General features: G+C 65.7%; 8 protein-coding genes across 11 annotated transcripts; all 8 read left to right on the top strand.

Annotated features, from left to right (window-relative positions):
* The first annotated feature begins 1,942 nt into the window (after positions 1-1,942).
* On the top strand, positions 1,943-21,727 carry CADM3 (cell adhesion molecule 3). Of its 3 annotated transcripts, XM_066206461.1 has the most exons (11): positions 1,943-2,095; positions 13,023-13,163; positions 13,327-13,479; positions 13,626-13,763; positions 13,845-14,015; positions 14,747-14,837; positions 15,103-15,272; positions 16,600-16,722; positions 17,436-17,561; positions 17,957-18,019; positions 18,331-18,417. In XM_066206461.1, coding segments are annotated over exons 1-11 (1,254 nt in total). In that variant the 5' UTR covers positions 1,943-2,019; the 3' UTR covers positions 18,333-18,417. The 3 variants fall into 3 exon arrangements, with proteins under 3 accessions (XP_066062558.1, XP_066062557.1, XP_066062559.1); XM_066206460.1 differs by lacking the exon at positions 17,957-18,019 and having other exon boundaries at positions 18,331-21,727; XM_066206462.1 differs by lacking the exons at positions 16,600-16,722; positions 17,957-18,019 and having other exon boundaries at positions 18,331-21,727.
* Positions 21,728-22,801: 1,074 nt separating this feature from the next.
* On the top strand, positions 22,802-24,525 carry ACKR1 (atypical chemokine receptor 1 (Duffy blood group)). The gene is made up of 2 exons (XM_066206502.1): positions 22,802-22,847; positions 23,545-24,525. Exons 1-2 carry the CDS (start codon positions 22,827-22,829, stop codon positions 24,523-24,525), a joined length of 1,002 nt encoding a protein of 333 aa, XP_066062599.1. The 5' UTR covers positions 22,802-22,826.
* A 1,582-nt stretch (positions 24,526-26,107) lies between these two features.
* LOC136302870 (serum amyloid P-component-like) lies at positions 26,108-26,975 on the top strand. Its single transcript, XM_066206464.1, has 2 exons — positions 26,108-26,171; positions 26,356-26,975. Exons 1-2 carry the CDS (start codon positions 26,108-26,110, stop codon positions 26,973-26,975), a joined length of 684 nt encoding a protein of 227 aa, XP_066062561.1.
* A 344-nt stretch (positions 26,976-27,319) lies between these two features.
* On the top strand, positions 27,320-29,239 carry LOC136302869 (mucosal pentraxin-like). The gene is made up of 4 exons (XM_066206463.1): positions 27,320-27,560; positions 28,020-28,110; positions 28,211-28,380; positions 28,563-29,239. Exons 1-4 carry the CDS (start codon positions 27,497-27,499, stop codon positions 29,156-29,158), a joined length of 921 nt encoding a protein of 306 aa, XP_066062560.1. The 5' UTR covers positions 27,320-27,496; the 3' UTR covers positions 29,159-29,239.
* A 977-nt stretch (positions 29,240-30,216) lies between these two features.
* On the top strand, positions 30,217-33,122 carry DUSP23 (dual specificity phosphatase 23). 2 transcript variants are annotated; one of them, XM_066206644.1, is made up of 4 exons: positions 30,217-30,300; positions 31,557-31,829; positions 32,696-32,877; positions 32,989-33,122. In XM_066206644.1, exons 2-4 carry the CDS (start codon positions 31,560-31,562, stop codon positions 32,996-32,998), a joined length of 462 nt encoding a protein of 153 aa, XP_066062741.1. In that variant the 5' UTR covers positions 30,217-30,300; positions 31,557-31,559; the 3' UTR covers positions 32,999-33,122. The 2 variants fall into 2 exon arrangements, with proteins under 2 accessions (XP_066062741.1, XP_066062742.1); XM_066206645.1 differs by lacking the exon at positions 32,989-33,122 and having other exon boundaries at positions 32,696-32,881.
* A 2,820-nt stretch (positions 33,123-35,942) lies between these two features.
* Positions 35,943-47,017, top strand: IGSF9 (immunoglobulin superfamily member 9). Its single transcript, XM_066206703.1, has 20 exons — positions 35,943-36,245; positions 36,527-36,718; positions 40,110-40,262; positions 40,391-40,542; positions 40,716-40,833; positions 40,956-41,097; positions 41,258-41,403; positions 41,509-41,651; positions 41,726-41,866; positions 41,943-42,059; positions 42,426-42,576; positions 42,690-42,813; positions 42,885-43,060; positions 43,154-43,404; positions 43,488-43,572; positions 43,927-44,097; positions 44,233-44,278; positions 44,829-46,007; positions 46,505-46,650; positions 46,752-47,017. The coding sequence occupies exons 1-20, from the start codon at positions 36,194-36,196 to the stop codon at positions 46,943-46,945; spliced, it is 3,879 nt and encodes a 1,292-aa protein (XP_066062800.1). The 5' UTR covers positions 35,943-36,193; the 3' UTR covers positions 46,946-47,017.
* Positions 47,018-50,455: 3,438 nt separating this feature from the next.
* On the top strand, positions 50,456-53,568 carry TAGLN2 (transgelin 2). Its single transcript, XM_066206702.1, has 5 exons — positions 50,456-50,561; positions 52,463-52,671; positions 52,744-52,918; positions 52,989-53,091; positions 53,169-53,568. The coding sequence occupies exons 2-5, from the start codon at positions 52,480-52,482 to the stop codon at positions 53,308-53,310; spliced, it is 612 nt and encodes a 203-aa protein (XP_066062799.1). The 5' UTR covers positions 50,456-50,561; positions 52,463-52,479; the 3' UTR covers positions 53,311-53,568.
* A 643-nt stretch (positions 53,569-54,211) lies between these two features.
* Positions 54,212-59,668, top strand: LOC136303042 (cilia- and flagella-associated protein 45-like). The gene is given in 11 exon segments (XM_066206631.1): positions 54,212-54,445; positions 54,447-54,610; positions 54,916-55,057; positions 55,401-55,571; positions 55,720-55,898; positions 56,033-56,162; positions 56,403-56,549; positions 57,845-57,958; positions 58,170-58,363; positions 58,505-58,729; positions 58,900-59,668. Coding segments are annotated over 11 exon segments (1,779 nt in total). The 3' UTR covers positions 58,979-59,668.
* Positions 59,669-60,948: the final 1,280 nt, after the last annotated feature.

Raw genomic sequence — 60,948 nt, 5'->3', positions numbered from 1 at the left:
CCCTCCTGCCCTCAGATTTACCCCACAGCGCCGTGGCAGCGGCACTGTCACCTCCAGGGCCACGTCCAGACACACGGGATGGAGCTGGAGGCAGCGCGGGGATGGGCTGTGACCGGCACCAAGCTGTTCCTCCCACGGGCGCTTCCCACGGGGATTGTGACTAAGGGAGCCATCCCCGGCGCGCAGCTTTGGTGCAGGAGCCTCGGAGCAGCTCCTCAGAAACGCACGTGAGGGTTGCGCATGAACACTCCGGCAAAAAGGGGTTAATTCTCCTCTGGAAACGAGCTGGGAATGTTTCCCCAGAGCCCTGAAATCCTCCAGAGATGGAAAAGCTTGGGCTGACACGAGCCAGAGCTCAGGGGGATCATCTGATGGATGAGAGCATGGTTGGATGAGGGTGGATAAAGGAGTTGCCTGGGAGATGCCAGGGGAGAGCCAGGACTGGACAGTGACTTTTAGGGACTGGAACAGAACAGGCTCCACCCCAAATGTGGTCCAGCTGCAAGGACCAGTCATGGGACTGGGTGGTACAAGCTGCAGAGACAGGGGCGGGCTGGGCCACACCAGTTAGCACAGGTGACAGCACGGGTGACACCCGAGCACGGGTGACATCCGAGCACGGGGGACATTCAAGCACAGGTGACTTCCCACTCACAGTAACACCCCAGCACGGGTGGCACCCTAGCACAGGTGACATCCCAGCACAGGTGACATCCCAGCAAGGATGACACCCCAGCATGGATGACACCCCAGCACGGGTGACTTCCCACTCACAGTAACACCTCAGCACGGGTGGCACCCTAGCACAGGTGACATCCCAGCAAGGATGACACCCCAGCAGAGGTGACATCCGAGCACAGGTGACATTCCAGCACAGGTGACTTCCCACTGAGAGTAACACCCCAGCACAGGCGGCACCCCAGCACGGGTGACACCCCAGCACGGGTGACATCCCAGTAAGGATGACACCCCAGCAAGGATGACACGCCAGCACAGGTGACACCCCAGCACAGGTGACACCCCAGCACGGGTGACATCCCAGCACGGGAGAGTGACACCCCAGCAGAGGTGACACCCCAGCACGGGTGACAACCCAGCACGGGTGACACCCCAGCACGGGTGACACCTCAGCACGGGAGGGTGACATCCCAGCAGAGGTGACACCCCAGCACGGGTGGGTGACATCCCAGCAAGGATGACGGCCCAGCACAGGTGACACCCCAGCACGGGTGACACCCCAGCACGGGTGACACCCCAGCACAGGTGACACCTCAGCACGGGTGGGTGACATCCCAGCAAGGATGACGCCCCAGCACAGGTGACACCCCAGCACGGGTGACACCCCAGCATCTCTGCTCCGGCCCCTCTCACCCTGCCAAGAGGACCGCGCTCCATCCAACCAGCCGGGCGCTGCCTGGCAGTGACCCAGCCCATCCCGGGGACACGGCGAGCCGAGAGCGGACCCGACCTGGCGGCGTCCTGCGGGGCCGGCCGATCCTGGCAGTGGATCCGGTCCCGCTCCCGGCCCCGGACCGGCGAGACCCCCTTCCATGGCGGGACCGCCCAGCCAGGGATCCGGTCTGGGGACGACAGCCTGAGGCATCGCCGCTCCGCTCGGACCGGGCTGGCTCAGCGCGGGGGCGGGATGGGGACGGCGAGGACTGAGGGGACCGCGGGGACCGAGGGGACCGAGGGGACCCCGGGCCCGCCGCCGCCTCCCGCCGCCGCCGCCGCCCCGCGCGCACCTGCCTCCCGCGGGGAGCCGCGCATGCGGCGCGCACCACCGCGCCTCAGGGCGCGGGGGGGGCCGGCGGCCGGAGCGGGCGTGTTTACACGGGGGCCGAGGGGGGCGGCATCGGCGCGGCCCCCCCGCCCCCCCCGGCACGAATGGTCTCTTCCTCGCGCTCTATTTAATCCCCGCCGCTGCCGCACCGCCGGCTCCAGAGCGGAGGGAGCAGCGCCCGCCGCCCGCGCTGCGGCTCGGTCGCGCCGGCCCCGCGGGCTCCCGCCGCCGCCACCATGCAGCCCCCAGCCCTCGGCATCCTCCTGCTTATCGCCTGCTTTGGCAGCGCCCGGGGAAACCTCTCCCGCGACGGTGAGTGGCGGCACCGCGAGCGGGCGAACCTTCCTCCCCGTCGCCGCCGCCATGGCCGGGGATGCGGGGGACCGAGCGACAGGTGCGGCGGGCGGCGAAGCGAGCGGCGCCGTTATGTGGGTCAGGCAGGTGCCGCCCGCCCCGCCCCGCCCGGCCCTCGGGGCCCGCCCCGCCGCCGGCTGCGGGTGCGGCTCCCGCGGCCCCGGGCGGCCGGCGGGGCTCAAGGTCACGGCGGCGCCGGTGCTGCCCGTCGTGTCCCCCCATGGCCGCGGACCGCCCGGGGCGGGGCCGGGGCCGGGGCGGCGGAAGGTTCCAGACAGGCCCCGGCGGGCGGCGGCGGCGCTCGGCCCCTCCCGGCGCTGCCCGCGGAGAACGGGGGGGGGCGGATGGAGAGTCCCCGGTGCGGCGGAGCCGCCCCGCCGCGAGGGTGCCGGGGCTCGGCGGGGACACCCGGAGCGGGGACAGACCCCGCGGAGGGGCCGATGGAGCCCCCGGGGGAGCGGCGGTGACATCCCCGCCGTGGCTGGGGCGGGTCCCCGGTCCCTCCGGTGGGAGCCGCCTCCCCGTGACGGGCGGGGGGGCTCGGCAGCGGCGGCCGCTCCCCGTCCCGCCGGGATGCTGCCGGGATGTGCGGGGCGTCCAGCAGCCGCGGGGCGCGGCGGAGCCCCGGCTCGCCAGACAAAGGGGGGGTCACCGCCGGCGACAGGCGCGACAGGCGCGGAGCGGGTGTGATTTCTGTCGGGGCTCCCCGGTGGCAGCGCCGTGTCCCCTGTCGCTGTGGGGCTGCGGGTCCCTGCGGGGTGCCCGGCGGTGGCTCGGACTCGCCGTCCCTGCCTGGCTGCTGGCGGCTCCGTTTGCCGTGTCGGGAGTCGTCTGTCGTGACAGAATTGAGGCTGCTGCGCGTGTTTGGGTGGGGAGGTGCAGCAGCTGGCCAGGGGCTGGGCTGGACCCGCTGTGTTGTGGTCTGGAGGTGCTGGGGGAGGCTGACGGTGGGTCCGCTCTCCATCCACATCCCTGCGGCCCATCAGGAGCAGGGAGGGGATTCTGGAACAGGCTCGGGGGTCCCGAGGGCTGTGCGGGTGGGAGCGTGGCACGGTGGGGACAAGGGCTGAGCCCGCAGCCCCCACGGCTCCCCCGCACCCATCTCTGGTGCTGTCACAGGCTCTGGGGGCTGGTGGCTGTGTTCCCATTCACGAATCCCGGGATTTGTTCTGGTTTTGGCCACGGTCCTCCCACAGGCACCCGAAAGAGTCACTTGGGTGTGGGTGATGCTCACCCCACGGCGTGGGGACATCCTGGCATCCCCAGTGTGGGGATGCTCAGCCTGTGGGGCTGGCGGTGGCTGAGCATCCCGGGGAGTGCTCCTGGGAGGGGAGGTGGCCGTGACCCGGAGCTGTCCTGGGACAGGACACAGCCCGGATGATGACACTGCAAGATTTCCTCCTGGGCTGGCCTCTGCTGTGGCCCAGCCCTGGCCACCAGTGCCAGGGTCCAGCACAGCTGGACAAACAGACCTCCAAAAAACCTTTAGGAGCAGAGGAGATGGACGGCTGGGAGATGCTTGGGAAGAAGTTGTTGTTCTGGCTTCATGGCTGGTGCCTCATCCTGGAGCCCCTGAGCCATCCCAGCGTAGCTCAGGGGGTATCCCCTCCCTGGCACCTGTCCTGGGGTGGGATGGAGTCTCCTCCTTGGAGAACATTCCTCCAGCGCTGTGGATGGCTCCACTGCTACCGTGGTAGGGTCTGGAGGAACCCCTGGAAGCCACCCAGGCCCTGGGAGCACTGGTCCTGCACAAGAGGGCCCTGTCTGTGCTCTTGGCTGGCATTGTGCTGTTGTCGGCACATTCGGGTGTTTGGGCTGGTGCGTGGTTGTCCTTGTGTGAGGATCATTCTCTCTCTCTGCAGGGTTATTCCACTCAGGAGTTGTGTAACCCTTTTGTTTGGACAATGCCCTGGGAGGCCACCACGGGCCAAAACCAGATGACTTGGGGCTGTTTTTTCCCTGGGCTGCTGGAGGACATCGGGAGGCGTCCTCAGCCTGGTGAGATGAGGAGGGCTTTGCAGAGAGGCAGCTTCAGGGCACTGTCCCTGTCCTGCAGGGTGGCTTCATCTCTCTGGAGCTGCTGGAGGTGTCTGCTTGGCCAGGCCCCCCAGAGAAGCTCAGTCCAGCTTCCAGCTGCTGTCCTGGGAGCAGCCTCCCGCCCTGCCCTGCCCGTGTGGGGTCGGGTCTGGAGAGGCTGGGCTCCCACAGGGCTTTTGCCATCCCCAGCCTCCGAGCAGGTGACATCTGCTGTCCTGGAGGGAGATGCCAGCGCTGGAATGTGGGAGGCTGGAGCAGGGAGAGCCCAGGGGCACAGTGGGGTGGTGGGAGCCCGGCATTGTCTGGAGCAACAGCAGCCTTTGATTGCCGCTCTCCGCGGTGCTTTTCCCCAAGGAATGTGTGCGAGAGCCCCGTTCCCAGTGCCATTAGGGCTCGCCATATGCTCCCGGTGCCTGTGCCAGCACCAGCCCTTGGCTCCAGAGCCGAGGAAGCACTGACAACCCTGGTGAGGCATGAAAGGGAGGGAGGGCGACCTCTCTGCATCACTCACTACCTGCTTGGCCTGATTTTGGATGACTTGGATCAGCTGCCTGGGGGAAATGAGCTGTTCCAGGGCCAGGATCAGCACTCAGCCGGAGGAGAGGGGAGGGAGCAGAGCATCCCTGTGCAGGCAGCCGGCTGGAGAGCGCGGAATCCACCACTCAGCTGTCTGGCACAACGCGTTAGGCTCAACAGGCAAGGCTGGATTTTAGGACAAAGCCTGGGATCAGGCTCTGCGGAGGTGCCCGCTGCGTGCCCAGACGGTGAGGGATGTGCTGGCACCGCTGCCGGGGGACAAGAATTCTGCCGCTGTCCTGACAATGCCTTGGGATTTGGCTTGGCCTGTGCTGTTTGCTGGGAGTGTGACGGCCTGAGAAATCCCAATGGAACGGGGCGATGCTGCCGGAGCAGGAGCTGAGCATCCCGAGGTGTGGGTACCCATCCTCCTCAGGAGGGAGAAGCACCCTGTTTGCCCAAGACTCCCTGCCTGGGAGGTCTCCTGCTTGGAAGACTCTTCCTCTTCTCCCTCTGCCTGACGTTCTCGCCTCTCCAGGGGTGTTGGAACCGCCGGGGGAACCGCAGGCGGCTACATCTGGGGAGTCACCCTGGCGCTGGCACGGCGGCCGTGCAGCCAGATGGAGGGAGCTGCAGCAGAGCTGTTCCTGTTTGTTTTCCCTGCGTTGGTTCCTAACCTCGTTTTACACCAATCCAGGGTGTCTCGTGCCCATCCAGGTCCCTGCAGGAAAGGAGCAGTGGGAGGGAGGGAGTGGGGCAGGATGTGGACACGTGTCCGAGGTGGTTCTGGTGGCAGTGCCAGCTGGGAGCTCGGTGAGCTCTGCTTGTGGCGCTGGGCTTGTTCTCCTGGGCACAGCTGTGGCAGTGTCTGGCCTGGCACCCCCTGCCCAGCCTGGTCTCCACCTGAGCTGCTCTCCAGGCTGCTTTTCCAGCCCCGGTGATGCCTTGGCTGTGCAGGTCCTGCACAGACTGAGTGGCGTCCTTGTTGCTTTGGCTCTTCAGTGGCTCTGCGGGCCCTGGAAGGTGCTGCCAGCGCTGTAACACCCCCACAGTCAGACGGATCTGCTCCTCCTCCTCCTCCCAGTTACTGGGTCAGCTCAGCTTGAACCATCTGGTCCAGTTCAGGCCCCTCTGCTCTTGGCTGGGCACCGACAGCAGAGAGCAGCAGAGCCTTCATGGGGTGATGATGTGGGAGTGACCTCTCTGGTGCCCCAGCTCCTCCACCCACCTGTGAGGAGCTGAGATTCTCCATCCCTCTCCCAGAGAGCTCCTCTTCCACCCGGGGCTGTCCTGGGGGGGAGCATGAGGAGCCAGGGATGCTCCGTGCTGTGCTCGGGCAGCCGCAGCCCAGCCAAGCCAAAGGCAGCCGGTGACAGCGGAGGGAGGCGGGGAAGCCGAGGCTGGGAGGAGAGCTGGGCAGGAACGTGTTTAACCATTCCAGTCACCTGCCCAGCGTCACGCTCCGCCTGCGCCGGGATGCGGCCGAGGGCGCGGGGACCGCGGGCAGGTGTTGGCTGCTGCGGCTCCCGCGGAGGCTCCGCGGCGTCTGGACGTGCTGGAGGGTGGCAGGGCTGGTGCAGGCCTGGCAGCAGCAGCGTTTCCCAGGAGTTTGGCTGGGGAGCAGCAGAACCGAGAGCTCCCCGAGTCCCTGCAGCATCCCAGGAGCTGCCCCGTCCTCGGGTGACGCTCCAGGCAGTGCTTCAGCTGCAGATGCTTTTTCTCCCCTACAACACCTCAAACGGTGTTTGCTGGCAAGCTCAGCTTTTCCAGACTGCTGCTTTTGCTGTGATTTCCAGGGAAATGAGTCCTGACACTGCTGCTCTGAGCGGCCACTGGCAGGGAGAGCGGCAGGGCCCTGGGCCAGGTGCTCCTCAGGAGACTTGCTTGGAGCCCACACGCCCTGGGGAGCTGTTTCCAGAGCTGGGATGTGTTTTGAGGGTGTCTCTGCTGGTGTCCAGGGCTGCAGCTCCTCGCTCTCCCTTTTTGCTGCCATCAGGATCCTGCTCTGCTGCTCCTGGTCTGAAGCCGTGGGGAGATGGATCCAGGAGTGTTCCCGAGGTGCTCCAGCCTTGGCTGTGGCTGCCCTGAGCTGCTCTGAACATCTGCACCTGCACACTCCCGGAGGCTCCATTTTGCCTCTCCAAGTCTCACCAACTTTGGGTTCTGGCTTTTGTTTTGTTTTTTTTTTGTCTCCCTGTGATTCTGGGGACTCCAGAAGGGACAGAACGCTCTGCAGCAGCAGCAGGGGTGACCTGCTGGGCCACAGCTGATGCAGAGCACATTCCTGGGCATCCACTGGAATGTGGGAAGTCTGCACCAGGAGCTGATGGAATGGCTGGAGCTGTGTCAGGGAGGGTTTAGGTTGGATATCAGGAAAAGCTGCTTCCCCCAGAGGGCTCCTCAGGGAATTATCACATTCCCAAGGCTGCCAGAACTCCAGGAGCCTTTGGACAATCCCAGTCCCAGGCTGGGATTGTTGGGCTGACCTGTGCCGGGCCAGGAGTCGGGACTCCGGGATCCTTGTGGGTTCCTTGCCGCTCCAGCTATTCCATGATTCTATTTCTGGGAGGTCAGGAGGAGGCGTTGGAGGTTGTGCTGTCCCCCAGGAGAGGAGCAGAGCTGCCAGGGCTTCCCCATCCCTCGGTTCTGTTATAAATATCCTCTTACACAACCCGGTGTGTTTAATCCTCGGGCAGCGGGGAGTGACAGTTCCTCACTCCCGCCGGTGTCGGGGTGGCTGCAGAGCCACCAAAACCCCCGTGCCAGGGCATCCAGCTGGGCTGAGACACCTCGCTGGGCAGGGAGATCCTTAAAACAGAACTGTCAAAGCACCGAGCTCGTTCCCTTGGCAACAGTCATGTTGGAGATTGGCCTTAGGGTAGGAGCTAAAAAACCCACTCATAAAAAGGAGTTCTCAGCTGTTGGCTGTCACACTGGGGGAGGGTGCTGGCACAGGGGTCACCCTGCCCTGTGCCCTGGGGGTCTTGGGGAGTTCTCACTTTTTGGGGGGTCCCCAGGGAGCTGTGACACGGGGAAGGGCTGTCGGGGTGCTTGGGGGATTTGTGGTGGCCCAGAACTGGGGGTTTTCCCTCTGCTCTGCCCCCTCCCAGCACTCGGGGTGTGACCAGCTGGGTCTTGGCTCTTGTGCTGCAGCTCTGAGCCTTGGTGGGGTGGCAGGAGAGCCTCTGAGCCGTGGGATGGCCTTGGAAGGCGGTGATCCTGATGTCCTGGCATTTCCTTTTCCTGAGCGAAGACTGCACCAGCCTGGTGTGAATGTGGAAATGGGGCCAAGTGGGTCCATCCAGGGCGTTCCCCAGCTCCCTGATCCCATCCCAGCTCTCCTCTGGCCCTGGGAGAGCAGGGGCTGCGTGGGGTCTCAGGCTGTGGGGTTTCGGGAGGAGGAAGAGGAGAGGAGAAGCTGCTTCCCAGCCCTGCAGAGCGAGGATGGAGCCAGAGTCACTCTGGGAATGTTGGTTCTGAGAGCACCCGGCCAGGGCTGGAGGAGGAGGAGCATCCCGTGGTCCCAGAGCACTTGGAATCAGCCTCTCTGCAGCTCCTGATTGATGCTAATTGCTGCCTGTGTCTCAGCTGCTGAACCCCGGTCAGGTGTCACCAGCAGCTCTTGGCTGTCCCCTGGGCAGGTCTGGCAGGAGGTGACAGTGTCCCTCAGGTCACAGAGGTGCCCGGGGTCATGTCGGTGCCCCTCGGACCAGGACCCTGCACCTGCGGGCTGCTGGGGACCAGCCCCAGGCTTCAGGGCAGGAGGTGGATGAGAAGCTGCATCCTCTTGCTGTGCCCCTTCCCAGGAATGCTTGTTTACAGAGAAATCCTCTGGAATTCCGTGTTTGGGCTTTCACGTGGGAATGTGTGAAGTCCCTGGAGTCAGCACTTCTCTCACAAAGAGACCCCATCCTGCCGGGAGCCTCGGGATCCCCTGTTACCCTCTGGATCTCGCATGCACAGGGAGCCCTGGAGCAGTGGCAGCTCCCAGCATCCCTGTCCGTGAGCTGGGAGCACGCTCGGGGCTGTGTTTCCCACCTTAGGGAACATTTGCGTTCCTGTGACAGTCCCTGTCACCCTGGGATCAAACCCTTCACCCTGTGGGAAGGACAGCTCGGAGGGAGTGGCTGTGGGGGCTGGAGGTGTCAAGGTGGGAGCTGCCTGAGGGAACTTCGGGCACCGATGGAGTTGCTGGATGGATTTTTTTTTTTATCCCTGTGAGGAAAACGGGGATTCTGCAGCTCCCACAGCCTGGCTGTACCCAGAGCACAGCCAGGTGACGCCACGCAGGGATGTCCCCACGTGGAGCCCCGTCCTGGATCAGCCTGCATCCCTCCCACCTCCACCTTTCGCTCAGAGCCTGCTCCAGCCTGGCCTCCACCTGCTCCCTGCTCGGACCTGCCTCCTGGGGACACTCTGGATGGACCCTGCGACCACAAGGGACATCTGGATGCCACTGGACTGGGGAAGGAGCCGGCCCTAGAGTTGCAGGAGGCAGCTCGCTGAGGGATGGGACGTGTCCTGTCGCTGTCACAGCGCCGGTGACGCCGCATCCGAGGTGGAACGGAGCAGATGCACCCAAACAGGAGCAGGTTTCCCTCTCCTGGGAAATCTGGAGCGACTCAGCTGCCTGGAATTGGAGCTCTGGGTATTCCAGATTGTGGATTCACACCCTGCTAAAAATCAGCCTGCAAGGGATGGTGCACAGCAGATGTCTGAGCCTTCCTGATCCACGAGTTCAAAATTCCCGCCCTGCCAGGGCTGCTTCCCGCGTGGATCCCCCGCAGGAAAGGTGCCCGGGGCCGGGGATGGAGCTGTGGAGGGAATTGCTGGGACACAAAGTCCTCGGGGAGGAGAATGAGGCGCCTTGGAAAACATCTGTGCCCACGAGGATGAATTGGATCTTTGTGATGCTGAACCCAGAGGAAAGAAAGAGGGAGACGAGAAGGGGTTTTTTAGGAAAGGAGGAGGGAAATGAGAAGGGGTTTTTTGGGAAAGCAGGGGGGAAATGAGAAGGGGTTTTTTGGGAAGGAAGGAGAGAAACGAGAAGGGTTTTTTGGGAAAGAAGGAGGGAAATGAGAAACAGGGTTTTTTTTGAGAAAGAAGGAGGGAAATGAGAAATGTTTTTAGGACGTGACTGTAAACCAGAGGCGTTGGAGAGCTTGGAGCAGTGGGTGGTTTTCCCTGGGGTTATTTCTGCCACAGAGATGCTTTCACAGCCTGGAAAAAAGCTGGGATGGGGTGGACATTCCTCAGGGAGGATCCTGCAGCTCCAGTCTCGCCCGCCACAGCTGCTGGGCTCTTCCCAGGCCTCTCTCCCTGTTTCGCCGAGGTTGCTCTAGGTGAAGCTGCTCCAGGCAGGCAGCACCGTGGCTGTGTTGCAGAATTCCTGGCGTACACAGGATCAATTTTTCCTCGTGGGAGCATCCTGAGGCTGGAGGCCCAGAGCTGCAGAGCTTTGGGGACAGTTGTCACTGGATGGGGGACACTCATACTGGGCTCCAGGAGCAGCAGAGATGTCGACATCATTTTTCTACATCATTTTTCCACATTGTTCCCCTCCCCCCCCCCTCTAAATATGAATGCAGCCCCTCTGCAAGAGTGCACGGCTCTAATTAATGAAATATTGATTTTTCTGGAGCGCGGCGCTTCCCCGGCTCCGCCAACGGGGAGCACAAACCAACCCAGGCAGCAGCTCTGGGCCCCACACAGGGCTCTTGGCAGAGCTTTTCTGGGCTGGTTTGGGGGAGCTAAGGACGCTCTGCTTGTCCCTGGATCCAGGGCTGGATCTGAGCCCTCCTGTGCCAGGTCTGATCCCTCCAGATGGTTCCAGGGAGGGTTGGCCGAGTCCCCAGGAGCCCTCAGCTGAAAATCACTTGTCCCCCTGTTGTGGGGTGATAGCAGGGGCTCGAGGGGGCCCTGAGGGGTCCCTGCAGCCCCCAGGCCGTGCTTTGGCGGTGGCAGTGTCACAGAGGGAGGCCAGGGGACAGTGCCAGCCCTGTCAGGTGGCAGCAGCCCTGTGCTGGCAGCGCTCGCTGGCACGGGCAGGGCGGATGCTCCCGGAGCGTCCAGCACCTGTCCCGGCTCCTTGTGCCAGGACAGCCCAGGAGCTTGGCTGCAGAGGGGTGGCACCCAGGGGACAGTCCCTGCTCCGAGACCTCTGGGTCTTTCCAGGACACCCCCGGGAGATGCGCTGGGCTGGATTGAGTTGGGATATTGGGAAGGGATTCCTCCCTGTGCCGGTGGGGAGGCCCTGGCACAGGATGCTCAGAGCAGCTGTGGCTGCTCCATCCCTGGAAATGTCCAGGGCCAGGCTGGACGGGGCTTGGAGCAGCAGGAAGGTGTCCCTGCCTGCGGAAGGGGGGTTGGAACTGATGTCCTTTTCCAGCCCAAACCATTCTGGAATTCTGTGGTTCCGTGATGCCTTTGTGAGCCTCCATCCAAACCTTGGCACGGCAGCTTGTGCCCAGAGAGACGCCGTGGTGGGAGGGGAAGACCCCCGGGGTGGGTCCTGCTGCTCCGGGGGTCTGTGCCCCCTCCTCCCCCGGCTCTGCCCCTATTCTGTCACTTCCAGCAGGTTCCAGCTGCGGGGGTTTGGTTAAATCCTGGCCGTTCCCATCTGTTCCAGCGGGCGTGGAGCCCCCGGGGGATCTGGGTCGTGCCCCCCACCCAGCAGAGCCTGGGATCAGAGACGGGGGGGGTTGGAGTCCTCGCGTGGGGTCCCGGGGGAGAGAGGAGGGGAATGTCCCCTCCAGGGTGTCCCCGTGGTGTCCCCCAGGGCGGGGGTGGCATTCTTGATGTGTTTAACCTCTTCCCACGCTAATTCCTTACCGAGGCCAGACCCGGGGCAGGGTGGTAATTGTGTTAATTGCGTGGGTGTCGGACCCTTGTCGGAGCTGGAGTTTGGACAACAGCGGCTTGGAAAGGCCTAATCCCCTAATTACGGTGCGGTGTAGCAGGACAAAGGCTCGTTAACCAAATTAAAACAAGCCGAGGGATGGATTCCCAGGGCGGAGCAGAGATGTGACAAGGACGTGTCCCCTGGCACTGGTGGGGTCCTGCTCATCCCGTGCCATCCCCAGTGTGGGAATCCTGGAGGTCCCTGCTCAGTTCCCACCGTGCCAGCACCTGGAGAGAGCAGGGGATGAATCAGGGAAGAGTAAAGAGCAGGAAAAACTTGGGCACAGAGGATGAAACGGAGCGCCGGCGATGAGGAGGCTCCTGGGGATGAAGGGTCTTTATACCGGGAATGTTCCCAATCCCAGTTTGATGCTTCTCTGCAAATTCTGGGCAGGGAGCGACTCACGGAATCCCAGAGTGGTTTGGGTTGAAGGGACCTGAAGCTCATCCAGTCCCACCCCCTGCCATGGCAGGGACACCTTCCACTGTCCCAGGATGCTCCCAGCCCTGTCCAGCCTGGCCTTGGGCACTTCCAGGGATCCAGGGGCAGCCGCAGCTTCTCTGGGCACCCTGTGCCAGGGCCTGCCCACCCTCCCAGCCAGGAATTCCTTCCTCGGGCGCTTCCAGCCCAGCCTTTGTGGAGTTTAACAGGAAACACCAGCAACCTTGTCCTGCCCTCCTCCAAAAGCTCCTTCCTGGGACAGCTTCGGGGAGCTCGTGATGGGAGCAAAAGGATAAATTTCCCTTCACCTTCCGTGTGGGGAACGAGGGAATTCAGGCGCTTCCAGCCCCGTCCGTGCTCCTCCCTCTCCGTTTGCTGGGCATGGGGATTGTGCCATGTCCCCCCTTGTCCCTTTGCAGCTCCACTCCCTGCCGTGGCAGCTTCCCAAAAATAGCTGTCCTTGGGACGGTGGGGGTTATCTGATCCTGGAGCTGCTCTTCCCTGCCCTTGGGCTGCTCGGCTCCTCCCGGAGGCCGAAGGAAGGGAAGGAGGAGGAGGAGGAGCTGAGGGAACACAGCCTGGGGAGGGACATGGAGCAAGTCCTTCCCCTCACAAGTGGCACTGGGAGCGGGACGCTGACACCCCGCAGGTGGCACTCGATGGGCTGGTGTCTCCAGCCAGTGCCAGGCTCTGCTGCTGCATCCTGGATGCCCCCTGCTCTGCAGGGATCCCTGGGGCTGTGCTCGCGTCCCTGTGAGCTGCCGTGGGGACAGCAGTGTCCCCTGTCCCCGTGGGTGGTGCAGGACCGATGCCAGCCTGATTCCCTGCTGGGGAATGGGATCGCAGGGTTGGCCCCGCAGAGGGACAGGGACGCGCGAAGAGCTGTGCTCAGGTGGCTTTTGGGGACCCTGCTGTTCCTTGGCTGCTCGGGGGATGCTCTGAGGGGAGGTGACACCCAGGGCCCCCCTAATTCCCCCTCTCCATGCGCAGAGAGCCAGCCCACGACATCAGACGAGACCGTGGTGGCCGGGGGCACGGTGGTGCTCAAGTGCCAGGTGGAGGATCCCGATGACTCCTCGCTCCAGTGGTCCAACCCTGCCCAGCAGACCCTGTACTTCGGGGAAAAACGAGGTAAAAGCCGCAGCTGGGGCTGCGAGCGAGGCAGCTCCGGGCTGGAGCCACGAGGGGACAGCAGGGGAGCTGCCTCAGAGGGTGACGTCCCCGCTCGCTGCCACCCCGGGCAGAACCAGCGGAGAGGGAGGTGGCACTGAGCCCCTTGTCCCTTTTCCCTCAGCCCTGCGGGATAACAGGATCCAGCTGGAGAGATCCACCCCCAACGAGCTGACCATCAGCATCAGCGACGTGGTGCTGGCCGACGAGGGCGAGTACACCTGCTCCATCTTCACCATGCCCGTGAGGACGGCCAAGGCCCTGGTCACTGTGCTGGGTAGGACACGGGGACGGTCCCCCTGCTCCCCATCCCCTCCCTACCCCACCACTGCCTCACCGTGTTACCTGCGTGTGTGTCGCGCTCTGCCGTGGCTCTGCGCACCCAGCTCACGGATTTGTGGGTTTTGTCTCCTCCTCCTGCAGGGATCCCCCAGAAGCCCCAAATCTTCGGCCACGAGCAGCCCATCGATGAGGAGAAGGTGGCCCGGCTCATCTGCCGCTCCTCCGGAAGCAAACCCGCGGCGCAGCTGCGCTGGAGGAAGGGCAACAGGGAGATCAAGGGTGGGTGGCCCTGTCCTGGGGTCCCCATGGGGGGTGCTGGGGGCTGTGTCCCTCAGCTCTGACTGTCCCCTGTCCCCACAGACTCGGGCACCGAGGTGGTGGAGGATCCCAATGGCAAGACCTTCACGGTGACCAGCAGGGTGGAGTTCCGTGTCACCAAGGAGGACAACGAGGTCGAGGTCACCTGCACAGTGGACCACGAGTCCCTGCAGAACTCGGAGAGGTCGACCACGCAGAAGCTGCAGGTCCACTGTACGTGGGGGGGACATTTGGGGGGATGGAGGTTCAGCAGAGCCCACATGGGGTGCAGTGACACTTCTCTGCATGGTGACACTTCCCTGCACACACACCCTCATCTTCCCACTCCTGTCCCTAAGTCCTGCTTGTCCCCATCTCCCAGAGACTTGTCCCTGCTCCATGCCTGCATCACCTCCCTCATCCCGTCCCCATTTCCCTTTCCCTGCCTGTTCCCTGTGGTGGTGATGGGGTGAGGGACGAGAGCACCCACCCAGTGCTGCCCCCATCCCTGGGTGCTGGCACCCCTCAGCCCTGCACACCTAGACCTGGCCCAGGGCTGGGGTTTTGAGGTTCCAGGGGAAGGATTTGGGATGCCAGGTGCAGGTTTTGGCATCCTGGGGGCAGGTTTTGAAGTGCCAGGGGAAGGTTTTGGAATGCTAGGTACAGGATTTGGGGTGCTAGGGCAGAGATTTTAGGGCGCCAGGTGCAGGATTTGGGATGTCTGGGGCAGGATTTGGGATGTCTGGGGCAGGATTTGGGATGCCAGGGGCAGGATTTGGAGTGCCAGGGCAGGATTTGGGATGTCTGGGGCAGAATTTGGGATGCCAGGGCAGGATTTGGGGTGCCAGGGGCAGGATTTGGGATGCCAGGGCAGGATTTGGGGTGCCAGGGGCAGGATTTGGGATGCCAGGGCAGGATTTGGGGTGCCAGGTGCTCACCACACTGTTCCTCTGCCCCTTTTCCAGACAAGCCGACGGCGAAGATCGAGCCCCACCCGCAGTACCCACGGGAGGGGGAGAAGCTGCAGCTGCAGTGCGACGGGCAGGGCAACCCCATGTAAGGCCTTCCTCACCTCCCTCCTCCTCCTCAGGCCCTGGCCAACTTCCCCTCCCGCTGCCAGGCTCCCACATCCCACAGCGAGCCCCCCCCCGGAGCTGGGCAGGCGGTGCTGGGTGGGTTTGGGGTGTCCCTGCCGGGCAGACAAAGCCCCCTGTCCTCCCCCAGAGCAGCAGATCCGTCCCGGCTCATCCCCAAACGGAACATTTCCCGCTCCGTGTCCCGGGGGATCCCGGGGGTGCTGATGCCCGTCCCGGTTCCTCAGCCCGCAGGAATTCCTCTGGGAGAAGGAGGGCAGCGACGCGCCGCTGCAGCTCAGCTCCGACAGCGTCCTCATCTTCCCTTTCCTCAACAAGAGTGACAGTGGCACCTACGTATGCACGGCCACCAGCTCCATGGGCAGCGTGGTGGCCAAGTACAACCTGGACGTCAGCGGTGAGTGAGCGTCCTGCTGCGAGGGGTCACGGCGTCCTGCGTGCCCGCAAAATGTCACCGTGTCACCCCTGACACCTGTCCTCGCGTGGGAAGGGGCGGTGCCTGCTGCTCCACACACGGTGCTGTCCCCTGGCCTGCCCTGACTGCTCCGCTTGTCCCCACGGCCCTGTGTGCCCTGTGTGACGTGGGGCAGGGCTGTGTGTGTGTCCCCGTGTGCCAGTGCCAAGTGTCACATGTGGGGCAGGGCTGTGTGTGTGTCCCCGTGTGCCAGTGCCATGTGTCACATGTGGGGCAGGGCTGGCATGTTCAGAGTGTGTCCCCATGTCCTGTTGTGTCCTCATGCTGTGTGTCACACCTGGAGCAGGGCTGTGTGTGTGTCCTCATGTCCTGCTGTGTGACATGTGGGACACAGGGCTGTGTGTGTCCTCATGTCCCGCTGTGTCACATGTGGGGGCTGTTTGCTGTGTGGTGCTCCCAGTGCCCTTTCCAGCCCTTTCCCACACAAGGTGATCCCATTTCCCTGTGATTTTTCCTTGGATTTGGGCTGTTCCTGCTCTCCTCCCAACCTCTCTCCGTCTCTCTCTCCCAGCCTTGGACTTTCCCTGTTCCAGTACTCCGGCTCTTCTCTTTCCCGGCTCCTTTCCCTCCTCCTTGGGCACTCAGCATCCTTCCCCTGCAGCATGGAGGCAGCGCATGGCAGCAGTGGCACTTCAGGCACTTTGTCCCCTGTGTCCCCTCCCTCAGCCTGCCCGGAACGAGCCCCACATGCCACAGTCACCCCAGTGTCACCCCCTGTGTGTCCCCCCTGTCCCCTGTGTGGTGTCCTGTGAGCACCCAGAGCTCTCTGCACCCATCCAGGAGCTCACCCCGGGTGCCTCATGCTGTCCATGAGAGGTGGCAGCCGCTGTCCCTTGCCCACCTGGTGTCACCACCCCTGTCACAGCAGGCGAGCTCCGTATCCAGCCTTGCTCCCTTCGTGGAATTCCCGCTTTTGTCTTTAAAGCCACTCATGTGAGCCACCTCTGTGCCCAGCTGAGCCCTCCAGCCTGCCCACCTTGGTGCCAGCCCTGCCCAGCACCGAGGGACACCGTCGTGCCCAAGGACGTGCACAGCAGAGCGCAGGTGGCACCTTGTGGTGGCTGACACTTTCCTGCTGTGCAGGCCCAGGGTGTCTCAGAGGGTCTGGCAGGACAGGAGACGGGGGACGATGGTCACACTGTCCCAGACGTTGGTGACAGAAGCACCTGAGTCCCCCCGCCGGGCTCTGTCACCTCGCTGGCCCTTCCCAGCGTTGATTCGTGTCCTGTGTTTTTGTTGTCCTTCCCAGATCTTCCCCAGCTCCCCACCCCACACGTTCACTCCACTCCAGCCCCTCCGCCAGGCCCTTCCCAGCCCATCTCTCATGCTTCCATGGCCTCCGCTCCATCCTTCACTCCAGCTCTCATCCAAGGTACCGTAAGCTCCTTTTCTCTCTCTTTGCTGCTCCCCAGCCCGGCCGGAGAAGCTCCACAGGAGGACGGTGGCCCAGCCCTGGCCTGGGGACAGCCCTGCCAGGTGCCCAGCCTGGCTCCAGTCCCTTTGGTGTGTGTGGATTTTGGTGTTTCCCAGGAGGAGGCCTGGGCTGTTCCCGGCGGGTTGTGGCAGCAGCTCCCCGAGCTGGCCCTTGTCCTGTGTGTCCGTGTCACGTGTTGTCCCTCTGTCCTGCTGCTTCCCCTGTGTCTCCCCCACCTCGTCCTTTCCAAATGTGGCTCTGTCCCCACCCCGAGCCGGGGAGGAGGATTTGTCACTGTGCCCCAGGGCTGACACAGGATTTCAGCACAGATCCAGGACAGGATGTGGCAGACTTGGGACCAGCTTTGGGGTCCTGCTGTCCTCGGGGTGCCATCACCTGTCGGGGTGCAGCCTGTGGCTGTGCTGTGCCAGCCTGCACGTCAGCTTCCACCCAAGCCTGCTTGCCCTCCCTTTTTGGGGCCAAAACCCCATTGTGGAGGATGGGGATTTCCCCTTTGCTTCCCCCGCTGCCTTCCCCGTTCTCGCTCCCAGGATCCAGAGCAGGACGGAGCTGCTGGCACAGGATGGAGCCCCTGTGGGGAGCAGCAGCAGCCTCTGCCCCCCTGCAGGGTCTCAGCTCCTTCTGTCTTTTCTCTCCCCCTGCCTGGGCAGACGCCAGCCCGGTGCCCTCGACCTCCAGCACCTACCACGCGATGATCGGCGGGGTGGTGGCTGTCATCGTCTTCCTGCTGCTCAGCCTCCTCATCGTGCTGGGACATTACCTGATCAGGCACAAAGGTACGGCCCGGGGGGCTGCAGGGGGGCGCGAGGATCCCTCGGGGGTCTCAGGGCTGTGTCCCTGGAGCGAAGGGGCAGCGGGGGGTGAAGAGGGGCAGCTCCTGGTCCTGCAGCCCTTCCTGAGTCCTGAGAGGAACCAGCGGAGCCCCCCTGGGTCTGGGGGTCCTGCCCGTGGCAGCGCCGGCGTGGGAATGTCAGGAATATCCCAGTGAATGCTCGGGGCTGGGCAGCACCAGGAGGAGGCAGCTCCCATCCCCGTTCTCCATCTCTGCTCCGCACCCGCTGTCCCGGGATTGTCCCTGTCCCCGTCTCCCCCCACCTCCTCCCCCTTCCTCCAGCTCCCTCTGCCTTCCTCCTCCTCCTTTCCCTCCACCTGCCCTTTTCATGCCCAGCAGGTTTGTGCCCAAGCCCTGGGGACACGGTGACACCCCGCCATCGGCCACCCCCTGTAATGATGTGTGAGTAGAGCCCCCCACCCTGCTCCGGGGGCAGCTGGGACCCCCTGCTTTTCCAGGGAGGGTGGGTGGGGGGGCAGGAGCCTGACTGGCAGTGGTCACTCCGCAAGGGGACACTGCTGCAAAAGCCTGGAGCACCCCCCGTGAGTCTGCATCCCACCCCATCCCATCCCATCACATTCCATCCCAGTGACTTTTCCATTGCAGCCAAGCCCAATGGAGCCCTGCAGGCAGCCCAACCTCCCCCTGTTTGTGTGGGAGGGGGCGCTGGCAGAGCCCCCCGTGACCCCCAGCCCTGTCCCCCCCCGCTCCAGGAACGTACCTGACCCACGAGGCCAAGGGCTCGGACGACGCTCCGGACGCCGACACCGCCATCATCAACGCCGAGGGCGGCCAGGCCGGCGGCGACGACAAGAAGGAATATTTCATCTAAAGGGGTCAGAGAAGAGAGAGAGAGAGAGAGAGCGAAAAATGGAGCCAAGAGAACCCCGATGGCAACGGCAACCAGACCACAAACCCCACAAAACCCGACAGATTTTCTCTGGCGCCCGGCACGGGCGGACGGACGGACAGAGGGATGGCGGGACAGAGAGCAGGGAGAGCCACCGGCCTCGAGGCGCTGCCGACGCTTCTTGAACTTGTACAAACCGTTCACTCCGACAGCGAGAGCCCCGGCCCCGTTTGCTTGCTTGCACCTCCATCCCCACGCCCCGAACCCACAGACCAACCCGTGAGTGAGCGACTTCTTCCTTCTTCCTTTGGACCTTTTGCTTTGGTTTCGTGGCTGCTCTTTGCTTCGGGCCCTTGGTTGGGGTGTTGGGCTGGGGTCGATGTAGCTCTTCCCTTTGTTTCTCTCCGTTTTGGTTTCTTTGACGTCCAAGGATAAAATCAGCACCGGGCCCCCGGGGCAAGCTTGGGACCCTGGGGTGTCCCCGTTGTCCCCCCCCCAGGGCCGGGGGTGACTCCAGCTGGGAGCGGAGCGAGACCCTGCCCCGGTTTTATCCTTGGTGGTTCTTGTGGAGCAGTGTCCATGCGGGAGCAGAGCTGTCCTCGTGCAGTCAGTGTGTGAAAGGGGGTGAAAGCCCAGGGTGGGACCCCCACAGAGACCGGGAGCCCCCACAGCTCCCCGGTCCCACCCCAGCGGGAGGGGGGAGGGCTGAGGTTTATTTGGGGGAGGGGGGCAAATCCAGAGGAAAGGGCCCCGATTTTTTTATTTTTTTATTTTATTTTTCCTAAATTCTCTGATTGGAAACGCCAATTTTAACCATCTATTGAGATGTTCAGTGCAGGAGGCAGCGCCCCTGGGGCTGGGGCTGCTTCCCTGGGACCCCTGGAGCAGGGGTGGGGCTCTGCTGGGGTCTCTCTGCCCCCCTTCCCTCCCCAGCCCCTTCGCAGGGCAGGGATGAGCTTGGAAAGGGCTGATTTTCCTCTTGGCTCCAAGAGCCCCAATGAACAGCGGCCAAAATAACCGGATTTGGGGTCTGGGGAGTTTGGGGGTCCCCACAGAGGCTTGTGGGGGGGGGGGGGGGGGGGGCTCATCCTTCCTCCTTGCCCTTCCTCCTGCCTTTTTCACCATCACTTCCAAGACAAAACCAAACACCTTTCCCAGCCTCTCCAGCACAGCCCCAGCTTGCCCCCCCCCAGGATGGGGCTGCTCCCCCCGGCATCGTTAGGACACCCCCAGCCTTGGGATGAGGTTTCCTGGGATCCCACATCCCGGTCTGGACACTTGGGGGTTGCAGGAGCTGCCCTTGGGCCAGGCACCCCGTGGATTTGGGGTTGTCTGGAGGAGGGGGGAGTCCTTTGGGAGGGGGGAACTTCACCTGGGAGGTCACCCCATGGATTTGGGGTGGTCTGGAGGACGAGGGGGCCCCTTCAGGAAGGAATCAAAGTCCCTGGGGGAGGGGGGGTTGGGAAACCTCACCTGGGAGGTGGAGGAAGAATTTTACCACTTCTCCCACGGGGCTGGAAGTGTCAGCCCCTCCTAACCCTGCCAGCACCTGGCACCAGGTGCCCTGTGGGGCAGTGAGTGGGGCTGGGGCTGAGGTGAGGCAGAGTCACGCAGCTCAGTGACAGACACAGGTGGGAGCGAGGGAGGTGACGTTGGGGACACTGCAGATGTGACCAGGCTCCTGTGGCTCAGCTGCGTGTCCGGGGGCAGCAGCAGCACTGGGAGGGCGCAGGACATGGAGCTTTGGTTGGGCACAGCCGTTTTTGGGGTGCTTTTCCTCCCTTCCCATCTCTTGGAGTGGGGGACCTGGAGCCCCCAGGGCAGCTCCAAGCTGGGGCTGGGGGATAAATCCTGGGGCTGCCAAACGCTGTCACCAAGGTCCCCACGACTGAGTCATTCCTGCGAATAAAATCAGCTGGATGATCTCTCAAGTACAATTCCATCTCCGTGGGGGCTGGAGGGATCCCAGGCAGAGCCCCAGCACCGGGAGCTGGGAGGGGAGTGCGGTGAGTGGTCCCTGGGGCAGGGAGGTGGGAGTTCACAGGGACAAGGAGGGTTTTCCCTCTTGGAATTCAGTTTCTTGCTGGTTCCACTGCTCCAGAGCTGCTCCAAGGGCCGGTACTGGGGGAGAACAGCCCGGGTTTGGTGTTTTGGAGGTGCCATGGTGTTTTTGGTGTTTTGGAGGTGCCATGTGGTGTGGGGTGTGGCAGGGCAGCCCGGGGAGCAGTGGGTGCAGGCAGGGATGTGTGGAGGACGGGCCCGGTGTCACCTGTGGGGCCTGGGGACCTGCTGAGGTCACAGAGAGAGGCTGAGCCACGGCCCTGGCCGGGACAGGGGCTGGGAACGGTCGGAGAATCCATCGGAGGCCACTTCTGCCAGTGGGAGCCAGGGGGTTTGGTGGAGGTCGGAGCAGTGGAGATTTGTGTCACACCTGGGGGTGACAGGAATGCCAGGTGACACCAGTGTGAACAGGGAGAGGCCGTGGGGTGATAGGGACCCTCCTGACTTGGGAGGATTCCGGGTGGAAGCTGTGACTGGGACACTCCACGTCACGGTGGGAGAAGCCACCTGGTGAGAGCCAGTCCCTGGTGCCCCTGTCTGGGGTGGGGTGTGGTGGGAAAGGCCCTTTTGGGGTCACTGTGTGGGGTCCTTGGGGGTGATGGACACCCCATGTCACAGGTGGGCAGAGGAGCAGGTGCTGGGTGGCCTGAGGGCGTCCAGGTGATGTGGGGGTGACAGGGTGGGGTCTGGCCCTCGTCCTTGTCCCCTTGAGGGTTGGTGACACCGCGTTGTAGCTACAGAGATGCCACGGGTGGTGTGACATCTGAGCAGGGCTGGGGTGTGACACCGCACGCGGGGGAGGCGGCAGGGTCGGTGTCACCGTGTCTGGGAGAGCCCAGGCCATCACCCCCTCCTGGGGGGGGTCCTCGTTGGTGGCCCCACATCCACGGGGTTGGGCCGGGAGAATCCGAGTTGGGGGGGAAGGATCTGGGGAGGATTCGGGACCCCCCCGGTGGCAGCCGGGCCCTGGGAGGCTGCGGCCGCTCCCGGCCGGCACTGAACTCTCAATAGACACGAAAGCCATATTTTGGGGAGCTCTGGAGAGGCCGGGGGGCAGAGGCTGGGCTGTGTTGTTGTGCTGTGTTTTTGTCTGTACATAAAGGGAGCCAACGACCGTCGATGTGACTTTATAACCTTTCTAATATCCTGTGCTAATCTCGGAAAATAATCCTATAAATATATCTGGATTACACACGTTACCTGCCTGGCTCTCTGCCTCTGGGGCTGGGGGGCGGGGGGTCTGTGGGTCAGCCTGGGAGACAGAGCTCAGCCCCCCCTAAACCTCCCCTGAGCCCCAAAACTGCAGCTGCCTTCGGCTGCCCTCAGTCACCCAACCTGGAGACCCCAAACCTCCCACCCGGCCCCCAGACCCACCACAGTCACCGTGGTCCTAACCCTCAGCACCTCCCCCCAAAGAGCAGTACCCCAACCCCTGGAGATCCCCAGGCCTTTTGCTCCCAAATCTGCCCCTCAGCCCCCCCCAAATTGTCAATTCCCAGATTCCTCCTCGGCCCTTTCACCCCCAAATGTCCTCCAGCCCCTCAGTGCCACCAGAGTCCCCCAGCCCTCACCCAACCCCTCCCAAATTACCTCCAGCAACCCTAATTCCCAACCCCGGAGCCCCCCCTGGCCTTGTTTCTCTCCAGGGATGTTCCCATAAGGCCTGAGGGCCACCAAAGCCACCAGCCCTGTCACCAAGCTAGGCCAATGCCACAGCGTGACCCCCAGGAGCCCTTCCTTCCAGGCCTTCCTTCCTCCCGAGGTAAAGCCGGGCAATTCCATGCTCCAGGGGCGCTGGAAGGCACCGCGGGGTCCCCTCAGTGCCCACCCGCTCCTGCACCCCAAAGCCCTCCCTGACCCTGGCTCACACCCCGCCGGCATCCCCTGAGCAAGCCCCGGGAGCATCCCCATAGCGCCTGGAAAAAGACAATTCCTAATTAATTTGAGTTGTCCTGCCAAGAACTGATCGTTTCCTGCTCGAGAAATTGTGACGGCTCCGCGGTTTTCCCGGCAAGCGGCATTCCTTGTTTTCCGCCGGGTGCCAGGCGGGAGGGCGGCTCTGGGGGGCAGCTCTTATCTCCTGCCCGCAGTCCTCGGCTCCCTTTGGAGCGGGAGGAGCGGAGCCGAGGGAGGGAGAGCCGAGAAGTCACCCCCGGACACCTCCAGGCACGTGGGCACTGGTGTGTGGGTGCCCCAAGTGACCACCCCAGTGACCCCCCCTGAGCCGCGGGCGCCGCCCCCGGCACCCAGCGGAGCCCCCGGACTCAGAGGAGCCGCTGCCATCGTGGGAAACCCGTCATGGGCAACTGTGTCCCCGTGGTGAGTGACCCCCCCAATTCGTGTCCCTGCCGCTGCACCCAAGGGTGTCACATCCCCACCGACGGGAGGGCTGGGGGTCCTCGGTGTGAGGGGGAATATGAGGAGGATCACAGGGGTCCCTGGTGCTGAGCAGGACCATGGCAATCCCCAGTGCTGAGTGGGGTCCCAGGAGTCCCCAGCACTGAGCAGAGCCGTGAGGGTCCCCAGTTCTGAGCAGGATCATGGGGGTCCCTGGTGCTGAGCAGGACCGCGCCTCGCAGCAGGGGCTGCTGGTAAATGCTCCCTCACGGGGAGGCTCTGTGGGCTCTGCACCCACCGTCCGGGGGCTGTGTCCACCCTCCGGGCTCTGCACCCACCGTCCGGGGTGTGTGTCCACCCTCCGGGCTCTGCACCCACCGTCCGGGGGCTGTGTCCACCCTCCGGGCTCTGCACCCACCGTCCGGGGTGTGTGTCCACCCTCCGGGCTCTGCATCCTCCCACAGGGCTCCGTGTCCCTCCTGTGCAGAAACGGCCCCGTCCCGCAGCCCCGGCTGTCACCAGCCGTGCCCCCACCCCGTGCCCGCAGCGTGTCCTCTCCTGATAACCCGCCCTGCCCAGCCCGGGATCCCGGCACCGCCGGGGGGCAGCCCCATGGCCGGGATCAGGGGGCTGCTGTGGGATGTGGCACCTGCCTGACGCCCATCCCCCTGATCCGCAGACCCCCGACACCCTGGAGACCCAGGGCTCCGTGGACCTGGAGGAAATCATGGGCGACCTCTCCTCCTTCTACGACGACAGTTACAGCAACGACACCTTCCTGGACTACGACGCCACACCCTGCCACAACCGCTTCTGTCCCCTCTTCCAGCGCGTGGCCCCCCCTTTCCTGGCCGTCACCTGCGCCGCGGCCGCGCTGGCCTCCGGCGCCCTGCTGGTGGCCCTGGCCAAGCGTCCCCAGGCGTGGCGGTGGCCGCGGAGCCGCGCTCTGGTGGCGCAGCTGGCGCTGGGCACGGCGCTGTTCGCGGCGCTGCTGCCGGCGCTGGCCGCGGGCGTGGCGAGGGGTTGGCACCTGGGGACGTGGCCGTGTCGCCTCACGCACCTCCTGTGGCACTGGAGCCTCTTCGCCCAGGCGCTGCTGGTGGCCAGCGGCTCCTGCGGCACCGCCTGGGCTCGCTGGGACCCGCGGAGCCGCCGCCGGGCCGTGGCCCTGTGGGCGGTGGCGCTGCTGCTGGCCATACCGGCGGCTCTGGTCAGCGGCGTGGCGGCGGGCACCAGCTGTGTCCGGCGCAGCGTGGCCATCCTGGCCCCGGCGTACCTGCTGCACCTGAGCCTGTGCCTCTGCCTGCTGCTGCTGCTGCCCGCGGGGCTGCTGCTGGCCGCGCTGGCCGTGCCGCGCCTCAGGGCGAGCTGGGCGGCCGGAGCCAGGCTCATCTGGCTCTTCCTGGGGCTCTGGGGGCCCTACGGAGCGGGGCTGGCCGGGGATTTCCTGCTGCAGACCAAGCTGCTGGAGCCCACCTGCGGCTCCTTCGAGCACTTCGACCTGGCGCTGGGGCTGAGCGAGGGGCTGGGGGTGCTGCACTGCGGCCTCGGGCCCCTGGCGCTGCTGCTCGCCGGGGGCTGCCGAGGACTGCCGAGCTCCGGGGGCTGCAGCGTGGAGCCGAACAGAGCCACGGCACCGGGCCTGGAGCCCCAGCCCTGAGCCCCGACCCCCTGGCGCCAGACTTGGCTCCCTGAAACTGGACCCTGGGCAACCAGCCTTGACCACTCAGAGCTGACCCCTGGCCTCCCAGCACTGACCTCAGCCCTCCTCCATCTCCTCAGATGCCCCACACCAGTCCCTGTGCCCCCACCACCCACCCCTGTCCCGTCCCGCACTGGTCTGGGTGACCCGGCACTGACCCTTGGCCATCTGGCACAAGCCTTGGTCTCCTGGCACCAACCCTTGACTGCCCAGCACTGGCCCCTGGGTGCTGACCCCTGGCCCCACAGTGCCCCCCCAACCCCACAGCCTCTGTCCCACACCCAACACTCCCTCAGGACCCCCCATTCCATGCTCAGCTCGGTGCCCTCCACCCTCTGTCCCCTCCCTTGGGGTCTCAGTCCCTCTTTGGGACTCGATCCCTCAACTGGCCAACGCAGAAAGCTCTGGGCTGCCCGGGGGGGTCACCCCAGGCTCTTGGGGAATCCCCGAGGCTCAGCCCCAGCCCTCCCTCCCTAGGCCAGGGTGAGATTTCGGAAGTGATGGGATTTTTTCCATCTCTCCTGACAAGCTGAGAGGATCCAGTGGAAATAACACACAATAAATACAACGGCCAGAGGCACTGGTCCAGCCCAGTTAATGGGCTGGATGGGACTGGGCGGTGATGGGGGGCCCGGGAGGAGGACAGGAAATGGGGGGCGTATGCTCCTCGTGCTTCCAAATTGGCAGGAAAAGTTCCTAAGGAAGCTGTGCAGCCTGCCAGAGGGGAGTGGGGGTCAGAGCCCACGAGGGATGGGCGCGTGCAGTCACGGGGTGTGACACGGGCAGAGCAGCGGGGGGGACAATGGGGCTGCTCTGCCTGAGCCAGGCCCTGCAAGACCTGGGGGCTCATCCCCGCTAAACTGCGGGACTGATCGCTGGGGAATGAGCCCACATCGTCCCCACAACCGGGAATCCATCAAACCCCTGCAGGGACTCCATACCCCCAGCCTGGACTCTGGACCCTCAGCCAGGGAGCATCGTTTGGGGTAGGCAAAACCTTCCCCCTTCCCACCTGCCTGTCCCCTTGGGACCCCCCCAGGACACTGGACACTCAGCCACCTGGTGTCCATGGCTCATCTCTGTCCCCTCAGGCAGGAAAGGGAGAGCAGAGCCCGGGATGTGCCCGAGCTGTGGGCCAGGGGCACCTTTCCCTGCACCCCTCGGATGATCCCAAATCAAACCAAGTCCCTCCCACGGAGGTTTGCCCAGAGCAGGGACACCTGGGGAAGGAGTGCCCAGGGTGTCCCCACCCCACCACCCAGGTGGACACACGGCTGGGGTGTCCCTGTCACTGGGAGGGGGGGACATGCCCAGGGCTCTGCTCCAAGGGGAGCCCCGTGCAGGCGGGTGACCCAAGGTCTTGTGGCACGGCCGCGTGATGGCATGAAATCACCCACCCCGGGCATGAAATCGCCCCTCCCGGGCACGCCGGGCTGCTGGGGATGGGATCGGGGGGACACATCCTCCCACCAGTCCCCTCCCACCCTCGGGCACATAAACCCGGCAGCAGCGGCACTCCCGCCCGGCTCCAGCACCGACCATGGGCCACCTGCAGCTCTGGCTGCCCGTCCTGGCGGGGCTCACGGGCATCCTGGCCCAGGAAGGTAGAGGGGACACCGGGGTGGGGGGACAGGAACCAGCACGGAGCAGGGCAGGTCCAGGAGGGACCTCGCATCACTCTCGGTCAAAGAGGCTGGAGGATGCTGGAGCAGGGAGTCACCTCGGGGACAGTCAGAGAGGGCTGTGGGACACCCCAACCTCCCAGCACGACCCCTCTGTTGTCCCCAGACCTGTACCGAAAGGTGTTCGTGTTCCGGAAGGATCCCAGCGACGCCTACGTGGTGCTGCGGGCGCGGCTGGAGCAGCCCCTGCAAAACTTCACGGTGTGCCTGCGCTCCTACACCGACCTCACTCGGCCCCACAGCCTCTTCTCCTACGCCACCAAAGCCCAGGACAACGAGATCCTGCTCTTCAAGCCCAGACCCGAGGAGTACCGGTTCTACGTGGGGGGCAAGTTCGTCACCTTCCGCGTCCCCGAGGGCCGCAGGGACTGGGAGCACGTCTGCGCCAGCTGGGAATCCGCCACCGGCATCGCCGAGTTCTGGCTCAACGGGAAGCCCTGGCCGAGGAAGGGGCTGCAGAGGGGCTACACGGTGGGGGCCACGGCTGCCATCCTGCTGGGGCAGGAGCAGGACAGCTTCGGCGGCGGCTTCGACCTCTACAACTCCTTCTCGGGGGAGATGACCGACGTCTACCTGTGGGACACGGGGCTGTCCCCGGACAAGATGCGCGCAGCCTTCCTGTCCCTGCGCCTGCCGCCCGCCCTGCTGGCCTGGAAGAGCCTCAGCTACGAGGTGAAGGGAGACGTGGTGGTGAAACCCCGGCTCCGGGAGGCGCTGGGGACCTGAGGGCTGCAGGGTCTGCGGCGGGGGTGGCCTCGGTCCCCCCTGTCCCCTCCTCATCCCCATCCTTCACCCCCATCTCCCCATCACCCATCACACAGCACCCATCACCTCTACGACCCGCAACGAGGAAGGTTCCCCAGCTAGGGACAGGGTTCCCCTGAGTGCCACCAACACCCGGGGCACCCCATTCCTCTTCCCACGCCCCCCGAGCTGCCCCACGGCCGTCCCTGCACAGGCAGGACACGGATCCAGCGGCTCCGGCGCTGCCCAGCCTCACATAGAGTCAGGAACGGGAAGGCCCCTCCCCTGGGGACAGGGGAATTGTCCCCAAATCCCGCCCCAGCGCTCAGGCACCAGCCCCGGCCCGATTGCCCAACAGCCCTGGGGCCTGGGGACGAAGGTGACTGTCGCCACAAAAGTCACCGTCACCCTTGGGTGTCCTCTGAGCAGCCTCTGAGCAGCCCCGGGTTGCTCCGAGGTCCCCCCTTCCCACAGCGGTGACAGTGGCCGGGTCCCTTGGTGCCATGGCGCGGCTGTGGCTCTGCCTCCTCATCCTCGCTGTGCTCTTCAGCCCCGCGGCCCCACGAGGTAGTGACGGGGGGACACCGGGACCCCCCCCCCCCCCGGGGGACATGGGGAAAGAGGGGTGCAGAGGGGGGCACGGGGACATGCTGGTGGGTTTCTGGGGGCAGTGGGGCACCCTGAGTGATCCCAAAGGGTGTGGGGTGGGGGAAAAGGGGGCTATGGGGGAGCCCACAGTAACCATGCAGTGAAAGGGGCACCCCGAGCTCTGCAAGGGGGGGACGGGGACCCCCGATGCCCTAAAAAGGCCACCCGGAGCTCATTGCAGGGGGCCGTGCAAGGCACAGGAATCTTGGCAAGGGTGGGAGGAGAGGACCCGATTGCAGCACAGCAAGGGCCCAAAGGGACACCCCGAGGACCAAAATGGGGGGTCAGCAGTGGGGGGCGGCAGGGACTCGCCACTGGGGTCCCACAGGCGGGAACAGCAGGGCAGGGAGAGCCCCAGCCCAGCTCTGGGTGCTGCAGAAACAAAGAGGGCCGAGATCTGGGCGGAGCCACCGGCACCCACTAAGTACCACCTGCTGATGCTGACCTGTGAAGTGATCGGAGACCCCGGGTAAGGTCCCCCACCCTCCCTCCCACCGCCCGGCATGGCCCCGGGTCACACATGGCCATGCCACGTGTGCCCCTGCTTGAGTGACCCCGGCCCCGTGCAGGCCCCAGGAGTTCCTGTGGGAGAAGAAAGGAAGCCCAGTTCCCCTGCAGAAAGGCCCCGAGAACGTCCTGCTGCTCCCCTCCTTCAACGACACCCACCAGGGCACCTACACCTGCACAGCCACCAGCCTCCAGGGCAGGGCTGTGGCCACCTACACCCTGTGGATAGATGGTAGGGATGGCACCGAGGGGACAGATGGGGACGCGGGCTCTCCCCTGCTCCCCACAGCTCGTCCTCACCACCCCATGTCACCCTGTGCCACAGCCGGTGGTGGTGGCACCGCCCCGGGCGCTGATGCTGGAGGCCACCTCCAGCAATGGCAGGAGCAGCCACCTCTGTCTCGCCCCTCCCAGACCTGGCGAGCTCGGTGTTCGTGTTCCCCCAAGAGTCCCAAACCGCCCACGTGCAGGTGACGGCGAAGCTGAAGGAGCCCCTGGACAACTTCACCGTGTGCCTGAGGTCCTTCACCGACCTCACACGGCCCTACAGCCTCTTCTCCTACGCCACCACAGAAGAGAGCAATGAGATCCTCCTCTTCAAGCCCAGGCCCGGCCAGTATGAGCTCAGCGTGGGGGACAAGCCCTTGCTCTTCACAGTGCCCATAAGCCTCGGGGAGAGCGAGCACGTCTGCGTCAGCTGGGAATCCTCCACCGGCATCGTGGGATTCTGGTTCAACGGGAAGCCCTGGCCGAGGAAGGGGCTGCAGAAGGGCTACGTGGTGGGAGTGCCGGCGTCCATCGTGCTGGGACAGGACCAGGACAGCTTTGGGGGCGGCTTCGATGCCCGGCAGTCCTTCGTGGGGGAGATTTCGTCCGTGTACATGTGGGACACGGGGATCTCCAACTCAGGGGTGGTGTCGGCCATGTACGACAGCCCCGAGCAAGCCCCCATCTTCGGCTGGAGGAACTTCCCCTACAGAACTGTGGGCGAGGTGTACGTGAAGCCCTGAGGCTGTGGGGGGTGTCCCTGATCCCTGCTGTGTAACCCCCTCCCCCAAAGCCACCCAGCATCACATAAAAGGAGAAATGGGTTTCTGGTGGTCTTTGGGGGCCGGGGAGCGGGTTGAGGCCCACCAAGGCACTGCGGGCCTCAGGTGATGGATCCAGGCTCAGAAGGGAAAGGGAGGAAGGGCTCCCAGCCCTTGCTCTGGTTTGGGGACAGGCAGCTGAGCTGGGGATGGGGACAGGGTAGTGCTGGGGTTATGTGCACCCCTGGGAGCCGCTGGGCACGGTGGGGCTGGCATTGGGGCAGAACCCAGGGGCCAGGACTGTTGGGGTCAGCCCTGGGACAGCCCAGTGTCCCCGGGCTTGGGGAGGTTCAGTCCCATGTCCCAGAGCCCAAGGGGGGGGCAGTCCTGGAGCCCCTGGGGGGTTCAGCCCCATGTCCCTGGGGGTTCAGTCCCAGAGCCCCATGAGCTGGGGGATTCAGACAGAGCTCTGGGGGTGAACTCCTGGAGCCCTTGGGGTTCCAGGGGGTCCAGCTCTGTACCCGGGGGATTCAGCCCTACAGCCCCGTGTCTCACACATATCCGGAGGGTCCAGCCTTGTGTCCCGCTGGCGCAGTCCTGGAGTCCCGAGCTGTTCAGCCCCATGTCCTGGAGCCCCTGGGGGTCACTCCCAGCGCCCCGGGGTGGCAATCCCGTGTCCCGGCGGCCTCAGTCCCAGAGCCCCGGCAGGATCATCCCCGTGTCCCGGGGGTGTTCAGCCCTGGGGTCCCGCAGCCCCCTGCCTGTCCCGGGTGATTCAGCCCCCCCAATCCTGCCGAGCCCCGTCCTGCTGGGTCCACCTCGCTGTCCCGGAGGTTCAGCCCCGTGTCCCGGCCCGTGCCTCCCTTGTCTCTCCGCGCTCCCCGACACCCAGTCGACCTCCGCCGCGTCCCCATTCTCCGCTGTGTCACCCCCGGGCCCGCCCGCGCCGCCTCCGCCGCTCGCTGCCGCCTCTCCCGGCCCCCTCCGCTCCCGCTCCGCCACAGCTTCCCCTCAGCTCCGCCTCACTTCGGCCCAGCTTCCCTTCAGCTCCGGCCCAGCTCCGCCTCAGCTCCTCCTCACTCCGCCCCGGCTCCGGCCCAGCTCCGCCCCGTGCGGCCTCCCCGGTACGGCGGGGCCGGGGCGACACCGGGGGGACACCGGGGGGACACCGGGGGGACACCGGGGGGAGCGGAGTGGGGCCGGGGCCCAGCGGGGCTCGGGCCCGGAGCTGCGGCCCGTGGGGAGGGGGGAGCCCGAGCTGGGCGGCCACACGGGCCCGGGGGGCTGATGAGGTTCTGGGGGGTCTGATTTGGGGGACAAAGGTCTCTCCTGGGGGGTGAGTCTGGGGGCGGGCTGGGGGTCCTGACCCTGGAGTGGGTCTCAGTTCTGGGGTCTGAATTTGGGGTCTGGGGGCTTTATTTGGGAGTCCCAGGAGGCCTGGGCAGAGGGTGGAGGGGAGCTGGGGCTTATCCTGGCCACGTTCTCCAGGGTGTGGTTCTGGGGGGCCTGGGGGTCCCGGGGATCCTGACAGGGGGGGTCTGAACTGCAGAGCATGGGGGTCTTGACCTGGGGGTCCTGGCGATCTGGCCAGGTTCTCCAGGGGTTGGTTTTGGGGGGGCCAGGGGTCCTGATGGGCAGGGTCTGAACTGGGGCTCTGGGGCTTTATTTAGGGCTCCCGAGGGTTCTGGCCAGGGGGTTTTGTGGGTGGCACTGGGGCTCCTGGAGGTGTGCTGGGTTCTCCAGGGGGATGGTATTGGGGGGTCTTGGGGCCTGAGCTGGGGGTCCCTGCAGAGGGCTCTCTGGGGTCTGGGGGGGTCTGAGCTGGGGGTCCCAGGGGGCCTGGCCACGTTCTCGGGGGGGGGGGAAGGGGCTGTATTGGGGGTCCTGGGGATCCTGGAGGCTTGGCCACGTTTACTGGGGAGGAGGTGTTGGGGGTCCTGGGGGACCTGACGTGGGGGCTCTGATCTGGGGGTCTTGGCCAGGGGATCCCAGGGAATTTGAACTGTGACTCCCAGGGGTCATGGCCAGGGGGTCCTGGGGGTCCTGACCTGGCCGTGTTCTCTGGGGGGTGGTACTGGGAGGCATGGGGGCCTGACCTGGGGGGTCCTGGGGATCTGAAATGGGGGCCCCAAGGGTTCTGAGCTGGGGCTTCTGACCTGGGGGATGGCTGGCTAGGGCTCCCAGGGGATCTTCCCTGGGGGTCCCGGCGATCCTGACCTGGGGCTCCGAAATGGGAGTTCCGGGGGTCCTGACCTTGGGGACTCTGACCTGGGGGATGTGAAGGGATCTTCCCTGGGGGTCCCGGGGGTCGCAGCAGTGCTGTCCCAGGGCTCTGGCTCGGGTGGGGTCCCCAGAGCAGCAGTGTCCCCTGTCCCCACAGGCGATGGGGGCATCCGAGCCGCCCAACTTCTCGTGGGTGGTGGAGGGCCGGCTGGCGGGGCTGGCGATGCCGCGGGAGCCGGGGCACTACCGCTACCTGCGGGAGCGCGGCGTGCGGCACCTCGTGTCCCTGACCGAGCGGGCTCCGCCCCACCACGGCTGCTGTCCCCAAATCCAGCTCCACCGGTTCCGCGTGCCCGACTTCACCCCCCCGACCCTCGAGCAGATCCAGAGCTTCCTGCAGATCGTGGAGGAGGCCAATGGCCGCGGGGAGGTACGGCCGGGGACACCTGGGGGGTGATACTTGGGGGACACCTGGGGGACACCTGGGGGACAACTGCGGGGAGACACTGTGGGGGCACCTGGAGAAGGCAACGGGGGAGACTGTGAAGGGGACACCTGGGGTGGTGGTGACACTGGGGGGGGGGGAATCTAGGGGGATAGCTGGGGGAAGACACCAGAAGTGACACCAGGGGAGGGAACACTAGGGAAGACATCTGGGGGACACCTAGGGGACACCTGGGTGGGGATGGCGGGGAGGGGGACACCTTGAGGGGGTGCCATCTCAGGGTGGGGGACACCTTAAGGGTGTGATATCTTGGTGGGGGAAGACCTCAGCAGGGGGACACCTTGAGGGGGCAATACCTCGGGGGAGGGGGGGGTGACGCCTCAAGGGGGGAGATACTTGGGGAGGGACACCTTGAGGAGGGACATTTGGGGGGATGGCACCTTGATGGTGGGGGACACTTTGGAGGGGGTGATATCTTGGCAAGATGACACCTTGGTGGGGGACACCTGGGAGGTAGGGGATGACCTGGGGGGAGATGACATCTCGGGCGAATGACACCTTAATGGGGGACACACCCTGGGGGAGGGACACTTGAGGAATGGCAGCTTGGGAGGATGACACCTGGAGGGGAACACACACCCGTGGTGGGGCTGTGACACCTGGCAGGTGTGACATCTCAGGGGGTTGACACACCTGTGAAGATGAGGGGAGGGGGTGTGAGGGAAGGTGACACCAGGGGGAGGTTCCATGAAGGCAGTGCCAAAGTGGGCATCACCTGTCACCCAGAGAGTGACACCGGGAGCACGGGGAGGTCTGGCAGTGCCACCCACCCGCCGTGTCCCTGTGTCCAGGCCGTGGCAGTTCACTGCATGCTGGGCCACGGCCGGACGGGCACCCTGCTGGCCTGTTACCTGTGTAAGGAGCGGCAGCTGGCCGGCGGCGACGCCATCCGCGAGATCCGGCGGCTCCGGCCGGGCTCCATCGAGACTGCGGAGCAGGAGCAGGCCGTGATCCGCTTCTGCCAGTGCCTGCGGTAGGTGCCAGCCTCCCCGGGGTCCCCTGTCACCGTGGGGGTCCCTTACCCCAGCTGTGGCTCCCAAATGTCCCCAGTCCCGGCTCACCGGTGGCATCTACCCCTCCACAGGCCTGGGTAGCGTGGTGAGGAGACCTGAGCACGTGGATGGGATCCATGGAATTGGGCACTCCGAAGTGCTGGGCGTTCCCAGCCCCATCTGTCCTCTCTTGCATTAAAGGACTGGCCTGTGGCTTCTCTCTCCAGCTCTGGTTTTGAGGTTCACACTGGGGGGATGCCTGGCCATGGCTCTGCTGGGCACCCCCAGACCCGGCTTGGCTGGCAGCTCTATCCTGGGATTTGGGGTCCTGGCTCTGGGGTCCCTTGGGGCGATGGCTCTGGGCTTTGAGCTCCCTCAGGGCCCTGGTTTTGGGGTCATTCAGGGTCCCTGTTCTGGGGTTCTTCGGGATCCTGGCTCTGGGCTCTCTTGGGTTCCCAGCTCTTGGCTCCCGGCTCTGGATCCTGGCTTTGGAGTCCTGGCTTTGGGGTTCCAGCTCTGCATCCTGGCTCAGGGGTCCCTCAGGCTCCTGGTTCCAGGGTCATGGATCTGGGGTCTCTGTGGGCCATGGCTCCGGGTCCTGGCTTTGGGGTCCCAACTCTGGGTTCTGGTTCTGGGATCCTTTGGGGTACTCGTTCTGCAGTCTCTGAGGCTCCTGATTCTGGGGTCATTTGGGGTCCCAGCTCTGGGCTTCTGGCTTTGGGGCCTTGGCTTCGGAGTCCCAGATGTGGGTCCTGGCTCTGGGTCCTGACTCTAGGGTTCCTCAGGATCCTGGTTCTGGCATCCTGGGTTTGGGGTCCTCCGGGTGCTGTTTCTGGGGTCCCATGGGATCCCAGCTCGGGGGTGGTTCTGGCTCTGGGGTCCTTCGGGGACTGTGAGCAGCCGCATTTCGGCCCCCACAGAGCACCCCCAGAGCTGTCACCCGCCAGTGCCCTGGTGCCACGTGGAGGGTGACAACCGTGTCAGCGCCCGGGGGCCGACCCGGGACGTTGATGCTTAAAGTGTAGCTTAGCCGGAATTGAGGCATCTCCATCCAAAAATCCAATCCTGGAAATCTCTTCTCAGCTGCTCCTAACCTTGGTGGCATTTAAATCCTGGTTGGAAGCAGTGTCACCGTCCCCGTTTCCGGGCGGGTGGCACATGGCTGGGAGTGCCCCGGGCACAGCTGGGGCCAGTGCCTCAACCAGCAGCTCCACTGTCCCCAAAGTTCCTTTGGAACGCCACAACGTCACCATCCTCCCTTGGGGACAAGGTGCCAGGGTGCTGACCCTGGCGTGGTGACGCTGGGGTGGTGACACCGGGGTGGTGACACCGGGCACTGCTGGCAATCCAGCTGTGCCCTGCCCAGAGGTGACCAGAATTGGGAAGGGGCTTCACCACAGGGTGTGGGGTCACTCCAAAACTCCGGGGCTGCACAGCTGCCCCTGGTGCCCCGTGGTGGGGTTTTGGGGACACCTGTGTCCCCCAGGCGATGACACACAGTGAGGCCACACCAGCACATGGGGGCACGTAGCTGGGGCACAGCCAGTTTGGGGTGCCCAGCCCTGCGTGGGGGCTCCATGGGGACAAAGGGGACACGATGGGGACAATGTGGCCGCGGTGGGGACACTGTGGCCGTGGTGGCAGTGCTGGACAGCGGTGTCCAGCCTAAGCTCACGGGAGCACATGGGCCGGAGCGGCCGAAAGCTGCTTACGGCAGAATTATTGCCCTTAACTCCGCTGACACCACGCTGTCCTCAGAGTCCCCTGGGCCAGGCCGGGCTGGGGGGGCTCCACGGACCCCCCACCCCCTTCAAGGAGGGCTGAGCTGGGGGGGCATTGCCCCAGCGCCGTTCCCAGGGCTCCCGTGTGGCCGGGCTGGTGTCACACGTGTGGGGTTTGCTCGTCCCTCAGCCCTGGCTCTGAGCTGGGGACACCACCAGGATGTCCCCCCTGTGCCCTGTGTCCCCTCCTGTCCCCCCAGCCTGGCGAGCAGCCCAGCTCCGGCTCAGCCCGCAGGATGGGGACGTGGCACCGGTGGCTGTCCCCGTGTGGGGACACATTTAGGATGGGATTAAAGAGTGGGAGCTGGGATGGGGAAGGGCGAGTGGGGAGCGCTGGCACAGAGGGCCTGGGACATGCAGAGGGGACATGGGACTGGGCTTGCTTGTCACAGCCCCCAGTGCCACCCACTTGTCCTTGTGTCCCAAGGGGGGATCACACACCCAAACCACACAGCAGTGTGCACCCACGTGTTCTGTCCATGTCTCATCCATGTGTCCTATCCATGTCCCACCCGTGTGTCCCCTCTTTGACCCACCACAGTCCCATCTGTGTCCCCTGGTCCCCCCTTGTCCCACCTGCGTGTCCTGCCCGTGTGTCCCACTCATGTCCCATCTGTGCCCCTCCATGGTCCCACCTGTGTGTCGCACTCGTATGTCCCCGAGCAGCCTCCCCCGTGTGTCTCACTCATGTGTCCCACCCACGTGTCACCCGTGTCCTATTCATGACCCCCCGTGTCCCTCCCCAGTCCCACCCATGTGTTTCACCCATGTGTCCCCCCTTCGGCTTCTCCCAGTCCCACAGTGTGTCCCCATATCCCACCCATGAGTCCCCTTCGTGTGTCCCACCTGTGTTTTTCATTCGCGTGTCCTCTCCAGTCCCTCCCCGTGCCCTCCTCGTGTCCCCGCTGTGTCCCACCCTATGTCGCACGTGTGTCCCACCCATGTGTCCCACTCGTGTCCTCCCTCTAGATGCACCTCCCGTAGCCCCCCGTGCCTCCCCCGGTTCCACCCGTGATCCTCCATGTGTCCCCCCCACGTCCCCCTCGCTGTCCCCCCCATATCCCTCAATGTCACCCCACATCCCCCCCGCTCCCCCTGCCCCCCTCCGGGCACTACATTTCCCAGCATCCCTCGCTCCCCGCTGTCTCGCTCCACCATTGGCCGCCTCGGGAAGCGCCCAGCGGCGGCTCCTGATTTGCTGTCGCCGCGGCAACGGGCGGCGGGGGGCGTGGCCGGGGCGGCCCCTCCCGGCGTCGCGGGTTTGTTTGCGGCCGCCCGGCGGCGGCGGCCGGAGCCGAGCGGACCCGGACGGACCCGAACCGAGCCGGAAAGAGCCGAAAGCAACCGGGAAGAGCCGAGCGCAGCCGAGCGCGGCCGGCCGGGCATGAGGAGCGGCGGGACGAGGAGCCCCCCGCGCCCCCCGCCCGGGGCCGGTGCCCCCGGGGCTGCCCGGCCGAGCCCGCCGGTCCGCGGGCCCCGGTGACGCCGCGGGAGCCGCCGCAGGGGGGCCTGGGCTATGCGGTGGTGGCTGCGCGCCGCCGTCCTCAGCCTGCTCGCCGGAGCCGGGGGTGAGGGGCCGCCCCGGGGAGCGGGGGAGGCGCGGCGGGGCCGGTCTGGCCGGTGCCGGGTCCCGGGGAGGCGGGAGGAGGCGGGGGACAGCTGGGGACACCGGGGCGGGGGGCTCCGGGGGCGGGAGGAAGGTCCCGGTGCGTCGCGGTGGGATCGGTTTGACCAGCACCGGGTCCCGGCGAGTTCCGGGGGCAGGGGAAGGGTCCCGCTCCGTCCCGCCCCGATCCCGGTTCATCCCGGCGTGTCCCGTCTCACCCGTGGCCCGGTGCCGGTCCCGCAGGCAGCGGCCGGAGCGAGCCCCGGGCCGTGGTGGGGCGCGTCGGGGGCAGCGCGGTGCTGGGCTGCGGGCTCCTGGGCGCACACGAGGCGCGCCCGCCGCTCTACGTGATCGAGTGGGTTCGCTTCGGCTTCGTCCTCCCCATCTTCATCAAGTTCGGGCTCTACTCGCCGCGCGTGGACCCCGAGTACGCGGGTGAGTGGCGGGGACGGGGCGGGCGGGGGATCCCGGGGCCCCCCCGTGGGCTGTCCTGTGTCTCCACTCGCCATGGTTGGGTCCTACCGGGTGCCGCTGCTGTTGGACCACCTTAATTCCACCCCCGGGGAAGTGGGGCGCTCTTCCAGGAGTCTCGGGGGGCGGGAGGGGACAGTGAGGGGCCAGGGAGGTCCCTGCAGCAGGTGAGTCCCAATCCCCATCTCCAGGGATGGCAGGAGGGATGGGGGTCCCCAGCTGGCAGAGGGGATGCAGATCCCTGCCCAGCCTGGCAGCAGGAGGGATCCTCACAGGGCAAAATGTGGGAGAAGCCCCCCAGCCCATCCCCGTGGCCTCTGTCTGCTGGGGCATCTCCCGCAGGACGGACTGGCCCGGCACTGCCCTGGCCGTGTCACCCCGGGCCGGTGTCACCGGGTGCCCCGTGCCGGGGGCTGCGGGCGCTGCCTCGGCCCGTGCGGGTCGCCTGAAGGTTGAGGCTGGGGAGGGGATTTCGGGGGAGCTGCTAATTGGAGCAAAGCTGGGCCGGGGACTGGCTGGGCGTGGGAGGGGGATATTCGCTGCTTTACGGGGTATTTAAAGTGAGCGATGGCAGAGCCGGAGGAATCCCAGCGACAGGATCCCTGCGAGCAGGGAGGGGAAGGCCACAGAAGTGTCCCCTGGGGACAGGGAGGGCTGGCAGCCCGTGGGTGATTTGGGCTGAGCCCAACCCCGACGTTCTGTGCCAGCCACGCACCGAAATCCGTGCTCCGACCCTTCCTCGGGGGACCGGATCATGCCCGGATCACGACCCAAACCCGGCTGCCAGAATTGTCCCCTGCCTAAAAATCACCTCGTTTGGGACACCCACTCTCCTGCTGCCCCTTCCCTGGCCAAACGGGAGGGTGCGGATTTTGGGAGACGCCTGGGGACGCTTTCAGCACCTCCGAGTTGGCTCTGGGGGACCAGCGGTGACAACGAACCCCGCGGCCAGGACAAGGCACCTGCTCTGCCGGGAGGCCAGGGCTGGGCTCCTGTTACCTGAGCGCCGAGGGGCCCCGGGGCTGCCGCAGCTCCGGTTACCCAGGAAGGGGCTGGCAGTGTCCTGCCTGGGCTGCCCGCAGCCCCCCCGTGTCCCCTCGTCCCCGCCGCCAGCTCGGCCCCGGGGGCTGCAGGAGCAGATTGGGATCAGGGCTGGGGGAAGGGGCTGGTGGCTGGAATGAGGGCGAGGTGGGTGGGCAGGGGGGCTGGCGGCCGTCGCCATGGCAGCGGGGCGGCTTGTTTTCCATCCGCCGGGAAGGGATGGGCGCTGGGAAGGGCAAGGGCAGTGGGTGCAGGGCGACGCCAGGCCCCTCTCTTCGGCGCTTCCCAGGTGGATCGGATCAGGTGTCGCCCAGAGGAGCCACTGCTGTCACCAGTGTCCCTCCTGGGGAAATCTGGGGGGTCCTGGGGACAGGGTGGGCTGCAGCTGCCTCTGTGACAGCACCTGGGGAGACGGGGTCGGCTCTCCCCTGGGTGCCACCACCACCCACAGTGTCACGGGCCACTGTCCCCTCCCCTAGAACAGGGTCGGTGGTCTCAGGCCCCCCCCCCCCCCCGGCTCTGGCCGCGTGGCGGGGGCTGCAGCCCCCTTTGTGTCCCCCCCTCCCCTTTTTGTCCCGCTGAATGTCGGTTGCCAGGCGCGGGGGGATGCTGGGCCACAGGGTTTTGTTTTTGCAAGGTGGTGGAGGAGGAGGAGGGGGCTGGGGCCGGCACAGGGGGATTAGAGGGAGGCTGAGGGGCGTCCCCAGGCCACTCTGATCCCTTCCAAAGGGACCTTTGTTCGGGAGCCGGCTGCTCCCGCCGCGCCTGGGGCTGGGGGCTGGCAGCTGCTGGCAGGGCCGGGCTTCCCAGAGCTTCCCAAAGCTGTCCCACTTCCCAGGGCCCGGCGTGGGAGCCAGGTCTGGGGTGAGGGCTGGCAGACCCCTCGTCCCACAGCTGTGGGGTGAAGGCAGAGGGGTGGGAGACAGCTCTGGGAAGGGTTTGCACGTGTTTGTGTGCGGGGTTCGCACGGCTCAGGGTGGATCTCGGTGCCCAAACCCGCCTGCCCGGCTCCTGCCACTCCTCCTCCTCCTCCTTCATCCCTGCCGGGCTCGTCTGGCGGGACACGGAATCCGGTGGGACGCGGAATCCCAATCCCGCTGCCAGCGGCGCGCGTGCGGTGCCAGCCGGGACTCCAGTGCCTCGGGCCGTGCGTGGGGACTGTCTGTGACACCGGGAACAGCTGGCAGCGGCGTTCCCCAAAACCTGTGTTGGGAACCCCTCGGGAAGCTGCTGGTGCGGGGATGCTGACAGAGCATCGTGGGCTGCTCTGGTGCTTCCGGTGCCGGGGCTGTGACCCTGCCGTGGTGTCCCGGGAGCAAAGGCACCTGGCCCGGGCCGGGGCTGACCGGGGTGGGAGTGCCGGGGCAGGGGATGCCCGGGCGATGGATGCCCAGGGTAGGGGGTGCTCCGGACAGTGGGTGCCTGGGGGAAGGGGATGCTCAGGGCAGTGGATGCCCGGGGAAGGCGGTGCTCGGGATGGTGGGTTCCCCGGACAGGGAGTGCCCAGGCAGTGGATGCCCGGGACAGGACCCGGGACGGGGGGTACCCGGGACAGGGGGTGCCGGTGCGCTCGTTGGGGGCCGCTGGCCGCGCACCCCAGCCTGGGCTGAGCCAATTGCCCGCTGCACCCTGAGCCGATTATGGCTCTGATAATAGCCCGGGGGATTAACGGGCTGCGCCCGCTCTCGCTTCGGCCCTTATCCCTCTCCTCATCAAAGAGGCCGCGGGGCGTGGGGCTGGCGCGGGGCGAGGCCCCCACGGCCTGGGGGAGCCCCGGTCACCGTGTGCCCCCGGGGAGCTGCAGAGCTCGTTCCGGCGAGGCGGGCGGGGGTTCACCGTGACCCCCCCGTGCCGCGGGGAGCGGGGCCGGTGCGGGGGTGCCGGGGCTTAGCAGGGCTCCTAAGGGTGAGAGCGCCGGGGGGGCTCCCAAGGGGAGGGAGCCGTGGGGGAAGAGTCCTCGGGAAGGGGGAAAGGGGCTCGGGGGAGGGGTGTGCAGCTGGAGGGGTGCTGGGACCAGTCCTGCCCGGCCACTGGGAGCGATGCTCGAACTGCGTGGACCCGCCGTGCTGGGGGACCCCGCCGGGGCCGCCCTCGGCGGGGGCGGGTGGCAGAGCCACTGTCGCCTCCTCTCCGTGTCACCCATGTGTACAGTGCTGTATGTCGTTGTGACCAACCTATGGCACCGCCGTTCCCAGCCCCCCGTGGTGCCAGCGTGGGCGGACGCCCTGGGGAGGGGATGGCCCCCGGGAGGGGGTGGCCCGGGAGGGGGTGGCCCGGGGACGTGGCTGTCCCTGAGCCGCTGCCGGGTGCACAGGTCGGGTGCGGCTGGAGGAAGGTGCCTCTCTGCGCCTGGACCTGCTGCGTGCCGAGGACCAGGGCTGGTACGAGTGCCGGGTGCTCTTCCTCGACCGGCACAGCACCGATGCCGACTTCCAGAACGGCACCTGGATCCACCTCACCGTCAACGGTACTGGCCCATCCCACCCTCACCTGCTCTGCCCGCGTCTCCCAGGGCTGGCTCTGGAAACACTGGGTTTCCACACTGAGTTGAGCCAGATGTGGGGGTGAGGGTTTGGATCTGGATTTGCCTTCCAGCACCCCCCACCTTCCTGGAGACCCCCCCTGCATACGTAGAGGTGCGGGACCAGGCTGCACTGAGCCTCACCTGCAGGGCTGTTGGCAACCCCCAGCCTGTTGTCACCTGGAAGAGGAGTGACCTGCCTGTTCAGAGCGGGGACACGGTGCAGGTGAGGGCAAAAAACCGCTGGTCACCCTTCTATGGGGTGGGGCCAGGGTCTCATGCTTGGCTGTAGAGCAAGTGCCCATCCCCACTGTGGTGGCACTTGCCTGCTGTCACCACCCTGTTGATGGGGCACGTTGCTGTCCCTTGGTGGCCGTGCCACAGCTGGTGCCATTGCAGGTGAGGAACGGGACGCTGAGCATCGCCGTCGTGGAACGTGCCAGTGCAGGCACCTACACGTGCCACGCGTCCAGCAAGGAGGGCACTGTCACCCACACCACCCGTGTGCTCGTGCAGGGTAAGGACAGGTGGTCCCTCAGCCCATGGGACACAGAGGGAGCCATGGCGTGGTCGGTTTTGGGAGCAGCTGTGGCCATCCCCTGTCCCAAGCCCTCACTGGCCCTCTGTCCCACTCCTCAGGGCCACCCATCATCGTGGTGCCACCCCAGAACGTCACTGTCAACATCTCCCAAGATGCCTTTCTGGCGTGCCAGGCTGAGGCATACCCAGGGAACCTCACCTACACCTGGTTCCAGGGCAGCAGCAACGTCTTCCACCTCAGGTACGGCGGGAATGGGGATGGCACCGGGGCTGCTGTGTCCCCCAAACCTGGCCCCGAGTGCCAGGGACAGGCAGGGTGTGTGGTGGGGGCAAATCCATCATCCCAGGGCAGCAGGGACGGTCCCAGCTGTGCCAGTCACTGCTGTCCCATCCCTTCCCAGCCACCTCCAGGCTCGGGTCCGTGTCCTGGTAGACGGGAGCCTCCTGCTGCAGCGAACAACCCCAGACGACGCTGGGAAATACACCTGCACCCCCAGCAACGGGCTCTGGAAGCCGCCTTCTGCCTCGGCCTTCGTCACAGTGCTCTGTAAGTCCCCCTCCTGCACCCCCAGGCCCTAGGGGTCCCTGCTGTGGGGGCTGTGGTGGGAACAGTGGTGCCCCGTGGGGACCCCAGCCCCGTGTGTCCCCGCAGACCCAGCGCAGGTGACCACCATGCTCCCGGAGACTCACCTGCCCAAGGGCATGCGGGGTGTGATCCGCTGCCCCTCCAGAGCCAACCCCCCCCTGCTCTCCGTCACCTGGACGAGGGACGGGCGCCCGCTGGAGCTGGACAAGGTACGGCCGCTCCCACCCCCTGCAGCCTTCCCACCTTCCCAAATCCTTCCTCCTCACCCGTTCCCCTCTCCCAGCTCCCCGGCTGGTCCCTGCGGCCCGACGGCTCCATCGTCATCGCGACGGGGAACGACGACGCGCTGGGGCTGTACCGCTGCACGCCCTACAACAGTTACGGCACCGCCGGCGAGTCCCGGCCCACGCGCGTCCTGCTGAAGGTGAGGAGCCCCTCGGGGTCCCCTCCTGGCTCTGCACCCCCTGCCAAGCCCCCCAAACTGCCCCTCTGCCTTGCAGGACCCTCCCGCCTTCACGGTGCGGCCCAAGGAGGAATATTTCCAGGAGGTGGGCCGGGAGCTGGTGATCCCCTGCGCGGCTCACGGGGATCCCCCCCCCACCATCACCTGGGTGAAGGTAGGGGCTGCTGCTTTGAGGGGACAGTTAAGCCCCCATGGGGACAGAGATTGCTTTTGGCCTCCAGGGCATCATTTCTGGGGCAGTGTCCCTATATCACTTCTTTGTCTGTGTCCCTCTCCCCACGAATGCTGGGTCCCATCCCAAATTGGGGTCCCATCACGTGGTTCTTGAAGGACCTCAGGTCACTTTGCTTGGCTGTCCTCCATAGAACTGAAAACACCTTGCCCCATGGCTTCCAAACCAGCCCCAGGGTGGCGGGTCATGTCCCCGTTTTCAAGTTCCTAGTGTGGCAGTGTCACAGTTCTGGCCGTGCATGGGGGTGGGTTGGTGGTGGCCCCCCATCAGCGTGTCCATGCCCCACAGGTGGGCAGTGTGGGGAAGAGCAGCGCCCAGGTGGATGGAAACAGCAGCCTCATTCTCCACCCCCTCATCAAGGAGCAGCATGGAGTCTGGGAATGCACGGCCACCAACCAGGTGGCCAGTGTCACTACTGCCACCTCTGTCCACGTACTGGGTGAGCTGCCCATCACTGGTGGGCTGGGATGGTCCCGGGGTGGGCAAAGAAAATGCCACCCCATGCTGGAAGGGGTGGTCCAAGCCCCCCAGTGTGACACTGCTGCCCGCCAGGTACCAGTCCCCATGCTGTCACCAACGTCTCCGTGCTCCCACTGCTGCTGGCAGCCAACATCTCCTGGGAGCCAGGCTTTGACGGAGGCTACTTCCAGAGGTTCAGCGTCTGGTACACCCCGCTGTGAGTGCCCAGCCCTGCCGTGTCCCCTGAGGGCCCTCAGCTTCAGGCTCACGGGTCCCTCCTGTCCCCAGGGTGAGGCACCCGCCGCGGGCACACCATGACTGGGTGTCACTGTCAGTGCCGGCGGGGGCTCAACACCTGCTGGTGGAGAACCTGCAGCCGGACACCAGTTACCAGTTCAGCGTCCTGGCCCAGAACAAGCTGGGCAGTGGCCCCTTCAGCCAGATCGTCACCTCCGTGCCCAGGGGTAAGGGGAGCTCCCCAAAACACCCCCGGTGCCCCCTCAAGCACTTGGGAGGCTCCCGTTCCCACCTTGTACCACCTTCCGCTTTCTCCTCAGGCTTCCCAGTGACCACAGTGCCTCCGGAGCCGCCGGCCATGACCGTGCACGTCTTCCTGTCCCCACCGCGGGCTTTGACGGCCAACGAGACCGTGCGGGGGGTTCTGCTGCGCTGGGACCCCCCTGCCCGTGCCTCGGTGGCCCTGAGCGGGTACGCGCTGGAGCTGCGACAGGACAAGGGTGGCTGGGAGGTGCTGGAGCGCTCCATCCCCGGCACTGACACCCAGGTGCTGGTGCCAGGGCTCATCAAGGTGAGGTCTTGAGCCGGGTGCTGGGGTGGGTTAGGGCTTGGTGGCCACTGTGGCCGTGTGATTCATGGTCCTGTGTGCTGCAGGACGCCTTCTACGAGTTCCGACTGGTGGCCTTTGCTGGCAGCTACATCAGCGACCCCAGCAACACAGTGAACGTCTCCACGGCGGGTAAGGCTGAGCTGCCACACCAGGGACAGAGGTGTGAAACATCCAGATTCCAAAAGGAGAGCCCCCTTCATGCTGCTCCCACCCCCATGTCCCTGCTGCTAAACTGGGGTCGTGGGCAGAGCAGGACCCCCAAGGCTAAAGCTGGAACAACCACCACAGATCTGCCTCGGTTTCAGCCTCATGGACCAGAGTGTCCCCTCTCCTGGTACCCATGGTGGGGGGCACAGGTTCCCCCAAGGGCAGAGCAGCCCTGGTGGGGCCAGAACAGGCTTTGCTATGTCCTCATGATGCTGGTGACACGTGGTGACACGAGGGGGGCTGTGCCTGCCTGATGGGGTGCCCTGTGTGTGGCAGGGATGGAGGTGTACCCGTCCCGCACGCAGCTGCCGGAGCTGCTGCCGCAGCCGGTGCTGGCGGGGGTCATCGGGGGGATCTGCTTCCTCAGCGTGGCCGTCATCTTCAGCACCATGGCCGCCTGCATCATGAACCGGCGCCGCGCCGCGCGCGTCCGCAAGCGCCGCCAAGGTACGAGCCGGGGAGGGGACAGGGGACAAGGGACAGGCCAGCCTGGGTGGGGACCGAGTGGGTGCCGCTGTCTCCTCCTCATCACGTTTTGAGTTGCTCGCCGTGTGATCCCCCTGTGTTCTCATGGCCTTCCAGATCCACCACTCGTCTTCTCCCCCAGCAAGAAGCTCCCACCTCCACAGTAAGTCACGCCACGCCATTGCCACGCTCTCTCCCTGTCCTGCCATGTCACTGTCATGCTCCCTCCATCCCACTCCCTTCCTGTCCTACTCCCACCATGCCACGTTCCCTCCCTGTCCTGCCGTGCCGTGCCATGCCACGCTCCCTCCCTGTCCCTCTCTTGTCATGCCATGCTCCTCCACATCCCATTCCCTCCCTGTCCCACTGCTGCCATGTCACTCCTCTGGTTCCACTCCCACACATCCTACTCCCTCTCATCCCGCTCCTGCCCACACAGGCCATGTTCCCATCCCTGTCCCTTTCCCTCCATCCCACTGCACTCCTCATCATCCCTCTGCCACTGGCTGGGGGCACAGGGACAGGCTGGGGACAGCCACCCCCTGCTGCCACTGACCAAGGTTGTTAGGTGCGGGCTGCTGGGGCTGCGGCTCACCCCGCGCGCTCCCTCTGGGCAGTTCTGGCTGGAGAAAGGATCGGGAAGTGCAGGAGCAGGGCTGTGAGGGCCCAGGAGCACGGCTGAGGGTGCTGCAGCTGCTGCCTCTCCCTTGCAGCAATGCTCGTGGCCCTGGTAGCCCCGACAGCACGGTGAAGCTGAAGCTGCAGCCGTCGCCGTGCCGGAGCCTGCACCGGACCCTGCTGTGGGGTGAGAAGGCCGGCACCAGCCTGGGGCTGAGCATCGCCGGCTCCCGCTACCCCGGCTACGAGAGCCACGGCCGGGAGCACGTCCCACTGGAGCGCATCTGCCGCGGCCCCGACGGCCGCTTCGTGGTGGAGACCGACCCGCGGCCACAGCTGGACCCTCCCCGGGACCCCCTGGAGCCCTACCACCAGCTGCCCGCTGAGGAGGAGGAGGAGGAGGAAGAGGACGAGCCCGTGTGGCACAGGGGGGTCTCGCTGCGCCCCCGGCCCGCGGGGCAGCCCCGCCGGGGCGCCCGGGCCTCCAGCCACCGCCACGGCCGCTACTTCGGCTACGGCAGCAGCAGCCCCGTGGACGAGGCCGTGGCGTTGAGCATCACCGACGTCAGCCCCGTGGCCTCCGCCGCCGCCACCCTGCCTTACAGCGCCGGCCAGGAGCCCCCCGGGCCCCGCCACGGCCCCCCCTGGGACTCACCGCCCCGCCAGGGCTCCCCCCAGCCGACCGTCGCCCCCCCGGTGTCCCCTGGCCCCCCGGCCATCAGCGGGATCCTCCAGTACCTCAGCCTGCCCTTCTTCAAGGAGATGTGTGTGGACGGCGACTGGCCCCCCCCAGAGGAGCCGGCGGAGCCCCCCGGTGCCGGCGCCCAGCCGGAGCCCCCCGCCAGCCCCCCGCGCACGGGGCGGACGCTGTGCCCGGACTGCATTGACACAAGTGCCAACGCCACCTCCCCACCCGCCACCGCCGCGTTCCTTGAGCCCCCCCGGCTGCTGGTGGGCCCCGCCAAGGCCTCGCTGCCCGGCTCCCCCTCCTGGCCCCCCAGCCCCGGGGCTGCCCCCCAGCCGGCCCCCCATCTCCGGACTGAGGCCCCGGGGCGGCCGCCGGACGCTGCAGCCCCGGAGAAGCTCCCGCGGGGCAGCCTGACCAGCCAGAGCAGCGGCCGGGGCAGCGGCTCCTTCCTGCGGCCCCCCTCGCTGGCACCATCCCTGGGGGGCACTTTCCTGGGCACCCCCCTCGGGGACGGGGGCAGCTGGCACAGTGGGGGCTCGGCAGCAGAGGAGGGACGGGGCAGGATGGATCCTGGCGCCGGGAAGAGGTGAGCCGTGGGCAGGGCACTGGGATGAGCTCCTGGAGCGTGCTGGGGCAGCTCCGGGCCTGTCCCACGGAGCTGGGATGGGGTGTCCTGGCACGGAGCCACCTTGCTGCCTCCCAGCCCTGCAGTGCCCTGGGGACACCCCCGCACTGTCCCTGTCCCGAGAGACCACTCCAGTTCTCCGCCGGCATCCCTGCCAGCTCCCCGCTGTGTCCCCACATCCCTCGGGGTGGTGCCTCGTCCCTGGGATCTGACGGTCATCCTTGGGATCTGCCCCTGACACCCATCCCTGGGTACCTGTAGCTTGGGGTGTCTCCTGACATTCATCCTTGGGGTCTCATGCCCATCCCTGGGATCTAACACCTCAGGGTCTGCGCTGACCTGCATCCCTGGGCTCTCATACCCACCCCCAGGGTTTCACTTTTTGGGGTCCCCGGGGTCCCACACCCATCCCTGGGATCTCACGCCCTCGGGCCGTGCCCTTTGCCCCCTCCCCGCAGGAGAAACACCTCGGTGGACGAGAACTACGAGTGGGACGCAGAGTTCGCCCTGGAGTCGGAGCTCCTGGAGGCGCTGCAGCTTTACCGGGGCGCGGCCCCGGCCCGGCCCGGCTCCTCCATCGCCCTGCGGGACCTGCAGCGGCACAGTGAGTGCGGCCCCCCCGCGCCCCCCACCCCCGTGCCCAGAGCCCCGTGGCCGCCCCGGCGGGTGCTGCGGCGGGGCCGGACGCTGCCTATCTCCCTGCAGAGCCCTGCTCGGCCCCGGTGAGCTCGGTGTCAGCGGAGGCGTTGGGGACGGGGGGTCCCCCGGAGCGCGGCCAGACCCCCCGCCCCGAGGGGCCGGGGGCGCGGCGCCGCAGGGAGGGGGCTCAGCAGCGGCGGCAGCGGGTGGGCGCCCGCGGGTGCTGCTCTGAGCGCTTCGAGCTGGCCACGCTGCTCTAGGGACCCCCGGGACCCCCTGGGATCCCCCGGGTCAGGCGTGAAAGGATGGGCAGGAGGGGAATAAAGAGGTGTGAGAGCAGCTCTGGCTCCTGTTGGCGGGGGGCGCCTAGCATCCCCAAGGCATCCAGGGTTCTGCCACTTCCCCCTCCTTCTAAACACCCCCCTCCTCGTGCCCATGTCCCCCTTCATCCACCCCCATCCATCACCACCCACCCCCATCACCCATCTCCCTGCAGGCCCCTATGTCCCATGGCTTCCACTCGATCCCACCCCCCCCATCTTCTCAGTTGCTCCCCATCTTCTCGGTGTTCCCCTCCCACCTCGAACCACCCTCCGTGCCTTGTGCAGGCTCCCCTCTTGCTCTCCCCCCATTTTCCTCTGTCCCCATCTTCCCCACCCCCTGGCCACAGCATCCCATTCCCTGCTCGCATCTTCCCAGCCTCCCCCTTTCAATTCCGCCCCCCCACCACCGCAGTCCCCCCCATCTTCCTGATACCCCCCATCTTCTCGTGTCCCCCCACGAATTGCTCTGTACTCCCATTTTCCTCATAGTCCCACTTCCCTCATGTTTCCCCTCATCTTCCTAGTGACCCTTCCCTGGGGTGCCCCCCCATGCTCTGGTACCCCCCCATCTTCTCAGTGTCCCCCTCACTGGGTTGTCCCCCCATTTTCCTGGTGCCCCCGCCCATCTTATCGCTATCCTCCCCAACGGTATCCTCCCCATCTTATCTGGGTGGCCGCCATTCTTGTCCCCTCTCCAATGTCCCTGTCCCCTCCCGCTTTCCGCAGTCCCCCCCCGGCCCCGTTCCCCGTTCCGGTGTCCCCTCCCTCGGTTCTCCCCCTCCTCCTCGTCGTCCCCCCGCCCCCGGGGGGGCGTGGCCTGGCGGCGGCCCCGCGCGCGGGAGGGGCGTGGCCCGCGCGCTCGTGCCCTTATATGGCCATGGCTGGGGAGCGCGTCACGGGGGTGGGGGCAGACCATGACGTCACCGGGGGTCGCGCGTGGGCTCCGGCGCGGGTCACGTCGGGTCACGGACCGCGGGGTCCCGCCGTGGGTCACCCCCCCGTCCCCCTTTGTTCCCCTGCCACGCCCACCCCATGTCCCCACATTATGTCCCCTTGTGTCTCTCTGCCACGTCCGCCTGTCATGTCCCCCTGCCACGTCCACCCCTGTCTCCCTGTGTCCCCCTGTCTCTTCCTCCTGTGTCCCCTGCCACGCCCACCCCATGTCCCCCCCGTGCCCCCCTGTTAGTTCCTCCTATGTCGCCTTGCCACGCCCACTTCATGTCCCCCCATATTCCCATCATGTCACCCTGTCACATCCACCCCTGTCCCTTGGTGTCCCCCCATCAGTTCCCCGGGTGTTCCCCTTTCCCCCATCGCATTCCCCTATTCCCACACCACTCCCTCTCATCTCCTCCCATGTCCCCCATCTCCTCCCCCTTTCTTCCTCTGCCACACCCACTCCTGTCCCCCCGTGATGTCCCCCCCGTGTCCCCCTGCCTGTTGCCCATTGTCCCCTGGCCCTGCCCCACATCACACCATGCCCCGTGCTCTGCCCTTGTGTGCCCCTCATCCTGCCCTATGTACCTGCCTGAGTTTGTCCCCGGGGTCCCCTCCCCCCGTGTCTCTTGTGCCCTTTGGGGGTCCTGCCTGTGTGACCCCCACATCATCCCCACCTGTGTCCCCCCAGAATGGTGCCCTGTGACACCCCATCACCTCCATATGGTCCCCAGCCTTGTCCCCCCGGCTCCTGCCCTGTGCCATCGCTGGGGGTCCTGTCCCCAGTTCTCCATCCCCCTGGCTGAGACCTTCCAGGATTCTGCCCCAGTGTCACTTTTCCTGTCACCCAGGTCCCTTGGGACCTTCCCTCTCCTGCTCTGTGTCACCCTGGGCCTCCTCCCCTCTGTGGGTCCTGCCCCCCATGTCCCCCCTCCATCTCCTGCTTTGTCACCCCTAGGTCCTGCCCCTGTGTCACCTCTCTCCTGTCACCCTTAACCCTACCCCTGTTCCTTACCTCTGTATGACCTCCTGGTCTTGTTCCCCCATGCCACCCGTGGCCCATGGGTCACCCATGTGCCACTCCCTGCCCTGGTCCCCTCCTCCATGTGTCCCCCACCCATGTCACCAAAGCCACAGGAAACACCACCCGAAATCCCTAGGGGACACCCACAACCCTTAGAGGGTTAAAGTGACTACACACACCCCACCCTGTGGCACCCATGGGTGTGGGAGGGGCCCAGGGAGGGCAAGGGGACACTTCTGGGCTGGTCCCACGGCACGACAGTGCCATCACAGCTGAGCTCTGGTGGCACCACAGCTGAGCTCCAGGTGGGCTGTGGACGGCAGGTGCTGAGTTGGGTGCCGAGGGGTGGGTGGGGTGACGGGGACACTGCAGCAGTGGCCCTGCCACCGGTTCCGGAGGCGGCCGGTGGCCTCGAGCCGAGGTTTTGTTTGTTGTTTTGGTTGCACTTCCCATGGAGACGGGACTTGTGCAAACGCCATCGTTTCTCCCGGCGCCATCAGGGACATTGCGGGTGCTGGGGAGGTCACGTCCTCCCCCCAACCCTGAGCTGTCCCCCTACCACCAGAGCCAGGCCCTGGTTGTCCCCATCATTGTCACAGCAGGGCCCTGGCACCCACCACGTGCCCCTGTGGGGATTGTGTCCCCTGGGCACTGTCCCCATCACAGCCTCATTCCTGCCACCGTGACAGGTTTTGTCACCACAGCCACTGTCCCCACCAAAATCTTCAGGGGGGTTATGGCCAGCCTGTGCCCATCATGGTCACTCTGCCCCTGCTACTGCACCCACACTGTCCCCACCAAAGCCACTGTGTCCTCACCACAGCCACACTGTCCTCATGCAGTTCCCCTGTGTCCCCCTGTCCCCAGCACAGCCATCCAGGCCCCACCCCATCGTCATCTCAGCCACCACAGCCATAGTGTCCCCACACAGCCCTGTGTCTGCCTGTCACCATGGCCACTGTGTCCCTACAACAGCCACCCCGTCCTCGCCTCAGCCTCATCCTGTGTGGCACTGTCAACACAGTCATCCTGTCCTCACCGCAGCCACCGTGTGTGACATTGTGGTGAACGCCACAGTTATCCCCCAGCCTGACCTCAGCCAACACAGCCACCCCATCCCTGTGTCCCCCTGCCACCACAGCCACTCTTGTCCTTGCCACAATCCCTGCCACCATGGTCACCCTGTCCCCACCACAGCCACTCCATCCTCACGTTGACCACCAGAGCCACCCTATCCCCATGCAGCCCCCGTGTCCCCCTGCCACCACAGCTGCCTTGTCCTCACACAGCTGCTGTCCCTTTGCCACCACAGCCACCCTGTCCCCACCACAGCCACCCTGTCCCCACCACAGCCACCCTGTCCCCCTGCCCCCCCCGTGTCCTCCCCCCGGGGCGGGGCTGCCCCAGGGCGCGGTAGCGGCTCGGTCCCAACCCCGACCGCTGCCCCGGCGGATCCCGCCCCGGGGGCGGGCGGTGCCGGGCGGTCCCGGGCGGTCCCGAGCCGCCCCCGGCCGCGGTGACATCAGCCGTGAAAAGGGCGCGGGCGGCGGCATCCGGCACTGCCGCCCCGGGAGCGCGGGACCGGCGCCGCAGGTAGGGAGGGGCTGGCACCGGGCACCGGGCGCAGGTGGGCACGTGATGGATCGGGATGGCACCGGGCACCGGGAGCGACACGGGCACCGGGACGGTGATGCGGACCGGGACAGCGACAGGGGCGGAGATGGAGACCGGCTCGGGACCGGCGTCTCAGCCCCCGGGGCGCGCCCAGTGTCCCCCGGGCTGTCCCCCCACCCGCCCCGGTGGCGGTTGCGGCCGGACCGCGCCCGCGGAGCCGCCGGGACACGCGGCCGCGCCCGGGAAACGGGACCCGGGTGCGGCTTCCGGCCCCGCCGTGCAGGGAGCCCCGGGGCACGCCCGCAGGGCTGGCTCCGCTCGCCTCCCCGCCGCCGCCGGGGTGGCCGTGTAGCCCCCGGCGTCCCATCCTCGCTGGCCCCGGGGGGCTCTGGGGATCCCAGGGTGGTCGAGCCTTGGGTACAGCCCCTCCCTGCTGTCCCTGGGGTGTGTCAGGGGTCCCCAAAGTGGCCTTTTGCTGGTTGAGGTTCCCTCCCTGTTGGCACCGGAGGGTCTCGGGGGTCCCCAGAGTGGCTCGGTCCCAGCGGGGCTGCGTACAGCCCCTTTCCTGCCAGTCCGAGGAGAGAGCTCAGGGGTGCCCAGGCTGTCTCTGGATATCTGCGGGTGATTGCTCCCTAACTGTGACTCTCGCTGTCCCCACGATGGCGGGAGGGTCCCCAGCCCCAGTCGGGCTGGGTGCAGCACCGTGCTGCGGGGTTCAGAGGTCGCCGGGGCAGGGTGGCTGGGTCCGGGTGTGTCCCCCCCACAGCCTGGGCAAGCCTCGGCTGGGTCGGGAAATGATCCCAGTTCCAGCTCCTCTTTGTTTCCCAATGCCTTGGCCTCCGGCCGGGCGCTCCCCACACCACCTCCCGCCGGGTCCCCGTGCCCCAGGCCTCGCCCCGGAGATCCTCACGGTGGCCCAAGGCTTTGGCTCTGGGGGCACACCTGGCTGGGGTTGATTTTCCTCCGGTCCCTTAGAGCAGCACGTCCTGGCGCTGCTCCTGGTGACTGGACCCCTGAGCCTGAGTGTGACAGGGGCGAGCTCTGCCCCGAGCTGAGCCGGGCACCCCCGGGTGCGGGCTGGCCAACCCCCGGGAAGAAACTGCCACACGTCCCCAGCTGGGACAGGGACACCGGGGCAGGCGGGGCCACTTGCACGTGTTCTGGCTTCTCAGTGCCCCCAAATGCCAGCGGGGCAGGACAGGGCGTGGGGGCGATGCACGGGTGGGCAGCCCCATGAGCCCCCCACGACACTGGTGGGCAGAGGGGGCAGAGAGCTCCCGCGGGCTCGGGTCGCCCTGGCTGGATGAGGTGTCTGCCACTCTTCTCATGTGCCCCGTGGGCACAACCTCCATTATCTCCAGCATGGGCGGCACCGCTCCAGTAGCACCTTGGCACAGGCAGCACCTGGCCAGGGGTGGGGTCTGGCTGCCCCGCCGGGGTGGGGACACTGCCGCCATCAGCCCTGGCCCCACGCTCCTGCGCCAGTCCCGGATCTGGCTCCAGGCCCGAGCAAACGGGCGAGATCTGCAAACAAGCTCTGACCGGCCCCCGGTGCCTGCCAAGTCCGTGCGCGGCGGCGGGGCCGAGCCGCGGGATGGGGATGCTCGGAGTGGAGTCCAGTCGGGCACAGAGGGGTCGCAGTGCTGCCCACCCTGCCCAGGGACAGTGGCCCCTTGGGTGGGCACAGACCCAGCACCTGCTCCTGGCCAGCTGGGCAGGAAGAAGGCAGAGCCTGGGCAGCGCCTGGCATGGGTGATAAGGCTCCGTGCCGGATGTCCAGGCAGGATGAGGCTCTGCCATGCCGATGTCACGGGGCCCCTCTGTCCCATGGTGGGTGCTGCAGTGCCACCAGAGCCACTGATGGGGTCCCATCCCTGCAGACCCCCCCGCTGGCAGCATGGCGAACCGGGGCCCATCATACGGGCTGAGCCGGGAGGTGCAGCAGAAGATCGACCGGCAGTACGACCCCGAGCTGGAGCAGGTGCTGGTGCGCTGGATCCTGGCGCAGTGCGGCGGCGACGGCGGCAGCGCGGTGGCACAGCCGGCGCCTGGCAGGGACGGCTTCCAGCAGTGGCTGAAGGATGGCACAGTGAGTACCCCTGGGGCCAGCCGGGGCAGGGGGTGACCGCGCTGCACACCTGACCCCTGTCCCTGCCTGCAGGTGCTGTGCCGGCTCATCAACAGCCTCCACCCACGGGGACAAGCGCCCGTGGCCAAAATCCAGGCGTCGGCCATGGCCTTCAAGCAGATGGAGCAGATCTCGCAGTTCCTGCAGGCAGCTGAGCGCTACGGCATCGCGGCCACCGACATCTTCCAGACCGTGGATCTATGGGAAGGTGAGTGACCCGGAGGCCGTGGGGTGGGACAGGGATGGAGACGGAGCTGAGCCTGCTGTGCGTCTTCCAGGGAAGAACATGGCGTGCGTGCAGAGGACCCTGATGAACCTGGGCAGCCTGGCCGTGGCCAAGGGTGACGGGCTCTTCGTGGGAGACCCCAACTGGTTCCCCAAGTAGGTGGGGGTGCTGGGGGGGGAGGAGGCTAGGCTGTGGGGTCCTGTGGGGATGCTGACACCTCCTGTACCCGCAGGAAGTCGCAGGAGAACCGCCGCGTCTTCTCAGAGGACAAGCTGAAGGAGGGGCAGAGCGTCATCGGGCTGCAGATGGGCACCAACCGGGGCGCCTCGCAGGCTGGCATGACGGGCTACGGGATGCCCCGCCAGATCCTCTGAGCCCCTCCGGACCCCCCCAGGCCTCTGCCTGCCAGGGGCCCCCCCCAAACTGCCTTAACCCCCGCCGTGGACCAGCCGGGTGTCCCCCGGCCCGGGCAGCCGCCCCCCCCGCCAGTTTTGTCAGGACCAAAGTCATTTTTTATTATTATTATTTGGCTGGGTGCCTTGTGCCGCAGTGCCTTGGGGGCTGCTGGAGGGCCCCCCCAGCGTGTTGGGGAGCAACCCCTGTGCCCCAATAAAGAATTCCTCTTCTTTCCAGGCCTGGATGGTCATGATTTGGGGTTGGGGAGGGGCAGGGGGCTCCTGCTGGGTTACAAGGGGGAACCCCGGTCTGGGGGTGCAGGGACCCCACGACCTCGGCGGCGGCAGCCACGTGGAGGGGCGGGGCCACGAAAAAGGGGCGGGGCAAGGAGGTTTAGTGACAACGCTGAGTTGAGGGGTGGGGCTTGAGAGGGCGGGGCAAAGAGCAGGGGGCGGGGCGAGGACGGGAGGGGTGGGGGCGCCACTGGTGACTCTCCGAGGACCCCCAGGGAGTGGGGGTCGCGTGTGTCGGGTTCATGCAGGGGCACTTTAAGGAGGTCTGTGCAAGGAGGACACCACACGGGACAGGTGGGAGCACACGGGGTGACACAGCTCCGCCAAGCCCCGCCTCTTTCAGTCTAAGCCCCGCCCCTCCTGTCGAGGCACCACCTCCAATTCCCCGCCCCGGCCCGTTCCCGGACTCCCTGCAAGTTGTTGGGGCGTCGCCATGGCAACAGTCGGTCCCGACAAATCGCGACAGCGGGTTCGGTCATGCTGCCGCAGTCGGTGCAGACACATCTCAGCCTTCGGCTCCACCACACCGGCACGGTCGGCTCCAGGAAAACAGGACGGCACCGACAGCGGCGGCGCTGGCAGCGCGATGGCAACCGCGACGGCCGGCGCAGGATCCCGGTCCCGCCGTGCCGGGGGCTCCTCCCGGGGCTCCCTCCTCGCCCGCCGTCTCCAGCTTTCCCCGCCGGGATTTCAGTCCGTCCGTCCCGATGTCTCCCCCCCGGGCTCCAGGGCTCCCCAGCCCTCCCCCACCCCGCATCTCCTCCCGGAGCTCATCCCAGAGTTCCTGCCGGGATCAGTGGGTGTCCGGGGAGCGCCAGGTGGGGGGTTCGGGTCGCTCAAACTTTTCTTTTCTGCAGGTCACGGGCTCCAGAGACCCTGCCATGACCTCTCAGGATGTGTCGAAACATCCTCGAGAGTGGCTCTCCTTCAAGCCCAAGCTCAAGACCATCCGAATCATCACCAAGGACCTGATCCGGAACCTTGTGTAAGGGTTTGGTCAAGCTCTGAAGGGTTTTTGGGGCCTGATGGGTGTCACTGCACCATCCCAAAATCTCTGGGGAGCAGGGATTGGCAGTGTGCCCTGGCCACCCCCAGGGATCCTGCCCCCCTGCATCCCTGGTGCCACTTTCACCACACTTTCCCTTCCTGCTTCGCCCCAAAGCAGGAGAGCCGGGTCCCCACGGCTTCCCCAGCACTTCCCGCATTGCTCTGGGCTGGTTTGGGGGCTCAGGGAACACAGGGAGCTGTTGGGGTCTCCGTGCCACTGAGCTCCCTCCCTGTGCTCTCCAGCATTCCCCAGCAGAACCCTCAGCCGTGTCTCATCATTGGGGAAAAGGAATATGAGAGGATCAAGGAATCAGCTCGAGCCCCGACTGAGCTGAAGCACTGGGACAGGCTGAAGACCCTGAGAGCCAGACAGGACGCTGCTTTCGTAGGCATCTCCTTTCCTGCTCCCTCTTCTCCTGCTCCGTGGCCAGGCTCTAGGGGGGGTGGCTTCACCAAGGGGGTCCCTTTTGTCCCTCATGTTTTGGGGCACAGGGAAGGCTGCAGGGCTCAGGGCTGCACTGAGAGCTGGGCAGCATCCCTGGAATTGTGCCCAGCACTTCCAGCATTCCAAGGGCACCGAGTGTCTGCCCAGACACGTGGGAAGGGGTGCTCATGGCCGTGCCAGGGCCCCAGGAGCCCGTCACGTCCCCACTCTGTGCCAGGGACGCAGCACCTGAAGTGTCACCCCCGCGAGCCCTCGGATTGGGCAGCGCTCTCTGTCCCCGCAGGAAACCCTGCAAAAGGCCCAGATGGAGGAGCAGAGAAAGGCAGAACTGGAGGACAAGAGGGACCATCGGAGTGACCTGGAGGAGCAGGAGCAGCAGGAGAAGCAGAAGCTGCTGCAGCATGCGAGGAGGATGAGGCTGGAGCAGGATGAAGAGATGCGGGAACTGAACGCGGTAGGGCCGGCGCTCCCCGCTGTCACCTGGCACTGCCTGAGCCTCCCCTGCTCCTCGCACTCCCAGGCTCTTCCTCTCCTTCCCTTGCCCTCCCTGCTCCCCGTGTCCCACTGCAGCTCCAGGCCACAGACGCCTCTTGTCCCCACAGCTGTTCCTCAATGCCAAGTGTAACATGATCCGGGACAAGCAAGTCCTGGAGAAGCAGATGATCCACAAGGAACTGGCGGAGGAGGAGAAGCGCCTGGACAAGATGATGGAAATGGAGCGGGACAAGAGCATGCAGGTCCAGGAGGAGCTGGAGCGCCACAGGAAGCAAGAGCTGATGAGGTGGGCAGAAGGCTCCCTCTTCCCCACGGAGGCGTCCGGCCCATTCCAACCACACCAGCCCTGTCCGTGCCAGGGTGCCCACGATGGGGAGCAGGATGGAGCCAGAGGGAACCCTGCTGCTCTCGTATTCCCAGAGCCAGGCAGGACATTGTGAAACAGATGGAGCAGAATGCCGAGGAAAGGGCGCTGAGGGCTGAGAATAAATTCCAGGAGGGCCAGAAGATGCTGGAGCGCCTGGAGCAGATGAAGAGGAAGGATCGGAAGGTGGGAGCAGGGAACAGGGGGGTGCAGGGAAGTTTCCACCGGGCTGGAAAGGGTCTGGCAGTGCTGAATCAGCCACACTCAGGGAGTGGGGACAGCAGCCAGCAGGATCAGAGCTGTGGTCCCATGGGGACTTTGTGGCATCCCTGGGAGAGGACCCAAAGCCTGCCTGCCCTGAGTGAGGAGGAGGAGGAGGAAGGAGCACTCGGCCTGGTGGCCTTCAACCCTGCGTGGCATTTCCAGGCCTGGGAGCAGAAACAGGAGCAAAAAAGGCAAATCTTTGCTGAAATTCAGCGTTTCAATATGGAGAGCCAGCGGCTGAAGGATCAGCAGCGGGAGAGGGAGAGGCTGGAGGATGAGCGGGTGCTGGAGCAGCAGAGGCAGAAGGCTGTAAGAGCAGGGCAGGGGCTGCAGGAGCTGCCCTGTTCCACACCCCCTGGGGCTCTGTCCCACCCCCGGAGCTCTGTCCCACACCCCGGAGCTCTGTCCCACACCCCGGGGCTCTGTCCCACCCCCTGGGGCTCTGTCCCACACCCCAGAGCTCTGTCCCACACCCCGGAGCTCTGTCCCACACCCCGGAGCTCTGTCCCACCCCCTGGGGCTCTGTCCCACACCCCGGAGCTCTGTCCCACACCCCGGAGCTCTGTCCCACCCCCTGGGGCTCTGTCCCACCCCCTGGGGCTCTGTCCCACACCCCGGGGCTCTGTCCCACCCCTGGGGCTCTGTCCCACACCCCGGAGCACTGTCCCACCCCCTGGGGCTCTGTCCCACACCCCAGAGCTCTGTCCCACACCCTGGGGCTCTGTCCCACACCCCAGAGCTCTGTCCCACACCCCGGAGCTCTGTCCCGCACCCCGGAGCTCTGTCCCATCCCCTGGGGCTCTGTCCCACACCCCAGAGCTCTGTCCCACACCCCGGAGCTCTGTCCCGCACCCCGGAGCTCTGTCCCATCCCCTGGGGCTCTGTCCCACACCCCAGAGCTCTGTCCCACCCCTGGGGCTCTGTCCCACACCCCGGGGCTCTGTCCCACCCCTGGGGCTTTGTCCCACACCCCGGGGCTCTGTCCCACACCCCGGGGCACTGTCCCACCCCCTGGGGCTCTGTCCCACACCCCGGGGCACTGTCCCACCCCCTGGGGCTCTGTCCCACACCAAGGAGCTCTGTCCCACACCCCGGGGCTCTGTCCCACCCCTGGGGCTCTGTCCCACACCCCGGGGCTCTGTCCCACACCCCGGGGCTCTGTCCCACCCCCTGGGGCTCTGTCCCACACCCCAGAGCTCTGTCCCACACCCCGGAGCTCTGTCCCGCACCCCGGAGCTCTGTCCCATCCCCTGGGGCTCTGTCCCACACCCCAGAGCTCTGTCCCACCCCTGGGGCTCTGTCCCACACCCCGGGGCTCTGTCCCACCCCTGGGGCTTTGTCCCACACCCCGGGGCTCTGTCCCACACCCCGGGGCACTGTCCCACCCCCTGGGGCTCTGTCCCACACCCTGGGGCTCTGTCCCACACCCCGGAGCTCTGTCCCACACCCCGGAGCTCTGTCCCACGCCCCGGAGCTCTGTCCCACACCCCGGGGCTCTGTCCCACACCCCGGGGCTCTGTCCCACACCCCGGGGCTCTGTCCCACGCCCCGGAGCTCTGTCCCACACCCCGGGGCTCTCTCTCTCCCCGGGCTCTCCCCCATAGGAGCGCGAGGCCGCCTGGGAGGCAGAGCAGAAACAACTGCGCCTGGAGAAGGAGAAGGAGCTGGCCCGGCTCAGGGCCATGCAGGAGCAGGTCCAGGACTGGCAGGCAGAGCGGGTGAGTGGCACAGGCACTGGTGACATGCTCCCCTGCCGCTGGCCCTGTCCCCAGCCCGGCAAAGAGGCAGAGCCTGGATGTGGGGGGTCTGCAGGAGCAGCCCCTGGGGCCAGGGGATGTCCTGGAGCGGTGCTGGCAGAGCCAGAGCCATGGCCAAGGGCTTCCATAGCTGCCCCCGAGGGACGCCCAGCACTGTCCCCTGTTTGGGCAGGATGCTCTGAGGACCAAGAGGAACCAAGAGGTGGCAGACCGGGAATGGCGCCGGCACGAGCTGGAGAAGGCGCGGAAAAAGGCCGAGCTGGAGCAGCAGCTGAGGCAGGACCGGCTGGAGCAGGTGGCCCAGAAGGAACAGTACCTGGCCATGCAGGTGGAGCAGGATCGCCAGGAATTCCAGAGGGTGCTCAAGTGAGGCACACGGGACTGAGGGATTGCTGAGGCAGGGACTGGGGGCTCCCAGTTCCTGCTGGTGGCTCTGGGTGGCTCTGGTGCCGTGCCAGGTGTGGGGGGTTGTGGTGGGGTCCCTGAGCCAGTCCAGCTCTCCCGCAGGGCCCATCAGGAGCAGCTGGAGCGGGAGAAGCTGGAGCAGGAACAGAGGGAGCTGCGGCAGCGCGCCCATGCCGAGTATCTCCGGCAGCAGATCCAGGAGCTGCAGCAGCAGAAGGAGCGGGAGCGGGCGGCCGTCCTTGAGGAGGGCCAGCAGCGGGAGCAGGAGGTCCGGCAGCGCCGCCAGCGCCTCACCCAGCTCAGGCAGCAGAAGCTGCAGGAGTTCAGGTCAGGAGCTGCCAGTGCTGCTTTCCCGGGCTCCCTGGGCTCCCTGAGTCCTTCCTGGTGTCCCAGCCTGGGCCACCTCCCCGCTCCCTCTGCATCCTCAGCAAACGGGACCTGCTGCAGAGCCACGGTCCCAGATCCATTGGGAGTCTAATGGATTCTTTCCTCTGCAGAGCCAGTGGAATTCCTGACAAGTACTACGCCCATGTGGAGCGCAGGGCTCAGATCCGAGCCAGCACAGCCCCCTCCTAGGCCCGGCCCCACGAGGAACCAGCCCCAGTTCCCCACGGATTTGGGGCTCCATTCCCATTGTCCTGGGTTCTGAGGACAAGGCTACGGGTGTAACCACACTGTGTGTTGTACTCCCATCTCCATCACCCTGCTGAGCTGTGAACGGAGGGGTCACTCACTGTAGCTGCCCAGTGCAGAGCTCACCCCTCAGGCTGCCAGCCGGGTGTGAGAGAAGGGAAGGAGGCAAAGCCCGCAGGGCAGTGTTTGTTTGTCTTCCCAAACTGACTCAGCCGTGGTAACTACACCCAGCCTAAGGGATCATCATGGCTCAAGGTCCAGGTGAGCAGCCTGTCGATGCCTAGGCCATCAAGGATGCCCCAGAACATCCCATGAGTCACAGGAATGCACAATTCCATTGTGAAATTCCCTGCCCTGGAGGAGGCCCTGAACATTCCTGCCTCAATCTGACCATATATAATCTGGGCTCTTTGGGGACTTGGGACACCACCACAGCTTGAGGGACCTAGAGGAGAACCAGACCTTCCACAGGGTCAGTGCTTTTGACAAGACTGGAACCATCATTCAACAGGACTTCATCCACCACGCTGACTGACAGGATGCCAGGTTGTACTCTGCCTTTCTGGTTTTAAGCCAATTTTTTCCTGTACCATTGCATTTACTGTAATCTTTCCATTAAATTGTAATTCTGACCTGAAATCTCTCTCAAGGTATTTTTGTGGTGCTCATTTCTCCTGCTGGTTTACTTTCAAACCTGCACACCCACTGACTGAGTTTTCCAACAAATGACATTTTTTCTGAGCTGTGTTTTCCACCGGGCTCTTGCTCTGCTCTCCTCCTCCTCCTAGTGCTCCCAAATCTGTGGTTTTACCTGCAGGACCATGGAGAGGAAATGGGACGGAAAACCCACCTGTGCCCTGGCAGCACAGGGATGGGAGTTAAAAGGAACAACGACTACCACGGGAAATTCTACAAGGATAAATCTGCTCCAGTCTCCTATGGGCAGGTCCTCATTCAGAACAGGAGGGATGATGTTACTTCCCATCCTCTGGAAGAGACCTCCAGGTCATATTTACAAGGAGTAAGCAGCAAGTGCCATGACCAGGACTAGAGGGGCCCTGACTCCTGTCAAAGGGACACTGGGATCCCTTGGGCTGTGTGGATCCATGGCCTGGCACAGCAGAGCCACAGGAGCACACGGCTTTAGGTGACCTCAGGGCACAATGTCCCCTGCTGCCATCGAGATCCATAGGGGCAGGATCCATCTCTCTTCCTGGACTGACAGGGAGATCCCAAGAGGGACTGAGCTGGGAGATGAAATGACCCCAGCTGGGAGTGGCCCAAACAGGCCCATGGGACTGGCCCCGGGAATCCTTGGCACAGGTTCTGTCAGGAGAGGGGATTTCAGGGAGCCCAGAGGACATCGTTGGGCTTTGGCAGAGCTGTTGTGGAGACAGAGGGAATTTCACAGCCCAACCTTTGGCCTGGGCTCTCCCAGGACCCTTCTGCTGGGGGGCTGCTCAGGGTGCAAGAACAACAGGGACCGATGGCCGCCAGAACAGGGCCCCGTCAGCAACAGGGACTGCAGGACCCCATCCCTGGGATGAGCTGTGACCTGAAGAGCTGGGAGTGCTCACCCATACCCCTGGTATGGGCTTTGGTTTCATGGTGAATATTTCACATTGTCAATGTGAAGGCACAGGGAGAAGAAGGGGAGAGGGGCTCCTCTGGCGTGGATGGTTGGTGACTGAGTTAAACCAATGGAGTTGGCCGATAGCTCTGGCACACCAACAAGACGGTGTGGGGAGGGGGAGAGGGGTTTGGGAGTTTTGGCTGGGGGTGGGTTCCTTCCACTTGGGATTTTTCAGGAGCTGCTTCACGGTGCCATGAGAGGTTGCGGGCTCGGACCTGGGACTTTGGCTGTGCTTCAATCCAGCACTGCCATGGAGTTCTGCCTACCCTCCTCACCAGTG

This window comes from Chamaea fasciata, unplaced genomic scaffold, assembly GCF_029207755.1.
Source record: "Chamaea fasciata isolate MVZ Bird 193981 ecotype frontalis unplaced genomic scaffold, bChaFas1.0.hap1 SCAF_31, whole genome shotgun sequence".
In the NCBI taxonomy this organism is placed as follows: domain Eukaryota; kingdom Metazoa; phylum Chordata; class Aves; order Passeriformes; family Sylviidae; genus Chamaea; species Chamaea fasciata.
Note: the sequence above shows the minus strand (reverse complement) of the source record. Positions and strands in the feature narration are given on the sequence as shown.

Excerpts from the sequence above, each read along its gene's own strand:
- DUSP23 (XM_066206644.1), top strand. The coding sequence starts at position 31,560 with ATGGGGGCATCCGAGCCGCCCAACTTCTCGTGGGTGGTGGAGGGCCGG. Across the intron at positions 31,830-32,695 it reads AGGCCAATGGCCGCGGGGAG|GCCGTGGCAGTTCACTGCAT; the intron begins GTACGGCCGGGG and ends CCCTGTGTCCAG.
- CADM3 (XM_066206460.1), top strand. The coding sequence starts at position 2,020 with ATGCAGCCCCCAGCCCTCGGCATCCTCCTGCTTATCGCCTGCTTTGGC. Across the intron at positions 13,164-13,326 it reads GTACTTCGGGGAAAAACGAG|CCCTGCGGGATAACAGGATC; the intron begins GTAAAAGCCGCA and ends CTTTTCCCTCAG. Across the intron at positions 14,838-15,102 it reads GACGGGCAGGGCAACCCCAT|CCCGCAGGAATTCCTCTGGG; the intron begins GTAAGGCCTTCC and ends CCGGTTCCTCAG.
- LOC136302869 (XM_066206463.1), top strand. The coding sequence starts at position 27,497 with ATGGCGCGGCTGTGGCTCTGCCTCCTCATCCTCGCTGTGCTCTTCAGC. Across the intron at positions 27,561-28,019 it reads CAGCCCCGCGGCCCCACGAG|AAACAAAGAGGGCCGAGATC; the intron begins GTAGTGACGGGG and ends TGGGTGCTGCAG. Across the intron at positions 28,381-28,562 it reads CTACACCCTGTGGATAGATG|ACCTGGCGAGCTCGGTGTTC; the intron begins GTAGGGATGGCA and ends CGCCCCTCCCAG.
- ACKR1 (XM_066206502.1), top strand. The coding sequence starts at position 22,827 with ATGGGCAACTGTGTCCCCGTG. Across the intron at positions 22,848-23,544 it reads TGGGCAACTGTGTCCCCGTG|ACCCCCGACACCCTGGAGAC; the intron begins GTGAGTGACCCC and ends CCTGATCCGCAG.
- LOC136302870 (XM_066206464.1), top strand. The coding sequence starts at position 26,108 with ATGGGCCACCTGCAGCTCTGGCTGCCCGTCCTGGCGGGGCTCACGGGC. Across the intron at positions 26,172-26,355 it reads GGGCATCCTGGCCCAGGAAG|ACCTGTACCGAAAGGTGTTC; the intron begins GTAGAGGGGACA and ends TGTTGTCCCCAG.
- IGSF9 (XM_066206703.1), top strand. The coding sequence starts at position 36,194 with ATGCGGTGGTGGCTGCGCGCCGCCGTCCTCAGCCTGCTCGCCGGAGCC. Across the intron at positions 41,867-41,942 it reads CCACGCGCGTCCTGCTGAAG|GACCCTCCCGCCTTCACGGT; the intron begins GTGAGGAGCCCC and ends TCTGCCTTGCAG. Across the intron at positions 42,577-42,689 it reads CACCTCTGTCCACGTACTGG|GTACCAGTCCCCATGCTGTC; the intron begins GTGAGCTGCCCA and ends GCTGCCCGCCAG.
- TAGLN2 (XM_066206702.1), top strand. The coding sequence starts at position 52,480 with ATGGCGAACCGGGGCCCATCATACGGGCTGAGCCGGGAGGTGCAGCAG. Across the intron at positions 52,672-52,743 it reads AGTGGCTGAAGGATGGCACA|GTGCTGTGCCGGCTCATCAA; the intron begins GTGAGTACCCCT and ends CCCTGCCTGCAG. Across the intron at positions 52,919-52,988 it reads GACCGTGGATCTATGGGAAG|GGAAGAACATGGCGTGCGTG; the intron begins GTGAGTGACCCG and ends TGCGTCTTCCAG.